This window comes from Bos grunniens, chromosome 20 (genome assembly GCF_055505025.1).
Source record: "Bos grunniens cultivar Pamir isolate PY7600 chromosome 20, Bosgru_T2T1.0, whole genome shotgun sequence".
NCBI lineage: Eukaryota > Metazoa > Chordata > Mammalia > Artiodactyla > Bovidae > Bos > Bos grunniens.
In genome coordinates, this window is record NC_141184.1 from 5,426,600 (window position 1) to 5,496,354 (window position 69,755).

Sequence of the window (69,755 nt, forward strand, 5' to 3'; positions counted from 1 at the left end):
ACTTGGAAGTCCTCCCTAAGGACTGAGAGCGGGGAGGGACCTCTGGGGTAGGAGCGTCCCAGGCAGATGTAACTGTAAGTGCAAAGGCCCTGGGGTGGCAGTGTGCCCACTGCTTTGTGATTGAGTAGACAAGGTGATCAGGCAAGGCAGGGACTTGCAGGTCATAGCACGGCTAAGTGAGAAACAGAGCCCCCAGAGGGTTTGGAGCAGAAAAGTGGCATGATTCTTATTTATTTAAAATCAACACTTTCTCTTTTTTAAGGCTCACTCAGGTGGCTGTGGGGAGACAAGGCCAAAGCGGGCAAGAATGGGTTGGGGAAAGCCAGCAAGAAGGGACTGTTTAGGTTAAACCTATGGAAGCTTGGGGCTTCCAGGTGGTACTAGCAGTAAAGAACTGCCCTGCCCACGCAGGCGACACAGGAGATACCCCTTTGATCCCTGGGTTGAGAAGACCCCCTGGAGGAGGGCATGGCAACCCACTCCAGTATTCTTGCCTGGAGAATCTCACAGACAAGGGACAGAGGAACCCAGGGGGCTGTGGTCCATGGGGTCACAGAGTCGGACACAACTGAAGCGACTTAGCACAGCACATGGAAGTTTGGAGGGGCTGTGGGTGGAGGGTGGGGTGGATGGAGGCTTTTGGCTGTTTGGCAGGTGAAGCCTAGAGGGTGTATTGGCTCTGGAAAGAGGAGGCTGGGATGACTCCGAGGGCTTTGGCCTGAGTCACTGGAAGCAACGAGTTCCAGAATAACAACTGACTTGTTTTGTGTGTTTTTTTGTGGTTTATTTAACTGGACATGTTCTAATCCTTGATCATAATTTCCACATGTACCATATACAGGTGCTGAGCAATGTCTGAACAGAAATAGCCACTTTTATCAAGTAACATCATTTGAGGGAAGAAAAAAAAAAAAAAACCAACACCAAAAACCTAGGTATGCAATACACGGACTTTTTCATGTTGGTAGGTTTCCAGTGTCAAGTACTTAGCGCAGTCCACTCATCTGAGATACCAATGAGGACGAGACTATTTAAAATCTGCTTTGTTCCGAGGTTCGACGGGAAAGGCGTCCAGGCTGCTGGGTGGGAAGGAGGTGAACAGCCTCAGGGCCCTGGCTCGGTCAGGGAAGTCGCCTGGCCCAAGAACGCCCTTCCCGGATCGGGCCAGGCCGGGTGGGGCCGCCGGGTCCGGCAGGCAGGCAGTCTTAGCTCCCCTGGCACAAGCAGACTCTGGACCTCACCGAACGTGTGTGGTCAGCGGTGTGTGCCAAACACCTCCAGCGTCAGAGCGCCGGGCTCAGAGCACCCTCTGGACACGGGAACGCACAGGGCAGACGGCTGGGCAGAGTCGCCGATGAAGCCTGCAGACCCCGGGCCAGCTCGAAAAACCCAGGCCACCGCGGCCTGCTTCCCTGATGGGCAGCGCCGCCGGGCCGGCCTCGGGAAACCGCACCAGTGAGCTAAGCTGCCAGCTTGAGCTTCCTTTTCCGCATAGAAAATCAGTTTTAAAAGCATAACAACAGCAAACCAACAAACAAAATAAGCCTGAGGCGGGATGTGTATTTTCCTTTGGAAACAGAGAGGAGAGAGAAGCTGTGAATATTCAAAACTGTTCCTGGTTAGTAAGATGGGGTATGAAAAATGTAGAACTTGTTTGAGTTTTTAAATTCAGAGAAGGCATAGCACAACGGGTATGCGCTTTAGGCGTTACAGCCACAACAGAAATTCAGTGTTACCACCTACTGCTTGTGTGAGGGTGAGCAAGGACTTAGAAATCTCTTCGAGCCCGGGTTTTTCTTCCACTAGGAAATGAGAATAACAACGCCTACCTCACAGGGACGCTGACCTTAGCCCACCCCGGCAGCCCATAGCATTGTTTGCGTTGTTAAAGGATTCATGCTTTATTACTTTTGCTATGATTTATTACTATGTAGGTCTTTTTATGTCTCCTAAAATTGGGGAGGATCTTAATCTATTTAATTATAATATTAAAAATAAAAAACAATAGCCTGTGAGGAAACCGGCAGATGAGGGTCGACCCCCCGCAGGGTGTGGGGCGAGTCCTCAGGAGGACGCCGGCGAGCACGTGGGCGGCGCCGACACCGGTGACCGCGGCGTGACCGGCCGCCCGCGGGACCCTGGTGGACGCGAGGGGGTCTTTGTGGCATCTCTGGTCTGCCCGTGGGGCGGCGACCGCCCCGCCGAGGGGCCGGTCAGCTCCCTACGTACAGCCTGCTCCCTACGTACAGCCTGGGGAGGGCGAAGACACGGAAACGTCCCCCACAGGCGGCGCCGGACTCGGACTCCTGCGCATGCGCGGCACGGCCGAGCGGCCGCCGGACACCCAGCGCGCATGTCTCCACGCCTCGGCCGGCGCGTGGTGGAGGGAGGTGGGGCCGGCGGATGCAGACGGGACCGAGGGCGGCGCATCGCCTAGCGGCTTCCTCCTCTGCCCCCACCGCTGCCCCAGTCTGGTCTAGAAAGGCCCACGAAGCCGGCGCCCCCTCTTTCCAGCCCCTCCCCCGTCGCGTATCCTTCCGACGCGGTGCCCCGCCCCTCGCTCCCTCCCTCCCCCCACGCCCTCTCCTCAGACGGAAGGGAACGCCAGTACGCAGGCGCGCTAACCCAGGCGGCGGTGTCTAGTGAGGATTTGAAATCGGCCGCGCGTGCGCACTGGCGTCCGGGCCCGGGCACGGGAGGCCGCGCTTCCTGCCCGCTCGCCCGCCCCCGCCCCCCGCCCGGCTCCCTCCCCGCCCCTCATTGGAGCGGAGGCGGCGGCGGCGCCCCCTCCTTCACCCGCGCCCCGTCGCCGCCGAGCGTGTCTTTTCGCCGCCGCCTCCGCCGCTGCTGCTGGCAGGGACGCGGAGCTAGCGGCGCGAGCTCGCCTGAGGGCCTGGCTCGCGGCGGCGGCCGCCCTCCCGCGGGTCCCGGGCCGCGCGGCGCCTGGGCCCGCCCCCCTTCGATGGCCTCCGCCGCCGGCCCGAGTGGAACGCCGCCGCGACCCCCGCGCCGCCTGAAGGGAGCCTGACAGGCCCCAGCAGCACCGCCGCCGCCTGCCCGGGGCGCTCCCGGTCTCCTCAGAGACCGCCGCCGCGAGCCGGGACCCCGACGGGAGCCACCGCCGCGAGCCGGCCCGAGGCGCGGCGCAGGCCCGCCCGCCCGTGCGTCCGTCCGCCCGTCCGTCCGTCCGTCCGTGCGCGGCGCGGCGCGGCCCGGGGGCGGGGCGGGCGGGCGCGCGGGCCCGCGGGGCGGGCGCGTGGATGGATCCGCGCGTGGCCTGGATCCAGCCCGAGCAGAAGGGGCCGGCCAATGCCCTGTGGATGCAGATCTGGGAGACCTCGCAGGGCGTGGGCCGCGGCGGCGGCTCGGGCTTCGCGCCCTACTTCTGCCTCAACTCGCCGGCGCTGGACACGGCGGCCGCGGCGGGGACGGGGGCGGCCGGGCCGGGCGGCGGCGGCGGCCTAGGGGGGCCCGCGCTGCCCGCCGCGTCGCCCCCGCCGCCCCCGCCGCCGCCCGCGCCCGGCGCGGCCGCGTTGCCCCCCGCGCTGCTGACGGCGCTCGGGCCCGCGGCCGAGGGCGCCCGGCGCCTGCACAAGTCGCCGTCGCTGTCGTCCTCGTCCTCGTCGTCGTCCTCCTCGTCCAACGCCGAGTCGGGCACCGAGAGCCCCGGCTGCTCCTCGTCGTCCTCCAGCAGCGCGTCGCTCGGCCGGGCGGGCGGCGGCCGCGGCGGCGCCTTCTTCCACTTCGCGGACGGCCCCCCGAGCGCCCCCAACGGGCACGCCGGGCCGCGCGGGCCCGCGCCCGCCGGCTCCCCGCCGCCGCAGCACCAGTTCCACCCGGGCCGCCGGAAACGCGAGAACAAGGCCAGCACGTACGGCCTCAACTACCTGCTGTCCGGCAGCCGCGCGGCCGCGCTCAGCGGAGGGGGCGGCCCCGGGCCCCAGGCGCCGCGGCCCGGCACGCCGTGGAAGAGCCGCGCTTACAGCCCGGGCATCCAGGGGTGAGTGCGCGCGGCGGGGCGCCGGGAGGGGGGCGGCCTCGGCCGCGAGGGGCCTCCCGGGGCTGCGCCGCGGGCGATCGAACGTCCCCACCCGGGGCTCCCACCTCGTTTGGAGGGTGGGTGTCGGAGGCCGAGGTCCGACTCTGCGGGGAGCTTTTTAGTTTCTTATTTTCATATTCAAAGTATAAACGAGCGGTGTGTCGAGATTCTAGAACTAACGGTGCCGGAAAGGGCCCGCTGCGTTCTGCGCGAGCAGGTGTTTTCCTTTTCTCGCTGGCTAAACTGGAAAGGTGAAGAAAACAGCAGCCCACTCTAGTATTCTTGCTGGAGAATTCCCATGGACAGAGGAGCCTGGCGGGCTACAGTCCATGAGGTCGCAGAGTCGGACACGACTGAAGCCACTTAGCAAACTGGAAAGGAGGTCGCAGACTTTCCAATATTACCCCTGCCAGGTTAGGGACCTTTTGTCAAGTGGAATGCAGAGGGGTGTTTTATGTTAACTTGCAGAGGCTTTTTAGTATTGTCGGGAACTTGAATCAAGTTGAAGGCAAATGTTGGTTAAATGTTAACTTTTTTACCGCCCCCACCCCCCCGCGAAAATCCATTTAGAACAGGACTAGATTTTTCGGTAGCGATACAGTTTAACCAACAGCGAACTTAGAAACCACTTTCTCGTGAAGGGGCTTTCACATTGTGGTTTAATTTTGTGCCGAAATTGCCAAATAGCGTCTTCTGCAGTTTTTTTTTTTTTTAATAAGTTAGTAGTGTTCAGAAAAAGTAAAAAACGTTTGTAGCAATTGGTTATTCTCTGGGAAGTGTCATCTCTATTTTAAGTATTTCCACATCAGCCTAATGGGGATTAGAAGTTCCTTTTACGGTTAGAGCAGTTACAGAGGCCAGGACCTGTGAGGAAGATGGGTGCGTGTGTGGGAGCTGTCCCAGGTGAGACTGTCTGAGGTGTGAGTGCTACTTACCTAACCCTTCCTACGCTTTTCCGAGCACCTGCAAACAAGGTATCCGTAGACAAGTTTTATCAGCATTTTAGGATTTAAGTTCTAAACTTTCTTGTACAGTTAGCTGATTTAAAGGTCACCTAAAGATCTTTCAGGGTGTTAAGGTTGTAAAATATTAGTTTTATAAATCCCACAGTTGCTTGGTATTTGGATTATTTGTAAAAGTAACTGTCTGTCTATCTCGTAGGTCTGTTCATTCTCTTCTGAAGTGTGTTGTGAAACCTAAGTTGATACTACTTTAAAGCGTGTGTGATACACAGTAATACCTGCTGTTTCTGCAGCTTGTTTCACCTGGTGTGGGTTGGAAGCAAGTTACTTTCAGAAATTCCTGAAGTCTTTGAGTTAGGGCTTCCCTGGTACTTCAGCTGGTAAAGAATCTGCCTGCAGTGTAGGAGACCCCGGTTCGATTCCTGGGTCGGGAAGATCCTCTGGAGAAGGGAAAGGCTACCCACTCCAGTATTCTTGAGTTTCCTTGGTGGCCCAGCTGGTAAAGAATCTGCCTGCAATGCAGGAGACCTGGGTTCGATCCCTGGGTTGGGAAGATCCCCTGGAGAAGGGAAAGGCTACCCACTCCAGTATTCTGGCCTGGAGAATTCCATGGACTGTGTAGTCCACAGGGTGGCAAAGAGTCTGACACGACTGATCGACTTTCAGTTTGAGCTAGTACTTCAGCCCCAAGTAGGAGTCCCACCTCCTCTTCTTGTCTCCCTCCAGTTGTTACTTGTGGAACTTTCTGAGCAGAGGTGGTAGGGGTGGCTGTAGGTTTCCAGCCTGTCTCCCCTGGAATTGACTGTGTCTGAGCCCTAGGAAAACAGGAGGGCATGTGGTCTTCACCTGTAGAGCTCCGGGTGTGATGCTCTTGTGGGACCTGCTCAGGCTCTGCAAGCGGTGTCCTCACCTGTGGTTTCTGGTAAGCCTGGGCATACGGGTTGCTGTCGCTTTCCTTAAGGAGCCTGCGACCTGCCAGGTGCTGTGCTGGCGTCTGGGGGAGGGGCTGGCGTGGGACATGGCCCTGGGACGCTGACTCGGGGGCCCCTTTCGTGGGCTGTTGTCCTCTCTAGTGAGGTTCAGTCAGGTCCCCCGGCCCCCCCCCCCCGCCCCCCGCGCACCTCTCTTGCTCCCCTTAGGTTAGAGGCGGAACAGACGCCCTGCCTGCCCCTCCAGGCTCTTCCTGGGGTCTCTGCTCCCGGGGGCCTGCCTCCTCCACCCTCACCAGCCCGTTAGAACGCAGCTCCGCATGGTGCAGGGCTGAAGAGTGGGCTCCCAAGCCGCCAGGGGTTCTGCCTTTCAGCCCCTTAAATAGGTGGGTTTTTTCCCTCTTTGTATTTTTCCCCCTTCCTTGCTGGACTCTGTGGGTGGCCCTGGGTCTGTCCACTCTCTTCCATCCCTGCCTAGAGGAGGAGACTGCTTGGAGCCCACCCTGTGCCTGACGGGCGAGCGTCCAGCGCCTGGTTCCCTGCTCTGAATCCTAGTGGACTGCCGCTTTAGAAGGGCAGAGAGGAGGCAGAGTGCACCCCAGCAGTGGTCCAGCTGGGGGGTTCGCCTGTGGGGGGAGGAGGGATGCCTCCCCGATGGTCAGTCATGTCCGCCGGTCTGCTGGGCTTCTGGGAACTCACCTTTTGGTGTGGAGAAAGAACTGTGTCTGGAGCTTGCTCCTGGCCACCAGCTTCTCTGGAGTGATGAGGAAGGCCACCAGAAGATCTCTCCCTTGTGGCTTAGAAAGGAAAGGAACTGAGGTCAGAGAGCTGCTAGTCCTCCCAGCAGACGAGACTCTTGTTGACGAGAAGTTGCTCAGCCCTTGTAGTCTCCGGATAGCATTTCTGGATGGATGGTGTCTGCAGCCCTCCAGAAAGGGTTGGCACTTGCTGGTGTGGCGGGAATTTGAGTGGCCTCCACTGAACCCCATTGGGCCTCTGCCTGGCAGCCCCTGTAGCAGCCAGCACCACCCTTCTGTCTTGGGGAGCTTTCTGCCCTTGGGAATTCAGCCTGATGGCTGCCTTAAGAGATGGCCAGCCTGTCTTCATCCTCTAGGAAGATGAAGAAAAAGCATGTGAAAGCGGATGGGAATGAGGGTGAGAACTTCAGTGTGGAGAAGGTCAAATGTTTCTCTTGTAGCTGGCGTTGCCTCTAGTTCTTAGTCTGTTTCTTTGGTTGAATCTCAGTCTTTGGGGAACCGTGTGGGCAGTGGGAGGGGTGCTCTGCCTGGGCTGCTGACCTGGGGATGCAGGCAGGTGGCGGACGGGCTCAGGGCCCCTGTGACCTGGCCTCTGCCTGCCCCACTTCACTGGCCCTCGCCTCCTGACCTCGCTGAGCTTTGTTACTTTGCCCGGGTCAGCCTCAGCAGCTTCGGAAACCTCAGTTTCAAGGTAAAGAAAAGTCCTGCATAGCAAGTCGGGGTATGGGCTCCAGTTCCGCTCTCACATCCCGCCTGGTGCCCTGTGGGCCCCTGGGAAGGAGGTCCTGGGATGAGAGAAGAGGCCTGGCGAGGCCTGCCATCAGGTCCTGCCCAGGCTCGGGCTCCAAGTTTGCCCCCTCTGGCCTGCCCGCGTGTGCGGGGTCACCCAGCAGCCTCCCCGCAGGTCCCTGGACGTTTCATTTTTAAAGGTCTTCTGTTCCCCCAAAGAGAATCCGCTCAGCCTGAGTGTCCGAGACACCCACAGGTGCCATTCATAGGCGTGTCCAGCCGCTCCCGCTGGGCCTGGCCCGGTTCCTTCTGCCCCAGGCCTGTTGCCTTCTCCCCGCTCTCCTGAGTCAGCGCCTGGAGGAGGTCACAACCTTGCCCCTCCCTCTGGCCCAGCCTGCGGTCCAGCAAGCGGCCTCCCCTGGCGTGTCCTCGGCACTGGTGGGAGAGCACAGGGGAAGGCCCAGCACGACTGCGGACTGCCGTGGGCCTGGGGCTGTCTCCGCTCTCCTGCCTTTGTCTCATCCTGATGTCGTCCTCTGAGCGTGCTGGGATTCGCAGGAATGGTATTTGGAGATCTGCCTCGAAAGGTGGCGCACCTGGGCCTGGTTTTTTTCAGTGTTCATTCCCAGAGGCCCTTGGTTGTGGAGGGCAGCAAGGGTGATGCACTGGGCATGCGTTTGCTGCTGCCCGGGCCATGCCTGAAATCCACTGCCACGCAGGCACTCACCTGTGTGCTGGTCACATAGCTCTTCCTGCCCCTTGCACCATGGCTGGTGTCTCTGCAGAGTGAAATTGGAAAGCTCGCTCAGGGTGCTGGCTGTGACGCTCAGGGAGGTGGCGCCTGGTCGCTGGTAAACAAGGACGGGCTGACCCTCAGGGAAGGGGCTGCCAAGGAGGAGCGGGGAAGGGGCAAGACAGAGCCCTGGAAGTGGAGGGGCAGCTTGTTACACCGGCTGGCGAGGGGGCCTTTGAAACGGGGTCCCTCAGATGGTTTTGTAAAAAGCCTTCCCGATTGCTCCTGTGTGGAGGGCAGGGTGGGATGGAAAAGCCTCGCCAAGGCCGGGCCGCTGAGACACGGCCCGTGGTGGGGACGTGCGCTCCTAAAAGGAAGCCTTCAGTGTCATAAAGTTCAAAAAAATTCCTAAGTGAAGATTGTTTGTCAAAGTAAAGTGTCAGACTTTCCTTTTGTTTGCCATTTAATTTGTGATTTTGGTCCCCGTTTTAAGTGGGCTCATACGAATGGAAGGAGAGGTAGCAGTCATCCTTGAAAACTGCTGTTGTTAAGGTGATTCTGGTTTAAGCTTTGGCTTTTTTGGTTGTGGAGTAAAAGAGGGTTGTCATAAACAGGCAGACACCAACCTGTGTTTTCTAGTTCACAAACCTGGTTTTGATGACGCAGCCAGAACGTGAGCTTACGGGGTGCGGGAGGAGGGCTGACTGACCCACCCCCGGGAGCCCCCGGGTCGTTGGAAGCCACAGTGCCTGCTGGGAACAGTTGCCGGCCTGTCTAGAAGGCTCCAGCTGGCCCCTCAGGGTTCCTCCGCTCCGAAGGCTGCTGAGGGGGTCTGGCAGCAGAGGAAGGGGAGTTGGGCAGGCTCCATGATCGGGACAGGTGCCCGAGACACCCGCCCACAGGGCACTGCAAATGCAGCATCTTACGCTGAGATCTCAGGGCCACACCTGGTATACTGCTGCTGTGTAACAAGCGTCCACGGGCTCCGGGCTGCGGAGCCGCTGTCGCTGACTGTCTCACGGGCTCTGTGGGTCGGAGGTCGGGCTGGGGGCTGGCTCCTCCACTCGGGCGCTCGCTGGGCTGAAGTCTGGGTTGCCTACTGCATCCTCCACTGGGCTCAGGAGCCCTCTGCGAGCTCACTCCTGTTACGGTGTGATTCTCCCTCATGGTTGCAGGACTGAGGTCCCTGATTTCTTGCTGGCCGCCAGCTGGGGCCTCTTCAGCTCCTTGAAGCCACCAGTGTCTTTTGTTCCTGGTCCTTCTGTCTTCAGACCTGCCAGGCTTTGAATCTTTGGCAGCCTCTGCCAGCTGCAGAAAGCCTTCTGCTTTAAGGACTTGTGGAGTTGGGTCAGGCCCACCAGGGGACTGTGCTAAGGGCTCGCAGTAATACAGTGTGGTCCCAGGAGACACGAGCATTTCCTCAGGGCTGCAGGTTCTGGATCTTCTGGGGTAGAGGTGTGGAGGTGTTCTCTTGTAGATAGACCTGTCTGCCTGGGAACTCGGGCTGCACTTTTCTTTTCCAACACTGCTCTCCTTTGACTGGACACTAGCCCGTCACTATGACTGGCAGATTGTCTGTCTTCTGGTCTGGTTGTCACCAGTGAACTCGGGCAGCCAGCACGACCATAGCTCTGAGTGCCTGTCTGTGTCTCTCTCATGTGGACTGTTCTTAAAATATGTTATCTGAGCAGAGTTTATGTGAATGCTGTGGACATACAAAAATCTCAGAGATTGAGAAGTCATGTGTGTGAGGTGTTCTGCCTTGGCTCGCTTAGCGAAGGTGCCCTTTCTGCGCCGGGGAAGGGTGGCCGGTGACTTGCCTGGTCACCCCTGAATTACCCCACAGTCCCTCTGTGCTTTCAGAAGACCCAGCCCAGGTCCCGGGACTGGTGCCTTGCTCAGAAGCCCCGCCTCAGGGCTCTCCCCTTTCCTGTGGAGTTATTGCTGCTCTTGAGAACTGGCCCTGACTCTCCTGTGTTTTTTCGGGGGAGAGTGGGCTGTGTCCTACCCTGCATTCCCAGTGCCAGGCACAGTCTAGCCACTGGTGTGTGTCTGGTGGGCGAGTGAGCGAATGAATGAGAGAAAGAAAGGAAGAGAGTCTGGCAGGTGTGGCAAGTCTGCAGAGTTGAAATAAACCAAATGCTAAAAATAACTTTCACTGTTTTTCTTAGAATTTTTGAAGATTTGATTGCTAACTGAGGTTATTTAAGTGCAGAATGAAGTAAGATCTATCACAGTGTATCTGCCTCCCTTCCTGAAAAGTTGCAGAAGTCAGGTTTACGCTTTGCAACCCAGGATGTGAAAAACAGAATGTTCAACAGTTAGAAAGGCACCTCCAAAAAAAAAGAAAGGCACCTCCATTTAGTTTTTAACTGGTTTCTCTTTCTTATTATTAAATTAACGCCTAACACTAGGAGGCAGAAAGCTTGGTGCCCAGTCGGTATCCCGCAACCGGGTCCCACGTGCCCTGGGCTTCCGAGGCCCGGCTTCCCTTTGCTGTGGGGAGGGGCAGCGGAGGCTGGGCCCACACCGGCCTGAGGCGGCTCTGCACTCGAAGGTGGACTGCGCTGAGGTTCCCCTTGGCGGGGAGTGGCTTCAATTATCAGCACCGTGCCCTTTTCTTGTGGGTTTGTGCTCCTTTTAACTCCCAAGTCAGCTGCTGTGCATAGCCATTTCAGCTCTGTGTGGTTGAGATCAGAGTGAACTTCCTAAGTGATAACAGGTGGATTGTAGGTAGTTTCTATCTTTTCACGTTTGGAAGGGATTTTGCTAGAAGCACCATCGCACTGACATTACTCGCTGGCTTGCTCGGACGCTGTCAGTTGTGTCTGGCTCTTTATAACCCCGTGGACTGTAGCCCGCCAGGCTCCTCTGTCTGTGGAGATTCTCCAGGCAAGAATACTGGAGTGGGTTGCTATGCCCTCCTCCAGGGTGTGTTCCCCACGCAGGGATTAAACCTTGTGTGTCTCATGTCTCCTGCATTGGCAGGCAGGTTCTTTTCCACTGGAACCATCTGGGAAGCCCTTGAAAGGCATTTCAGATCTTAACATTTCTGGAATCCTGGGAATCAGAAGGAATGGCTAGGGTGGAGGAGTTAAAAGGAAATGAAAAATCAAAACATTTGCCTGGTGGTGGTGGCTGCGTGGGGAAGCACGGGCAAGGCCTTGAGCTCACTGGGTTAGCCCTGTCTCGGGTAGCCTGGTTTTCCTGTCTGGACGTGACTGGCTTCTTTGAGGGTCCTGACTTGTGAGCCTCTGTGTTTTCCCAGTGTGTTTCCCACTGTGGCGGGGGGCCCGGCCCTTCGCCGGGCCTGTCACATAAAAGGCAAGCGGGTGAGTTGTCACATGGAGGAGTTAGGAAGGCCAGTGGTTTCGTTCCTCCCTCTTCTCTAGAGAAATCGAAACCAAAAGTTAGGTGGTTCTTGTTGCCAACCGGCCAACCGGGTAGTGGCAGCATTCCCTCTCAGGCCAGAGCCTTTGTGTTGGAGAGAAGGCTGCAGGGCACTGGGCGGGTTGCGGGGACAGCTGGGGCAGCCCCACCCAGGCCGGAAAACGCATTCTCCCTTTGATCCCAACAAACTTTTCTGCTTTTAAAAATTAAAACAGTGCCTGAGTCTTGGGTCCTCTAGGTTTAAGCGTCCTGTTTTCCCAGAGCTTCCAGGGTCCTCTGTGTATTTACCAGGTGTGTGGGGGCTGCCCTGTGTAACTTGCTTAGAAGCCTTTGGGAGTTTGGTCTTGTCTTGAGTAGAAGGGGCAGGTGTTAATGCTGTTTCTCTGAGCTCCTTGCAGCCTTCAGCATGTGCTCTGGGTTGTGTCACGACTTGCGACTGAACGGCGGCTATGTGTTGTGCAGGAAAGCGGGGTGAGGGTCCGGGTGGGTCAGAACTAGGGCCGCGCCGCCCACAGGACGTTCGTGAGGACGGGGCCTGGTTCAGTGCTGCCCAGCGTGGGGGCCACTGACCCACTGACACAGGGCTGAGGAGCTGGGTTTTCATCATACTTAAATTTACTTAAAATTTAAACAATTTTACGTTCGACAGCACTGAACTGCAGTAACTTCAGATTCTTTACTCAAAACACGGTGCTTGAGTTAGTAACTGCTGCCTAAATCACACCCTCACACCAACAGAGGCCGTGTTGCTCATCAAGGTACCACAGGGAAGCCCCGGAAACGGTGTTTCTGAGTTTCTAGAGGAATTTCTTTCCCAGGGCTGCTGTCTGCAGAGCGCAGGAAGCATAAACCAGGTTCCTGGCGGAGGACCCCGACGGCCGGGGGGTCTGCTCCAGCAGGTGGGCGGCGGTCTCCCGCATCCCAGTCTCTTCTGCAGGGTGGTCTCGCCACCCCACCTCCCCCCGCCCGCCCCACAGGTTTCTCCCTGTAAGCCTTCTCCTGTTGTGTAGACAGAAAAGTACAGCCTGCCCAGGCCGATGTGATCTGGCCAGAGGTGCTGCCCCTGGGACTGTCAGTCTGGCGCTGACCCTGGGGAGATGGCCAGAGACTGGGCTGGAGCTCGCAGCTCTGCAGACCTGGCTGCGGTGTGTCTGTTGAGGGTCATCTGCTGTTTTGCTTTCCTGGAGACGGCAGACCAGGGGACGGGGACCTAGGCCCTCCACCCCTCAGGACTTTGAAGGTCTGATGACCAGTGATAGAGCTGGGGGACCTGGGGGGGGGGGCCCTTCCGGCCTCTGACGTCCGAGGAGTTCCCCTTCCCCCAGGTATTCTGGAACTGCCTGGGGAAGGCCGCAGGACTCCTGCCATCGGGATTGTTCTTAGAGCTCGGGGTTTATGAACAGTGAAGGGTTTGAGGAGCTGTTGACTTGGGTTCTTCTGGAAGACAACTCAGAGATGGAAAAGCAGGGCTGGCGAGCATGTGCCTCCGGCCACCTCGGTGTCGAGGCTGCTCTCACTGTCCTGCTTCCTCCCAGGTCCTTGGGCAGGAGCTCACTGTGAAGAGCAGGTTAAGTTTTGGTAGATGACGCGTCCTGCCCACGGTGCAGCTAGAAAGCCGAAGAACAGGCGCCTCAGCCTAGGCCTGCTGGACAAGAAACCCGGCTTCCCCACTGCCCGCTGGGGAGGGGTTGGTGCCCTCAGGAAGGCCAAGAGGAAGGAATGTGGTGAACGGTCAGGGGAGCCTTGGTGCAGTGCACAGAGTATTCTGTTATTGGCATCTCCTCTGAATTTAAGCAGACAGGTTAAAAACTTGAGGTATAACTCTGGAAATGACTGAAATATAGGAAAGAGGATACTTTGCCTGGCTTACGAAATGCAAAGGGATTCTGAAGTATTGTTACAAGTTATCTCTTGGGAAGAAGTGGATGATGAATCTGTCTGAAGAGTTGGTGTCTCTGTCAAAGACTGACTCATGAGGGACCGACGTACAAACCTCAGTGCAAGGTGAAATTTAGAGCTAAGAATACAGAGCTGAGTCCAAATTCCAGACACCGGGGACCTGTGAGTATTGTCACAGGTTAAGGCCTGGAGTGAAGGAGAGCTTGCAGAATTGGCCTCTCAGGATGGGTTTTAGAGTAAGCCCGTGGGAAGTAAGTAGAGGGCGGGGCTGGGGAAGATGGCTCCGTCCCGGGGCAGCTGGACAGGGCAGCTGGGCCTTTGCTGCAGGGATGGCAGTGGTCCTCGGTGCGTGTCGTGGTATTTATTAATCATTGTGGGCCTCCCGAGCCCCCACCTCTCCAGGAGGAGGAGAGGGCATGAGGCTCAAGCCGCTGAATCTGAGTGTGCTGTAGGCTGACTTAAATAACAATATTGGTTTTATAAAACAGATTTGTGTGTGTTTTTTGGTAAAAAGTAAAAAGCTTAAAATCACTCAAGCCTACCCCCGGGAAATATCCACCGGCCCTCAGGTGACTGCCATTGTGGACATCTCTCTAAGTCCCGTTTGGATGGACACATGGCATTATCAGCAGACGTACTTCAGTGTTCCTTAAATACAATTTACTGAATTATTAATTTGGCTTGAAAGCGAAAGTAGGACTCACTATTAAATAGAATAATAGTTTCTAAGAGCTCTTGTGGAGACTAAGAATATGAAAAAGATGATGAAAACCTTATGTGGCTAAGTGTAAAGAAAAGTTGGAGTAAAGTTTTTTTTTTTTTAATGATTTTTTTTTTGCTGGGTCTTCATTGCTATGTGAGGTTTTTCTGTAGTTGTGGCTGGCGGGGCTCCTCTCTAGTTGTGATGCTTCTTGTCGCGGCTTCTGTTGTTGAACACGGGCTCTAGAGTGCTGGCTTCGTGGTTGTGGTACGTGGGATTCGTTGCTCGAGGCATGGGCATGTGGGATCTTCACTGGTCAGGGATTGAACCCGTGTCCCCTGTGTGGGCAGGTGGATTCTTTACCACTGAGCCACCAGGAAAGCCCTAGAGTAAAAAGTTGTAATAAAATCACTTGTGTTTGCTTGCTGCCACATAGAGCTGTGAGCCCGTGCTGGGGAGTTGCCTCCCGCCAGTCATGTGTTGAAGCCCTGGTGCATGCGGTGTGGTGGTGGTAAGAGGTGGAGTCTTTGCGGGTGATGGGCTCAGATGCGGGCAGATGGGGCCTCATCGTGGGAAGACTGCCCTTATGGGAAGAGGACCGTGTTCCCTCGTTCTGTCTCCACCATGCGGACATGGAGAGTTGGTAGTTCGCACGCCCGGACGAGGCCCTCACCGTCGCCCAGACGTGCGGGGAGCAGGTGCTGGGCTTGCGGCGCCCAGAGTCGTGTAAGGCGCCCATCTGCGGGGCCCACGACACGGCCCTCAGTCTGTCCCCAGCTCCTGACATGGGCACCATTGTCTGTCACTGCGCATTAGGCATTTGTTCCGTCACTGTGATCACTGCCTTCGTTTATTGAGCTCCTCCTGAGTGCCAGGCCCCGTTCTGAACACTGTGGACTCGTTGAATCTTCATGATGATGCCGCGTTGGGGGTGCCGTCAGCAGCCCCGTGTTTTCCGGGGTAAACAGGCCCAGAGTGGCGGGGATCCCGCCCCGACCCCGCAGTCTGCAGTCGCTCAGCCTCGATTCTGCACTTGTGCAGACGTCGTGCTGGGCACCAGGCTGTCTCTGCACGCCACCAGCTTTCCACATTCTGGCAGGTGTCTTTGTGGGGCTACCCTTCGTGTGAGCACTGGCGCTGGCTGGGTCTGAGCCCTCGCTCCCCCTGGCCCTCATCCCCTGGCCGCTCCACGGGCTGGGGCCTACCAGTCTGGTGTACAGGAGAGCTCGTGGGCATGTGCTCCCCAAAGCCTGCGGGGAGCCAGCGTCGTGTCCTCAGTGTGCTGCCCACCATCTCAGTGTCGTCAGAGATCTGAGGCAGGACAGAGCTCTGCGCAGGGACGCTGGTTGCTTCTGGATGCCCGAGGCTGTCTCCCGTCCTTACCTGGTCCTTTCTGCGGCAGGGCCCTGCCTCAGGCCTTCTTGCAGCCGCCCTGCCATCCACATACCAGGCTCTGCCTTGACTTTCGGGGCTGGGTGCTTGTTGGTTTCATCTTCCTGTTGGCGGGAGTCTTCCACCTTCTCCATGTGGACAGCCTGCCTTCTCTCTTTCCCCTCTTTGTCCGCCCTCCTTAAACTGGCCCTTCCCAGGCTGTTGCTGCAGTGGCTCCCCTGTGCTCCCTGTGGCTCCTCACCCTCCTTTCGCCCCCTGTTTATGGCCACATTCTTAGCTAGGTTTTCCATAGCATGAGGCACAGGAGTGGGTTTTCCTGGCCCCACCCGGCGTCCACTCCTGCACTGGGTTGCCGTCCTGGTTGACCTTCGGCATCCTGGTCTCTGCCTCTCGGTTTGCTCTGCCTTGGTCCTGGGCTGCGGTCCCTGAGGATGCGGCATGAGGGTGTCCGAGCCCTCCCACTCCCCTGGAATGTTCCCTTTCTGGCCAGCTGCAGGCCGGAGGGGCTGCTGTGCCTTCGGCGGGCTCTCTGGGACCCGTGGCCCCTGGGTGGAGAGGAGAGTCTTGGGGCAAGTCTGTGGGCCACCTTTTGGGGCTTGAAGCCTGTTCCCTGAAGAGCTCGGCTTCTTGGGGCCCAGCTCCCGTGCTTTCATGGGGGGTCTCCAGGCCTGGCGTCCGTCTGCTCTGAGGTGAGGTCAGCCCAGGGGTGGCTGGCACTCGTTGCTGGTGTGTCGGCCCCAGGCTCTCTCTGCTCCAGGCGGTGCCAGGTTCTTCTGGCCTCCAGGGCTGCCCTGATCTTTGAACGTCTGGCTGCGTCTTGCCCTCTGTCCTAGCTCTTGCACCAGCTCATTGGGAGGCTGCCCCTGACTCCACACCATGGAGTAGCCGTGATGTTGGCCACGGCCACCGTCTGGAATCTCTGCAGGGTGTGCTGTGCTTCACGTTGGTTTAGTTGCTTGCTTGGCTTCCTCCTCCACGGCCCCTGACCCAGCTCCACGAGACGAGGGCCTGCTTTTCTCTGTCTGGCGCTCTGTGTAGCTAGGGTCAGAGCCTGCTCCACCGGGGTTGGCTGAAGGAGCCAGACGATGACTCGCGTCTGCTTTCTGGTCTTCAGTGTGGACCTAAACCTTCGGGGCCAGTGAGTTCTGTGTTTTGTCCTCCCTGCCTGCCTGCCTGTCTGTCTGTTTTTACTAGTTTTCAGCACTGTTGTGTTGTCCCCCTTTTCTGTAAAATGTTTTCCTGGTTGTCTTGGGGGGGCCTTGGGAGGTTGGCGTGTGCTTTTGCTGGTGTCTTGAGCCAAAACCCCAGGCCTGACCCTGAGACTCGAGAGATGGACATGTCTCAGTCATGCCGGGCAGAACTGGAATAAACGATTTACTGCCTGCTCTACACATGTCGAGAACTTTTGCCGATTGAATGAAAAGTAAACATTTGATAGTTAAAAGTTATGTTTTTATTCTTCTGGTATCATAGGTCACACTTGACTTTGATGTATACACAAATACTGGATACCGTGAAATTAAGTAGCTTTAATTACAGTGGACTTTGAGAAATGCTGACACACGGGCGTGTGGGGAGACTTGGCTCTCATGTGGCCAGCAGCGCACAGGCGCCTGGCGGTGACAAGCGCCCACGTGGTCATGTCCGTGGTCTGCCGGGAGCGGGCTCAGGCTCACCGAGTGCCCCCCCTGGGTCCCAGGAACATGGATGGTGGTTGGCAACGCCCTCCATCAGGTATGCCACACAGCGTTCTCTGGGGAGAGGCACACAAGGTGTCTGGCGTCGCTGCCCAGTGGTCGGGGCCAGGGACAGAGCAGCTGGCTGGGCAGAGGTCTGCAGGAAGCGGGGGGTGTGCTGGGGAGCACGGAGGCTCCAGGGGGCTCTCGCAGCAGTGCAAGCAGAGACACGTGGACCTCGGGTTCCTGCCAGCAGGTTCCGTGTGGGCTGCGAGGCTTGGGCTGGATGCCAGCCTCTGAGCATCTGTAAGGTGAGAGGGGGAGGGGTTCTGAGGGTCGTGCTCGTAACGTGTGTCACAGGTGAGTGGCCCCAGCAGGCAGGTGTGTGTGTCAGTTACTGTCTACCTAGTAAGAATACTGATACGATAACATTGCTAGTGAATTTTAGCAGTTTCTAATTTGGGAAGATCCCCTGGAGGAGAAAATGGCAACCTGCTCCAGTATTCTTGCCTGGGAAATCCCATGGACAGAGGAGCCTGGTGGGCTGCAGTCCACGGGGTCCCATAGACCCAGACACGACGGAGCACACATGTGACATCTGTATGTAGCCTGAGTCCCACCGGGCACAGCCCTCTGGCAGCAGCACTGTTGACAGGAGCCGGCCAGCGGGGAGCCAGCCGCAGTCCCTGGTATGGAGTGGCCAGAAAGACCAGCAGGGGTGGTGGACATCCCCTTCCTCACTGGTCCCCTCCGGTCAGTCATCCACGTCCGCAGAGGTGGTTCTGGGCTTGTAGGTTGGCTTTCTTAGAAGCCTTGTCTCTCTGCTAATAAGCCAGTGACCTGGGTGTACTTTAACCAGAGTTCTAGGGCTGCACGGCGTTGGAGATGAGCACAGGAGGAGGCCCCTGGGCCCCCAGGGTGCCGGGCAAGGGCCCAGCCAGAGGGAGCGCGTGCGTGGGTTTGGCCTTAATGTGAAGGCTGAAGGTGGCCCGCCTGAAGAGAAGCGAAGCTCAGCAGTGTCTGACTTTGGTCTTTGGAGTGAAGTCAGTCACTAACCCTGCATGGGGACGCGTTCTCTTGGCTTCCATTATAAAAGCAGTACAGTAGTTACTGAAGAAATTCGGAAAATAAGGACAAAAACGACCGATGCTACTTTTCTGTTCTTAACATATTTCTCTCTTATTTTTTAATGTTGCTTTAAATGTGTCACAAATGGGTCATTTTGTATGTTTGTTTAAATCTAACTGTAGATAAATGGCTCCTCCTGTCTCAAAAAGCTCTTTTAAACAGTTTTCCAGGATGAAAATTAATGTACATTGTTTCTCAAATAACTAGGAATAGATACATACAACTTTTCACTTTTTATAAAAGCCTGTTGTGCATATTTCTGCCCGTGTCTGTGTGTTGGGTGACTTGCTGAGCGTGATTCCCCAGCCTGTGGCTGAAGGTCAGGATCATGAGCTGCACGGCTGTGGGTTTGAGTCCTGATCAAATAATACTTGCCTGAAAGACTGTAATGGCACCCCGTCCCATCATTTTATAGCAAATACATGGTGAAAAAGTGGAAGCAGTGGGAGATCTCATTTTCTTGGGCTCCACAGTCACTGTACAGTAACTGCAGGTATGAAATTAAAAGATGCTTGCTCCTTGGAGGAAAAGCTATGACAAACCTAGACAGTGTATTAAAAAGCAGAGACATCACTTTCCTGACAAAGGTTCATATAATCAAAGTTTTGGTTTTTCCAGTTGTCACGTATGGATGTGAGAGTTCCACGATAAAGAAGGCTGAGTGCCAAAGAATCGATGCTTTCGAATTGTGGTGCTGGAAAAGACTGTTGAGAGTCCGTAGGACTGCACAGAGATCCAACCAGTCAATCCTAAAGGAAATCAGTCCTGAATATTCACTGAAAGGACTGATGCTGAAGCTCCAATATTTTGGCTACCTGGTGGGAAGGGTGGACTCATTGGAAAAGACCCTGATGCTGGGAAAGATTGACAGCAGGAGAAGGGGGCGACGGAGGATGACATGGTTGGCTGGCATCACTGACTTGATGGACATGAGTTTGAGCAAGCTCCTGGAGACAGTGAAGGCCAGGGAAGCCTGGCTGCCGAAGTCCACGGTGTCACAAAGAGCTGAACACGAACTGGCAGCTGAACAACAAAGACTACTTGGGAGACACTAGTGAAAATGCTGGCAACGCGGACAGTACTGTGCAGTCTCCCAGAGTAGTCCTCTTCCCAGACTCTTAACCGTATTGCTGCCCAGAAGATTACCCAGCTTACCTTCATGAGTGTAAGCACATCTGGAAATAGGACAGAAGATGTAGCTGTCTCCATCTGAGAAGTGATCCAGCTCCTGGAGCCAGGAGCAGGGCTGGGCAGTTCCCTCTGAGCCCTGCGGCCTGAAGGGCCTGTGCTGCGGCTGCCGTGCAGGGCTGGGTGGCGGGGTCCCGAGCTGTTGCGTGTGGCTCACCCAGGGGTCTTCTTGGCACCGTTTGCCCTGGCAGCCCCTTGGCTGTGAGCTCCTCCAGACTGTGGGTCCTGGAGGGCATGTGGGCTCCTCAGGACCCCACTGTCAGGAGGCTGAGCCCCACTGGTTATTTGCACCCCGTGACGGGTTGAGGACTTGGCTTAGTGGGAGTTCCTTGCTGGCTTACTCCAGCTGGTGGCTGTGGTGCATCCCGGCAGAGTGATGGTTCTGAGCAGTTGTAACCACTGGAATCTCTGCTCACATGTCTGTGAAATGCTGAGGTTGGCTTCGTCCTGGTCTGTGGGAAGCTCTCAGGTGTCTTAACCAGCATTTTCTGTGTAGAAATCATGTTAGCATGTCTTTTTTGTTCTTGCAGTGGGTTTGAGAAGACATGCCTTAAATTAACTGCCTCTGCCATGCTTAATTAAGAGCTTCTGATATCTGACCTCTTGCTTGCTTCTGTGAGGAAGAGGAGATAGTTGTGATTCTCAGGCTACTCGGGGCCCCAGGGCCCTTGCTTGGTGTGTGCAGTATGGTTGGGTTTGGTCTGCCAGGGGGAAGAGGTGCTTCCCCTGATCCACACAGAGGCACCTCTGCTTCCCTTCAGTTCAGGTGCTTGGACGTCGCCTGCACGCAGTTCTGTGTGAGTCATCCCAGGACAGATCTCTGGAGGGAAGGAGAGAGAAAGCTTGCTTTTAAAAAAAAAAAAAAATTTATTTTTGGCCGTGCTGGATCTTTGTTGCTGAGAGTGCTTTCTCTCGTTGTGGCCAGCAAGGGGCTACTCCTCGTGGAGCGCTGGCTCTCAGGTGCCTGGCTTCCGTCATGTGGTCTGCAGGCTTAGTTGCCCTGCTGCATGTGGGGTCTTCCTGTACCAGGGGTCAAACCCGTGGCCCCTGCATGAGCGGGCAGATTCTTAACCACTGGACCACCAGGGAAGTCCGAAAGCTTGCTTCTGCCAAGAGCTGAGTTTGCATGGACCAGGGTGACAGAGTTGACGATTCCTGAGCTGCAGAGCCCTCTGGCCTGGCCCTCTCGTTGTCCTGGGTTGGCCTTGGCCTGGCCTGGCGCCCCAGGGCCCCCCGTCCGTCACTACGTCCTCCTCCTCCTCCTCTTCCAGTCACTCAGCCCTCAGGACCCTCCCCTGGCAGCAGCTCCCCTGGGGCCTCCCTCTGCACTCTGGAGGTCCCGCAGCTTCCTGCAGCGCTGTGCTCTCAGGAAGCCCTGGGCCCAGGTGGGTGCTGGCGGATGCAACGAGGCCGAGGTGCGGCCCGCAGGCAGGCAGTGGGAGCCCTGGCTCGGCGACAACCCAGAGCGCTCTGGAGGCACACGGGCTTGTGGTTTCAGTCTCCTTACACTTTTGAGCTTAGGTTAAAAAGTTAACCTTTGACAGTCTCATTCACGGTGTTCTAAATAGTTGGTAGAGATAGTAATTGGTCTGTAATATTATTTAAAAATAAATGCAAATGATTTGTAATTAGCTCACTAACTGTGTTTTAGAAAGGATTGTCCACCCCCAAAATAGAAGTCATTTGGTCATCCCGTGCAGGTCTGTCTGTCCAGGAGCCTGTGCTTTGTAGCCACGGGGGTGCAGGCCTGTCTGTGCCGTGGGCGGTCGGGCACTGGGCTCTTGCTGTAAGAGCATTCAGGTGGCTTGAAAATCTCCTCTAAGACTCCAGTGGTTCACTCCAGATCTTTTCACCAAGGTGCTGTTGGTGGCAGAAATGCAGAGCATGAACATTGTGGAGCTGAGGGAGGGCACTCCGGTTTCTGAGAAACCACTGGCTTATCAAGGCTTGTAAGGAGAGCTGGAAGGAGTGGGAGAGGGAGAGAATGAGAATACATCAACAGTGGAAGACGGCTTCTAGTAAGTTCTTTTGCCTTTTTCACTGTAATCAAAAAGCCTGGCTTTCCACAGGCATTTGGAATTGACCAGGTTCATGGAGGGTGTGAAAGGGAGGGTGTGAAAGGGAGGGTGACTCGTAGTCAGCAGTAGGGGGGCAGTGGGGGCGGGGGCCGGGGCGTGGGGAGCACGGGATGGGCAAGTCAGACGACTGAGTGCCCGAGAGCGCGGTGCTCGTGGGCTTGGGCACCGAAATGTCCTGTCACCGAGCTGGAGGAGGTCGTATTCATTCATCTCGTTTTTCTTTTCCCGCTAAGCGATGAATGAAGTCTGACTTCTGACCGTGGCTTTCCTTGGAAAAAGCCATGGGGATCTCACATGTAGGGGAACAGGCAGCCCTCTGTGCTTCCCCCTCGCAGACCTGCAGCAGCCGCCACTGGGCCTTCCCGTTTGCCCCGCCCCTGCCCACACTGTTTGAAGCACGTTTCGCTATCCTCGATTCTAGTCCCTGTGGAATCGTCTCCTGCCTGCTGTGGTGCGTCGCCTATCCTCTTGTTTGAGTGCAGAGATGTCTCCATGGAGCCACTCGCAGACTGTGCCGTGCTGGCAGCGGGAGAAGGAGCCTTTCTGCCTGGGGCTGGGTGCCAGGGCCCCGGGCTGGGGCGGTGCTGCTGCCAGGCGCCCCCTTCAGAACCAGCCAGCCCTCGCTGGCATTGGTTCAGATTTAGCCAGTGTTGGAAGCCATATAATCCTGCCAGCTCAGCTTCTGCAGGCGAAAATCCTCCTCCTGGAATGGGTCATCTGTTCTCATGAATAGCTGTATTAGCTGTGAAATGACATAGTTTGGTACCCAACTTAATACTCTGTCTTCTGCTCTTTAAAAACACTCATTGACTTGGATTTCATAAATATGGACAGCAGCCATGTATTTACTAAATAGATACTGAAACAAATGCAAAAATTCATTTGGCTAATTAATGTACTAAAAATTGAAAAGTCGCTACCTTTTGAGTAGGTTTGAACTCTTACAAGAGAGTGATTGTAAGAAATGTCTCAGAGGCTTGTTTTCTAGCAGTTCCTTAATTAAAATTCACCGAAAACTCTGGTCTCACCATTTTCATCTTCCTTAAAATAGCCAGGAAGGGCATCAGTTCAGGACTTGCTCCGTTGTGTTGTGTCTGTTTGAGATTCTTCCGCTCTGACTATTGAAGCTGCGTGTGGTCTGCCTGGCCTGTCGCCAGGGCTGGAGTGTGTCAGAGCCCGCCTCGCAGACACGACGTGAGGCTGCCCTCTAGTTCCTCCTGTGCACCTGCCAGCAAGGCTTCCCACCACGTCCCAGCTGACGGCACCTCTCCAGAGGCTAGAGCTGCCTCCATAGGCAGCTGTCCCGGGCTCCGCTGCTTGTGGGGTGACCCCTTTAGACCCTGCAGTGGGCCGCAAGGACACTCGGGTCTCCTTACGTGAGGGTGAGGTCTGTGTTGTGCAGAGGTGTCTGGAGTTGATTCTCCACCTCGTGTCTGCAGAGTCACAGTCAGGCCTCACACCCCGTGACCCTCTGTGGCTTTCTCTGCCTCCCCATGGTGCCTTGTGGCCAGCTTCTAATTCACGTGTTCCTTTGGATCTGAGGTGCCGTTACTTGCAGGAACTCGACCCATTTGAAATTGAAATATAAACTTCATATAGACAACTTTCTGTTCATTAGCCAGCTTAGAGGTGTACTGTTATGAAACATGCCGTGAAGAAAGAAAAATACTTAATTCTGAATTGGTTTGATGCTCAGCCATTGATTGAAAGATGCATCCCAATTTTAGACACATTGAAATGTTAAGGGAATATAGTACATTTTCGTGATGATGGAACAATAATAGTCTTTGCCCAATTACAAGTTACATCAGTTACTTGGAAAATGCTCTAATCAGGCACCGTTGTTTACCAGGGTCTTGTTGAGCTGTTAAGTCACAGTTTTGTGAATGTAGCAGTGTGTGTATATATAAATTATATCAAGAACTGTAACGCTTACTTTTAACAGTTGCTGTTCAATGCTGTCTGACTCTTGGCGACCCCAAGGACGGTAGCCCGCCAGGCTCCTCTGTCCATGGGATTTCCCAGGCAGGAATACTGGAGTGGCTTGCTATTTCCTGTTCTACTTTAGTGTTATTTCCGGATGTTAAATACAATTAATGGTGTAATGAGCACACTCATGAGTGAACTTGTATGTGCTTCCTCAGTTGGGTTTCCTCTAAAATGCATCTTTTTTCCTTATCACTTTTTAAACATTATCATTTTTAAAAAATTATACACAATTTAAATTATTTTTTGGCCATACCATGTGGCATGCGGGTTCTTTGTTCCCCAGTCAGGGACCCAAGCCCACACCCCCTGCAGTGGAAACTTAAGAGTCTTAACCACTGGACACCAAGGCAGTCCTGTTCACTTTTCAATTTATACGTAGATGAGTATATTCTAATAAACCCCCAAATTCCAGCAGCACCCAGGTGTCTATAGAGTAGGGGGTGGTCACTCTTGCCAGCTTGTTGATCACCTGGAGGAGGAAGCCCGGTGGCCTTGGCTTGTGGCCTCTTGGACCTTTCCCTGAGTTACATGAACACAGAGCGTGTGTGTGTGTGTGTGTGTGTGTGTGTGTGTGTGCGCGCGCGCGCCAGAGCCCAGGTGTTTCAGGCTCAGTGAGGGAACCTTCGTTCAGTCAGACCCGTGATCAGCTGACCCCAGGGTGTGAGGTTCAGTCTGAGAGTGCCTTGGTCTTTCTGAACAAATCCTTCCTGTTTCTGCCACGTGTAGCTGACAGTTTACACACCACATGTTTTTGGATAGAATTTCTTTGCGATGACTCGGCTGTCTCAGTCTTTGGGATTGTCGTGTTTGTGGTGGAGTCTGGAGGTCTGAGGTAGGTCCCTTTGATTTTTCTTCTGTTTGATATTTTCATTTAAAACTTTACCTCTGCCTCTGTATTACGTTTTCAGATGTAGAACGAGGCAGGAATCTGCCTTCCTTTTTTTTTTTTAGCTACTGTGTCAGGATTGAGTTTGCAGAGAGGGAAAGTCACAGAGTGATGGTTCCCTGACCCCAGAGTGCCAGGACCGGGGAAAGGGCAGGCGAAAGGGCTGTGGGTGCACCGCCCTTAAACTCTCTGAGAAGGCCCCTGGGGCTTCTGTCGGGGCTCCCTGGTACCTGTAGGAGCAGGAGGTCCATGATCTTTTAAGCACCTGGGCCCTCCAGGTTATCGTCGCTCCGGTCGGTTTTGTGATCCCGCTTCTCTGATCATGATAGAGGAGATGGTCCCGCAACGGTCACAGCATAGAAATTTTCCTTGAGAGGTGTGGGAACGGGTGACGCGGGCCCCCGGAGACATGATGACTAAATTGCATGCTGATGCGAGACTCGAGTGTGGTTTTTACGCAGAGGTCTTGTCAGCTCTGAGACTCGTTAGAGATTTTGCTGCGTGAGAAGAGAAGAGCAACCATGCTCATTTTCATTATTGAGTAGAAAAGATGAAACCTCTTCCTGGCCATAGTGCTGTAAACCCTTTGGAGAACTGAAGGTGCGTGCGTGTTCACTCTCGGAAGCGGTGATCGTCAGGAGGCCCCGCCATGTGTCTGATGCTGGTGCGGTCGGCAGCGCTCCGTGTGGGAGTGTGCTGTTCCGCCCGTCACAGGTCGTTTCTCAGGCTGATGGATGCTTCTTGTGGTGTCAGTTCAGTCTCTCAGTCGCTCAGTCGTGTCTGACTCTGCAACCCCGTGGACTGCGGCACGCCAGGCTTCCCTGTCCATCACCAATTCCTGGAGCTTACTCAAACTCATTTCCATATTGAATAACAACATCCCAGCTGTTTTATTTAGGACTGTGTACCTTTTCCTAGGATACTTGGCCGTTTAAGTGACTTGTACTCATGCATTGAGTTATCCAGTGCCGAAGTCAAACACCTTCTGGATACTCGTTTTTGATGACATTGTATAGGGAAGGCCAGGTCTTCGGTGATGAGGTCATCAGCAAACTATGTATTTGATCAAAACGTGATTGATCCCACGAGTATTGATGGAGTGCCTGCTACAAGCCACTGCTGAGACAGGCCGTGAGCAGGTGCCCTGTCCTGAAGGTCGTGTTCCCCTGGCTGAGCCGGACTCCTGGCCACCTCATGCCTAGTGGGGGTGGGGGCACTGCTCCTCCCGCCCGCAGGCCCTGTGGGGCAGCTCTGCCTGGCCCCCAGCCCTCTCCTGCCCTTGGAGCTTCCTTCCTCTCAGGGTTCCTCTGAGAGCCCGAGCCAGAGGAGGCAGCTTCAGGGCTTTCTGAATCTGTCCAGATGATTGTCAGACCTTGTCATGTCTTTGTGCACCGATGGGGCCTCCCATTCCAGAGCCACAGCAGTACCTTGAGGGGCCCTGCCTTCCCGGAGGAAGAGCCCCAGGGTGGACCAGAGCCTTCTTGTCCAGCCAGGCCTCCAGCAAGATCCCTTCTGTTCCCAGAGGCAAAGCAAGCATCCTCTTCCTGACACGTGCTACAACAGTCGTGAATTTACAGATGCGATTTATTACGTATCTCAGACACGCATTCTGGAGAAGGCAATGGCACCCCACTCCAGTACTCTTGCCTGGAAAATCCCATGGACAGAGGAGCCTTGTAGGCTGTAGACCATGGGGTCGAGAAGAGTCGGACAGGACTGAGCGACTTCACTTTCACTTTTCCCTTTCATGCATTGGAGAAGGAAATGGCAACCCACTCCAGTGTTCTTGCCTGGAGAATCCCAGGGACAGGGTAGCCTGGTGGGCCGCTGTCTCTGGGGTCACACAGAGTCGGACATGACTGAAGCGACTTAGCAGCAGCAGACACGCATTCAGTGTCTCACGGTGGAACAGGACAAGGCAAGTCAACAGCCGTCTGACGCCGCCGCCGGTCACATGCGGCCCTGAGGGCAGGCCTCGGGAGGCTGAGGGGTGGCGGTGTGTGGCTGTGTCTCGCACGACTGTCCTTTCCACTCTGTGGTGGCGTCTGGGGGGTTGGAGTGGCCTGTCTCCTGATGCTTTCACATGCTGAATGTGTGGAACGTGAGCTCGGATTTGACCACATCGGCTCTGCTGTTCTTCCAAGTCTTCCAGCCAGTTGCCTGGCTCCTCCAGGCCTGTGTCCTCAGTCAGCGTCTCTGCACCTCTGTGCTCTGCTCTTACCCACAGCGCTGAGCTGCAGGGGAGCCTGTGTTCCTGGTGCCGGGGTGGGCTGACTGCTCACCGACGGACGGGTGACCCAGGGGTGTGTGCAGCCTCCCGGCAGGTGCTGGGGGTGAGGGCTGACGTCCTCAATAGCAGGAGGGTCCCTGGCGTGGTCACTCACCTGGCACGTCTGGTCATGCTGATGACCGTGCTGAGCTCGGGGAATTGTGGCTCACAGCTCTCACGACGTGCCATCTGAGCCGCTGGAAGGGTTGCGGGAAAAGGCTCAGGATGTCATTGGCTCTCAGTCATTGTTGAGATGATTAGAAGCTTTACCCCCTAAGTCTTGGAAATTTGATTGCTGTTTTGGTAAAATTACTGCATTTCAGTGTGGTGTGACTTACTACCTTTTCTGATTGACTAAAAACTGGACTCATGGCTTAAGCAGTAGCAGCTTGGGGTGATGTTTTGTTTGGAAAATTAGACATGGTGGGCTCCAAGTTAGGTCCCCGGTCAGTGGTGGCCTTGCCGACACTGCTGATGTGCCGTGAACAAGGGTGTTGAGGGTTTGTCTCTTGCTCCGACCTGTCTGGGCTTTCAGTGGCTTCATGTCACTTGTAAACTGAGTCCTAGGACTGTCAGTGCAGGTGAGCTGTGGGGAGGTGATCCTGCGGGCGAGAGAGCCACAGCTGGCTGTGAGCTGAGTTGGTGGAGGACGAGATGTCAGCCGTCTGGCCTCACCTTCGTGGCTAGGCACCAGATGGCTCCGTCAAGTCGTGCCTGCTCTCAGGTGGACTGTCTGCTCACTACTGAGCTGATGTTGATATTATTAATGAATGAATTTCACTTTATCTTCTTTTCCTTGCTGCTGCTGCTAAGTCGCTTCAGTGTCGACTCTGTGCGACCCCATAGACGGCAGCCTACCAGGCTCCCCCGTCCCTGGGATTCTCCAGGCAAGAACACTGGAGTGGGTTGCCATTTCCTTCTCCAATGCATGAAAGTGAAAGGTGAAAGTGAAGTTGCTCAGTCATGTCTGACTCGTAGCGACCCCATGAACTACAGCCTACCAGACTCCTCCATCCATGGGGTTTTCCAGGCAAGAGTACTGGAGTGGGTTGCCATTGCCTTTTCCTTACTAGTAATCAAACTTGGAAGGGAACCAAGTAGATTTGACTTGATACATAATTTCTGGGAGTAGGTTATTTGCTCCCTTATCTTTAATCCTGCAAAGTAACTGAGGGTGACATGTCTTCCTTCCAGCAGAACGATGACCCTACGTTGCCCCCCCCCAGGGGACTGGCAGAGGAGTGACTCTGGGGGCTGGGGTACGAGGTGGCTTTCGGAGCCCGCCAGTCTCTCCTCAAACCACTGCTTTTTATTTTATATCTTTGTTAGAAACGATGGAGTAGGGGAGGGCTGAACTGACTGGTGTCCCTCACACCTTGGTCGCTGGCTCCCGAGTTGTGGCCTGGGCCCTTGTTGCCGATCTGGGGCGTTGTCTCAGTGGGTCGGGCAGACCTGGCCGCTGAGACTCGGGCCTGCCAGGCTCCTGAGGTCAGGTGTCTTCTCCTGGCCTGGCCTGTCTCAGAGCCCGCCGTGAGGGCACCCCTGGGCCTGGAGCACACCCGGCTGAGGTGAGACCCCTGGGTAACTGGGGTCCCTGTCGTGCCTCCGTTGGGAGCACCCTTCACCTTCTCAGTTTCTTAACATCAAGTCACTGAGACGTTTCTTTCGGATAAGACGTTAGATGCCAGTCAGAAGCTTTGGTGCAATGCACTCGTGTTACTCTGGGGTGCTGAACCATACTGCCTCCCCACAGAGGGGTCATCTCACCCTGTACTCTCAAGAGGAAACAAGAAACTGGATTTTAAGTGGCCAGTGATAGCTTTTGTGTCACGCTGATCTGATAACAGAACGAGCCGTGTGGTTGCATCTAATGGTAACTCCAGTGTGTTTCTCTTTTGTCCGCTAGACTTCACGAGGAAATAATTGACTTTTATAACTTCATGTCCCCTTGTCCTGAAGAAGCTGCCATGAGAAGAGAAGTGGTGAGGAGGATCGAGACCGTGGTTAAGGACCTCTGGCCGACGGCCGATGTGGGTATATGCGCCGTGCCGTGTCACTGCGGACATCCTGTCTGCGGGCCTGTGCAGACCTGGCGGGCTGAGCCCCCTGCTGCAGTGCTGGGAGGGCGGCGGCCTCACCTGGAGCTTGTTAGAGATGCACATGCCCCTGCCGAGGGGGACCCCGGGACTCTCCTCAGCTCGCCACCCCCCACCCCCACTGGTGGTTCTGAGTTTCTGACGTCTTCAAGTGTGAAGACTGTCTGCCTTGGGGAATTCTTTTTTGGAATCTTGTGATTATTTTCCTTGTTTGTAATGTACCCTAAGATAAGTTTACCCCTTCCCGCATCAGACTTCGTAGCAGGGTTCCATTGTGTGAATCCTGGAAGTGTTTGCTTGCAAACTGCTTCCCCAGTGAGTGAACTACATGTGCTCTTGGAGGCGCTCCATGGGCCCTGGGCATGTGGGAGGCAGTGGGAGATGGCCCTCTGGTGCCCTGGTGTCCTCGTCCCTACCGCAGCAGTTTCATCCCTGCCCTTGGGTGCCCTGGGACAGAGCGCTGTGCTGTCCACAGCCTGGAGACCAGCGCCATGCGGCTGTGGGCACCGCAAGGGGCTGTTTCGTTCTTTGATTCTGAGCTTTGGAGAATTCCTTTTGGGGCAGGCTTTTAACTTAAGGCTTGAGAGGATGCTGTCCGGTCAGTGGGGCCCCGGGCAGGAGCCAAATGAGCAGTGGCGGCGGGCGCTGCCCGCTCGTCCCGGGTCTGAGCAGTGCCCTCTGTTGCAGGTGCAGATATTCGGCAGCTTCAGCACCGGTCTCTACCTTCCCACCAGGTGAGCGCCCACTCCGCACAGATGAGGGTGTGGTGGACGAAGCTGGGGCCAGGGGGTGGCATCTTTGTGCGTGCTGAAGGCTGAAAGCAGCTTTCTTGTGTGCAAATCTGAGACTGGAAATGTAAGCTAAAGGAGAAAGCCACAGAGCACAGGGGGAAAATTGCAGGAAGCAAACATTTACTTTACTGTTACGATCATTGATTGCTTTGCCTTTTTCCTCTTGCACTTACTGGGATGGGCTGCAGAGAAGATGAGAAAGGAGGGGATGGGGAAGATGGGAGCCGTGGAGCACATGCAGCAGAAACAGTCTGAGCTCTTTGGATGCTTTTGACAAGTTGCTTTTACATCTTAATGAAACTTCAAGCAAAATTGCATTTGAATAGGATTTTGTGAGGATTTTTAATTGATAGAAAACATCAAACAGGTGTTTGCATTTTAAAGCCACTCTCCAGCGTTTCCTCTTAAAGGGTTTTTTAATGTTTAGTTTTACGTGCATCATTTTATTAAAAACTTGCATTCTGCTAAGCCAGTTTAATCCTCGGAGACTAAAGAGACTGCAGCCTCAGGATTTTTGGGGTGGCATTGGCGAGGCTGGTGGGGAGCTGGATCCACCACAGGAGTCCATATGGGAGGGCCAGGCCTCCGCAGGCCCCTTGTGGTGTGGCGAGTCGGTCAGCGTCTGCTCTCCACCTGTTACAAGTAGTTCACAAACTTCGTTTTCTCTCACTAAGAGGGAGAGGCTGGTGGGATGATGTCGGCCCTGGAAGCACTGTGGGCCTGCAGCCGGTGTGTTGCCATGCAGACAGGGGAGCAGGGGTTCACGCTCGCCTCTCTTCCGTCCAGTGACATCGACCTAGTGGTCTTTGGGAAGTGGGAGCGCCCCCCACTGCAGCTGCTGGAGCAGGCCCTGCGGAAGCACAACGTGGCTGAGCCGGGCTCCATCAAGGTCTTGGACAAGGCGACGGTGAGTGCCGCTGCTGGGTGCCCCGTCCGAGCAGGGGGCGCACGGCCACCTGCCGGCAGCTGTGGGGATAGCTGACACGGTTTACAGCGGGGACTGGTTCTGTTTGAAGACTGCTCATGTGAATGTGCTCGTGGTGTTTTGTAGTTAGGGTTTCTAGCTGACGATATGTTTGGAGACCGTCTGAAGTGCACATTGTACTGCAGACACTGAACTCTGCAAACACTGAGCTCTTTGGATGCTGGTTAAAGCATGACTTTAAAGCATGACTCTTTAGTCGTGCACTAAAATATACGCCTGGGTCATCCTTTATGAAGCCGTGCAAGGAGGGGATAATCATACCCGAAGCAGGGCACGTTCAGAGGCTGCCTCTGCGGAGAGTGGGGCCCAGTGATCAAACCACGGCATTTATTACGTAGAAAAAGTTACCATGTGCCAAGTTACACTTCAGAAAGAAAAACTTGCCTGGTCCTTTCTTGTTCCAAAAATGTCCACATATGAAAAAACATACTTCCCTCAGGCAGAAGGTGGATGACCAGGCCTCTCTGGTGTGTGTGTCAGGGTCTGTCCAAACCCAGAGCTCTGCACAGCCTAGGAGCCCTGTGTCACCGGCCTGCTCCCTGATGCGCCTCAGTCTTGGCCCCGCCCCTCCGTGGCTCTGTCCCTCCTGCCGGGTGGCTGCTGGCCTCTGAGCAGGCATCGGTGTTTACATACAGAGCAGCCAAGGGGGCTCAGCCTGACTGTCCTGAGCAGCCCCCAGAATGTGAGTTTGGCAGTGTTACTACTTGTTTCCAGGATCGGGGGTTTAGCCTATGAGTATGGGGTGTGTGTGTGTAAACTCCTTTTGTGTTTAAGGAGAAAACCCTCTGTATAAATTGGGAAACATTTTGATACCTGACCATAAACAATGTTGCCTATTAAAGCAAGTTCCCTAAATTAAATCTCTGCAGGTACCAATTATAAAACTCACAGACCAGGAAACAGAAGTTAAAGTCGACATCAGCTTTAACATGGAGACCGGGGTGCGGGCAGCGGAGTTCATCAAGAATTACATGAAGGTGCTGTCACCGCAAGTTAGCACGATGCAGATAAGGGGCTTGTTAAGTTGGCTGACGTTTCCCTTATAAATGTTGAAACCTTTAAACTAACGATAATCTTTAATGAGAAAGACAGTTACAGATGGATTTACGTTAGAGTGTTATTTCTTTGGAATTACATAGCTGTTTCGCAGCTTTGCCTTCCTTTCCTAATAATTTTATACACTTGCGCATCATTATAGAGATCCTTCTAGTTATTACACAGTGGCCATCCCTGCAGCTCATTGTGCCTGATTTGCAAGTTGAGTACATCATAGTGGAGCGTAGGTTTGCTTTCTCTGGGGTTGCGGGGAGGTCTCAGTGCCTCAGGATGGGAGGTGTTCCTCGAGTTGAGGGACTCTGGACTCTGACCGGGTGTGTGGTGCAGTTAAGTGGAGCATCCTTCCCCGTTCAGAGAGCTGCGTTGTCTGGACCCTGCCTCTGCCCCCAGTTTGAGGCCTCGCTCCTCGGGAGCCGCTCACTCTGCAGTCAGGCTGGTCCGCAGAGTCCCCTCTGCTCCAGCAGCGCTGGAAGCGCGGCGGGGGTGGCTGAGCCCCGCACCCCTCCACAGATCCAGTCGCCCTGCTCTCCACCCTTGTCCTTCGTTTGGCAGTGTTGTGTCCTGCTGGCCTCCTGCCTCGTGAGCTGCCCACCCCGCTGCTTGTCTCATGGGTGCCCCTGAGTGTGGGCGTTTTGCCTGCTGGTTCTGGGACGTTCCCTCGCCCACGGCTGCACCCACAGAGCCCTGTGCTCAGCGCCTGAGAGGGGGCAGAGACTTGGAGGAAGCACCCGTTCACTCCCTGCGCCCCTGGGCCTGGGGTCTCCATGCAGGACCCCCGCCTCAGCTGCACTAAACCATCATCTGGGGAGGGGCCCCCAGCAGGGCCCTAGTGAGCCCCTCATGGATCTCTTCTCAGGCCCCCATGGGGTGAGGAGGCCTGGTCTCCTCAAGCCTCCCGAGGAGCAGGACGAGGAAGTGAGCTTCTTGTCCGCACGTGGAGTCTGCCCAGTGTGGACTCTTCAAAGCCACAGTAAATAACCAGATGCTGTCTTTCTTTTGGAATTTGCAGAAATATTCGTTGCTGCCTTACTTGATTTTAGTACTGAAACAGTTCCTCCTGCAGAGGGACCTGAATGAAGTTTTTACAGGCGGGATTAGCTCGTACAGCCTCATTTTAATGGCCATTAGCTTTCTGCAGGTGAGTACGCTTTGTCTCAAGAACCCTTGACCTTGAGGCTGACGTGGGGGTCGTTGTTCCCTGGTGTTCTGACCAGTTGCTTCTCGGCTTCCAGGTCTTTGCTGTCCCTGCCCAGCTCTGTTTTGATGTAGTAGAAATTGACTTCTAATCTTGATGATGAAACTGTTTTGATCAATACTTTTTTCCTTTGCATCTGTTTTTTTTGTGTCTGTTGTAACTGTTAGAGGGCTTATCTCATTTTATCAATCAAGTATATATTGACCTAACCCTGAAGAAACATTATGTTCAGAAAAATTGAAAGACATGCCTTGAAAGACAGTGAAAACCTTTTCTTCGTTCTTGACTGTCATTTATACTGAAAAATCTGTCTCAGAAAAAAAGTCAAGTCCCACATATGGGAAAAAAAAAAAATAAGAGCTTTTTCCTGAGTGATGAAAAGTTGGTGTTTTGTTTTTATCTGTTGCCCGTATTTTGTTGAGTAGCGTGGAAAAACCTATCAGGAAACCTGAGTATTAAAGGCTGTGCCGCGCTGATGACCTGTCCTTACGCTGCGTTTCTAATGTGTGGTCTCTGCGTGAATCGAGGCACGATCGTGCCATTTACACTTGTCAGCCCCTCTGCTGTGTTCTGGCCGCACAGCGCTGCTCCTCTGTTCTGTGTCTGTGGTGGTGCTGAGGGTTTTGTGTTGAGACTTGTCTCGGTACCGTCGGCACTGCTGATGGTGGAGCGGCTGGGCCCAGCGCCCTGCACCCTGGGGTCTCCTTGGTGTGCCTCTGGGGGGGCCCCATGAGGGCCCACGGGCAGGTGGGGCTCTCTCTGCTGCTCCTAGCTGCGCCTCCCTCACGCTGCCCTTAGAGCCCTTCTGCCCGAGGTGTCGGACCTTTTTTTTTTTTTTTAGAACTAAGCATGAGCTGTGTCCTTAAGTTATTTCCTCCCGCTTACCTGAACTGTCCCGGCAGCCTTGTAGTGTGACCACTGCTCACTCTCGTGATGCCGGGTGCCCGGCTCAGTGACCCTGCGCAGGCCACCCGGGCCTGGGCAGGGCGGCCACTGTCAGCTCCACCCCCTTGGTGCCCAGCCCTTCCCACCTCTGCGCTGTGCCCACTGAGACGTCTGATCCATGCCGGGGCTCACGGAGGTCATGGCTCACTTGCTTGGCCTGGGTAGCGCTCAGGCGGGGAAACAGGAGGGAGAAGGCCAGAGAGCAGCAGGACCACGGCGCTGAGCCTGCGTGAGGGCTCCTGAGCCCGGACACGCCTGCAGCCTAGGAGCCGCGCTTGCGCCACGGCCGCTGCACTCTGAGCGCTTTCAGCTGCCGTGCTTCTGCCGGGACTTGGACCCGATGGTCCTCTTCCCGACCGTCACTGTCCAGTAGCGCGGGTGGTGCTGTTTGCTGGGTCCAGTGGGCTGGCCGCATGTGCCCGCGGGGCACTGGTAGGACCAGCAAGCTGAATGTTGGTTTAACTTGTTGAAATTCACAGCTCGAGGCTGTCACAGTGGGCCGTGCACTCAGATTCCTGAGCCTTTTAATGACACTCAGGAAGGTCAGTAGACAGGGGCTCAGCTTCAGAATAAATCCATTAGCTGCTGCAGGGACAGGTGGAGTGGAGCTGAGGCTGAGGCTAAGCTGTGTGCCGGCCAGTGAGGCGAGTTTGCCGTAAATGCTGGCACAGAGCTGGTGGCTGTTCAGTTAGGCCTTTGATTCTGAGCAGTGATGCTTTTCAGGCTCACACTGCCCCCTGCTGGTTGCATTTCAAAATAACGGAATTAATACTAGAATCTATAAATTTGCCTCCACCATCTAGGTGACTCTGAATTGTACAGAATATGGTCCACTCACCTACCACTGTTTGGGAATTTGGGGTTAATCAGATGTCTGTGTAGCAATGTGTGGCTTCTGAATTTCAAAGAATTGGAGTATAATTTAAAAATTCAGATGAGCAGATCTTTTTTCTCTTGAGCACCCTTGGTTGACAAGCTATCCAGGCTCCGGTGATGCCTCCTGGCTGCCGGTGGTGGTGGTGGTGGTGGTGGGTGGACGAGGGCCCCTGACTGCATCCTGGGCCAGCCGTCTGAGCTCACCGCGTGTGCAGTGTCTGCAGTGTCCAGAATCCACACAAACCGGGGGGCCTCGCTTTCACAGCTGCATCCGAGAATTGACGCCCGGAGAGCAGATGAGAACCTCGGGATGCTGCTTGTGGAATTTTTTGAACTCTATGGAAGAAATTTTAATTACTTGAAAACTGGTATTAGAATAAAAGAAGGAGGTGCCTATATCGCCAAAGAGGAGATCATGAAAGCCATGACCAGCGGGTACAGACCGTCGATGCTGTGCATTGAGGACCCCCTGCTGCCTGGTAAGGACCCTTGCTCTGCGCGGGCCCCCATCTGCAGGCACTGTGCTCTGGCCGCTGATGCCAGCCAGGGAGCATTCACAGGCGCCCAGCCACGGGCAGTCACTGGATCTCGTGTAGAGTCCTGCTGTACTACTGGGGTCAGGGCTGGCACGTCAGAATTCCTTGTTAATACTTCTAAATAACTTACTCTAAAGTTGCAACTTAGTTTGCTTTCTGTAATCAGAGTAATGTAGAAAGTGTGAATTAAGAAAAAAAATTCTGTTTTTTCTGAATAGAAATGTATTACCTGTCTGTCATAAAGCATCTGTTTCCCAGAAGCTTGTCACATAGAAAAGTGAAGTGTGCCATAATCCCCTCCCCTTTGCACGCTCTTCTCATATTTTCCCTGTGTGGATATTAACATCGAATATTGCCTCGTTATTGATTGGACGTGTGTGCTCAGTCCTGTTTGATTCTTTGTGACCCTATGGACTGTAGCCCACCAAGCTCCTCTGTTCATGGGATTCTCCAGGCAAGCATACTGGAGCAGTTGGCATCACATAACACAGACAACTTTGCCGCTTTCGGTTTTACTTAACGGTAAACCCGAGAGTCCTCTTCTGTGCGCAGAGGGAGATTCCGGTGTAAGACTGGCTCCTTGCAGAGCCCAGGTTAAGGTGCGTTTCCCGCACCTTTGCTGGCCGTCTTTGAAATCTTTGCCCACCTGATAAGGCCAGGCATGTCCATTTTCACTTCCTGTACTTTCTTTAATGATGGGTGAGGTGAAACGCATGGTTACTTGTCAGTCCCACAGGTGTCTGTGGGGGGTTATTGGGTGACACGCTGCTCTTTGTGGGTGATAAAGTCAGAGGCAGCAGGCGACAGGCTGGGTGGTGAGATGGTATGCTCCGGGTGCAGAGCCCCTGCGTGGTGTTTTGTGTGAGCTCACGCGCTTTGTCCGTCCATCCGCTGCACTGTCCTCCCTGGTTTTGTAAGGTCTTCTGCGGTCAGGGAAGTCTTTCTTTGTTGACATGTTGTACTTCTGTCTCTTGCACCTGTATTTGGTATTTTTTATTATTTGTGTGTGTGCGTGTGTGCTAAGTCACTTTAGTCGTGTCTGACTCCTTCTGACCCCATGGACTGTAACCTGCCAGGCCCCTCTGTCCATGGGGTTCTCCAGGCAAGAATACTGGAGTGGGTTGCCATGTCCTCCTCCAGGGGATCTTCCCGACCCAGGGATCAAACCTGCATCTCTTTTATCTCCTTTATTGGCTGACAGGTACTTTAGCACTCACGCCACTTGGGAAGCCTTTTGTCTCTTGCATTATATTTGGTATTTTTTTAATGTTTAGCTCCTGTATATGTTTTTCAACACCCTCAGATTTATGGTTTTTGTTTCGTGGCTCCTGGGGTATGACATTAATTTCTTGTCTTCTGAAAGACTCTCCTCTGTGGTCGCGTGGTCTGTGTGGCGCTTCCTCAGCGGTGCGTTTCCCTCCCCCAGGACAGGCCTCCAGCCCTGGTGTGTCTGCGTTTGGTCAGCTAAGTGGCCGGCAGTTCCTTTGTCTTCAGCGTTTGCTGAAATGTAATTGAAATAGGAAAACTCACACAGTTACTGAGCGGCTACATGATTAAACCTGGAAAAGAGAAAATGTTGGTGCTCAAGGATATGTTTCCTAAGAAAAACACCCCCACCTGAACTTGAGGAATGAGTTACATGTAAATTGAACTTGGAAAGTCTGCTGTTCCAGCAAAGTTCGCTCCTTACCTGGACTCCCTTAATGACTTCAGTGCGCTTCATTTTATTTGCTGTCTGCAAATGTGAGAAGCCGCACCTCTGACGCTGGCTGTCTCTTCTCAGGGAACGACGTGGGCCGGAGCTCCTACGGGGCCATGCAGGTGAAGCAGGTGTTCGACTACGCCTACATCGTCCTCAGCCACGCCGTGTCGCCGCTCGCCCGGTCCTACCCCAACAGAGACTCCGAAAGGTACCCCGTCCTGGGGCCGTGGCCCCCGTCGTTTGCCTCCACGGAGTTTGCCGCCCTGTTTCAGGAGAACCTGAGAATGCTGGGAAAGGAAGGCCTTTCAGGGGCTCAGGGTGGTCATGGCGGTCAAGAGGTGAAAGGTTTTCATTTAGAGAGCTAGGATTTTCCCAGGGTATTAGTTTTTGGGGAGGTCATTTCTGGCTTTTAAAGCTGTAGAGTGTGATGCTTTTTTTCCGGCTGCCCTCAAGAGGTGGGTGTCCGGCCCTGAGGGATGCGTCCGGCCCCCAGGCCCCTCCCTGCACACCGGTCAGCCCTGAGGGACGCGTCCTGCCCCCACCCCCCTCCCTGCACACCGGTCCTTCATGCCCCTGTTTTGGGCGCTCACTTTTCCGGTGTGCACTTTTACTGGTGAGAAGTGTTTCTTCCTGACCGCAGATTACGCGCCCGTGGAGGTGGGGCTGGGATGGAGGGACAAGCTGAGGGGAAGTGAGAGGCAGGGGCGATAACTGTCATAGGAGATTGCTGAAGCTGGGCCAGTACGCCGTCCTCAGAGGTTATGGAGGACGCAGACTCTGAGGCCAGCTCGGTGGTGGGGGCACAGGGTTCTGTGGCTTCTGTCTCCTGGGTGTCTGCGGGCAAAGCTTTGGGCCTGTTCTGGGCACTCTGTGTCCCCCGTGTGGTGGGAATGGGGCCCCTGTGGTCACTGGGGCTGGGGCCGGCTTCCCTACCTGGTGGGGACTTCAGCGGTCCTTTGTGGACAGATGGAGGTTCCAGGACTTGTGCTTCCCTGCCCCCACTTTTTACGTTCCGTGTAGGTTTGGATTCAAACAACAGAAGTCAGCCGTAAGATTACCTTAGCTTGCCCCAGCTTTCCCTTAGCAGAGTTCCATGTTAGGATGTAAAGTGGCTATTGGATAGGACGGTCGGCTCCACGGCACGCTCTGTGCGGCACTCACACCCGCTTGCCTTTGCCCTTCCACAGCACCTTAGGGAGGATCATCAAGGTGACTCAGGAGGTGATCGACTACCGGACATGGATCAAGGAGAAGTGGGGCGGCAGGGTCCACGCGGCACCAGACCCCGGTGAGAGGCCCCCTCCCGCGGCTCTGCACGTCCTGACGCGCTCGCGCAGCAGTGTCTGTCTTTTAGTAACAAACCATTCACACTAAGAAAGCAGCTTGTTTCTGTAAGAGTTTAAAGCTGTAAGGTTTAGGCCAGTGCTGTGCACACATGGAAGTTCTGAAGTTCCCAGGAACTGCATTGTAAGTGGAAGAAAGCAGGTGAAATTAATTTTAGTAGTCTGTTTTATTCAACTGAGTGCTCAGCATACTGTCATCTGAACGGGTAGTCAGCGCCCAAAGCTGTGGGTCTCTGGTGCCGTGTCCTCCGCGAGCGGTGCGTGTTCACACCTGAAGCGCCTCAGGGCCAGGCTCTGTAACTCACAGGTGGGGCTGCACACCGTGTTGTTTCGAACATAGTTGAGTGCACTCCAGTGGCTGAAATGTAACTTAAAAAATTAATTGACGTGAAGTGAAGTCAGGAGCTGGCTTTGTCAGCCTCACGCGCAGCGTCAGAGGCATAGTGGGGCCGCGGGCTGAGGAGCGTGACGGCTCCACCTTCCTCCCACAGACAACAGGGTGAAGACCGCAGAGCGGATGGGCACCTGCGAGGGGGACCAGCCTCCTCGACGAGACCCCGAGCCTCCCTTGGGCCCGCGCCTGACCCTGCCCCTGCCTGGCCCACAGCTCCGGTCATCCGGCTCGTCCGCCTCCTCCGTGTCCTCGCTCTCTGGCAGCGACATCGTGAGTGGTGTCCTTTGAGCCGGGGGGCTCCTGGGGGTCGTGGTGTACAAACTTATGGGGAGATAAGACCAGCAGTCGGGGTGTTTCAGCTGCAATTCCATGATGTTCTTCAGTTTTGACCTGACCGGGAGGAGCCCTGGGTGGGGGTGGTGGGGGGGCGCCCGCATTCTGGGACGCCCTGGGTCTTGCCTGTGGCCACTCCTGTCGCTCTGAGGGGCACGAGCCTCGGGTGCAGCCCTCCTCTTGTCCCCCCAGGACTCAGACACGCCGCCCTGCACCACGCCCAGCGTGTACCAGTTCAGCCTCCAGGCGCCCACCCCCCTGCTGGCCAGCCTGCCCGCCGCCCTGCCCATGGCGAGTGGCAAACCTCAGTCCACCACGTCCAGGACACTGGTCATGACAACCAACACGCAGGTATGCGGCTGGCTGGGCTCTTCCCAGTGACGGCCTGGGACCAGGTCCAAGGTGCTGTGCGCTGTAGGCCTGACTGACAGTGTTAGATTAGAGAGAGAACCTTCGACGTTCTTGGAACAGATATGTCTGTCCTGTAGGCCGTTCTCATCCTTGGTGGGTTGATAGAATGTGAGTCCTGTTGTCCCGCAGAAGTCCGTGTTCTTGAGCTTCACCATATGCTGTGTTTGCACCAGGGGACTCTGGGTGGGCCCAGAGCTGCTGCTTGACAAGGTCCACGTGGTCTTTCTGCAAGTGATGCTGGCGTTCAGCATGAGGCCGCTGTCCTGGGCTCGTGCTCAGAGGGCCCCTGGTGCCGTCCCTCGGCTGAGAAGGACACGGTCCTTGATTTCCTCAAAGAATCTCATTGTTTGCACTCTTACTCAGATTTGATACCAGCTTTGACTTCTCTGCGTCATTCACTACATACTATTTATAGAATTTTTTCCATTATAGTATGTTCTTTTTCAAAAAATTTAGACAAAATTAGTATACCCGTGTTGTTTTTAGAACCCGGGTGTTTTAAAAAGGTAGTTTTTAGAGGTAATTTTTGATGTTTTAGATTTGTAGTTACTTTCCAAATATACATCAACTCTATGTGTATGAAACTCATCACATTAATGCACTTCTGAAGTAGAGTCGGCTTTCACAAGCAGTTGTGATCTGAGCAGAAGGTGATGGGTATGCCCACGTGTGCCCACGTCTCTCTGTGATGCTGGGCTCCCCTTGTAGGTAGGGTGTTCTCAGGACACACCCCAGGCTAGGGGGTGCGGAGGCAGCAGGCGCGGGACGCACAGTGATGGCCATCAGCAGAGCCCCAGAATCTTTCACTGGTATATTAGCAAGCAAGAGCCACAGAGGCAGTGCCCGCACGTGGGCGAGGGCCGCCACAGGCAGACTTGGGGCTGGCCTCTGCTCGGGCCCAGCTCCCTCGAGAGCCGTGTGCAGGTGCTGCTCGTGCACCTCCCGGGTGGCGTCAGGACCATGTGCTGCCTCTGGTCCTTTCTGTCACCTGTACAGATAGGCAAAAGCTAAGGCCACTCAAGGGATTTTTTTTTAAAAAGCAAAATATTTATTTAGTTTACTTGGCTGCCCTGGGTCTTAGTTGTGACATGTGGGATCTAGCTCCCTGACCAGGGATTAAACCTGGGCCCCCAACCTTGGGAGCGTGGAGTCTGAGCCACTGGGCAGCCCGGGAAGTTGTCATTTAAGGTTTAAGACAAAAAGCTCACTTTATCATTTTATCGCCAAACTGCAAATGTCATTCCAGTGGGGGAAGTGACTGAGGGAAATCCCACTTGCAAACCCTCACGTGCATGGTCTCTTGAGTGCCTCACTCGTGTTGAAGTCTCCCAGATCAGGATGCAGTGGAGACTGAACAGCCAGGGCACAGAGCTGTCAGAGACCCTAGGAATGGGTTCTTCTCTGCGCCCCTGGGGGCACAGAGCTCCCACTGAAGAGAGGCCCTGGGTGGGAGGAAACGTGAGGAAGGGGTGCCATCCCTGAGGCCAGCTCCTGCCACAGCTGTTGCCCAGGAGGCCACAGCCACCCTCCTGAGGTCTCGGGGGTAATGCGGACAGTTCTAAGATGAGAGCAGAGAGGGTCTGGAAAAGCAGGGGAGGGGCTCCCGAGCCAGCACCTCTGCCCTGATGGGAAGGTGCTGCAGAAATGGGAGGGGAGCGGAGGTGGGGGTCGTCCCATCTGCAGGCCTTCACTCCAGCTGGCCTGGGGCATCTTACCCCGCTTGACCCAGGGTGCTACCCCAAGACTCAAGGGACAGTTTCTCTGATAATTGTAGTTCTCTTGAATTTCATGGTCACCAAAACCTTATGGCTTGGGTGACTGGACATCTTCATGTTGTCATTGTGCTTCAGAGCAGACTGTTGTGAGGTGGTAGGCAGACATAGACTGAGTCAGAGCTACTTAGGAGCCTATTGTGGTGTAGTCAGACTGAGGAGCCTGTTGTGAGGTTGTAGTCAGACCCACTGAGGAGCCTGTTGTGACGCAGTCAGACGGAGACTGAGGGGCCTGTTGTGAGGTTGTAGTCAGACATAGACTGTGGAGTTTGTTGTAAGTTTGTAGTCAGAGACAGACTGAGGAGCCTGTTGTGAGGTTGTAGTCACACAGATTGAGGAGCCAGATGTGAGGTTGCAGTCAGACCCACTGAGGAGCCTGTTGTGAGGTTGTAGTCAGACATAGACTGTGGAGTTTGTTGTAAGTTTGTAGTCAGAGACAGACTGAGGAGCCTGTTGTGAGGTTGCATTCAGACCCACTGAGGAGCCTGTTGTGAGGTTGTAGTCACACAGACTGAGGAGCCAGATGTGAGGTTGCAGTCACAGACTGAGGAACCAGTTGTGAGTGGGGCCCTTCTCGGGGCTCCTGGTAAGAGCGGTGTTGCGTGGGCACTCATGCTGTCTCTGGTCCTCTCCCCCAGACCAGGTTTACTATCCCGCCCCCGACGCTCGGCGTGGCCCCTGTACCCTGTAGACAGGCGGGCATCGAAGCTGCTCCGGCGCTGAAGGCCGTCCACCACGTGTCCTCCCCGGCCATCCCTTCTGCGTCCCCCAACCCGCTCTCCAGCCCCCACCTGTATCACAAGGTATGGCCCCAGTGCCCAGGGCTGGTCCCCTGCAGGCTGGCGGTCGGCCCGCACTGAGCACCTTTTCCACAGAGGGGGTCCACACATGCTCTTTGTTCTCAAGGGGCAGCTTGATCATTCAGCTTCGTATTTGCTTTCCCTGTGACAAGCAAAGCGTTAAATTATTTTAAAGTTTAGTGTAGTTTAATTCATTGAATTTGTTAGCATAAGAGTTAAGTTCGAAGTAAAGAATATTTTCCATTTTTTGTTAATTTCCACGGTAGGAACTTTGGTTTTCAGGAAGCAAATGATGAAGCAGGAACGATGACGCTGCCCACGGTGTCACCCCCTCACCACTGCACTGCCCCTGGTCTTGCTGCAGGCGCCCTGGACTGGGCCGGGCTTTCTGGTGCCCGGGGCCCTGGGTCCACTGCCCTGGGGCCCTCTAAGTCATCCCTACACGTTAGAAATGCAGTTCAGGAAAAAGGCCGGGATGTCGGGAAGAGCCATGGCCGGGGTCCAGGCTCTTGGCCCGCGGGGGAAGTGGGGCTGCGGGTGGGGGTCAGTCCAGGCCGGCCTCGAGCCGCGTCCCTCTCGGTCCCCTCAGCAGCACAGCGGCATGAAGCTGTCCATGAAGGGCTCCCACAGCCACGGCCAAGGCGGCAGCTACAGCTCGGTGGGTACTGGCGGCGTGCGGCCTCCTGTGGGCAACCGGGGCCACCACCAGTACAACCGTACCGGCTGGAGGAGGAAAAAACACACACACACGAGGGACAGCCTGCCTGTCAGTCTCAGCAGGTAATGCTCCCGGCGGTGCCGCCCGGCCTGCCCCGCAGACTGCAGCTGGGCGGCCGCGGGGCCCCGGGACTGGAGACCAGCCCCGGCCGGCCACGCTGCATGTCCCCGTGTGGTGGTCACGTCCTCAAGAGCAGCTCCCTGTGTCGTCTGTGAAGCCTTATTAGACGTGGATGCTGTCTGCTGCCTCCCAGGCGCCTCCTTCAAGGCCGGAGCGGGTCTGCAGGAACCGGGGGCCGCGCGGGGTTGGGGCGCCTCTCGGCACCATGCCTGCCCTGCGGGTTGGGTACTTTCATTTCACGTTGTTGGAGCAGCGGAGAGCGAACCCCATTATTTGTTGGGAGATCATCATTGTTTTACTGCCCTCACGTTTTGTTTCAAATTTCAGAACTGTTTTTCTATGTAAATATTGAAAACTTATGATTTGTGCAATAACTCAGATATTTTTTATTTAATTTCATATTTTCACATAAGTTATATTGAAGGGAGGAGGGAATTTTTTTAAACAAGCTTAGATCCTTTCCCGAGTTGCATTTTCTAAGTTGGGTTCATCGTGTCGGCTGGATGTCTGATGAGCATTGTTGTGAACACCACGAATGAGGGGCTTGGGTAATTTTTATGTTCCTTCTTCAGGTCAGACGTGAGGCCTCTCAGCCTGTGGTGAAGGAGCCGAGTCCCTGCTCCCCCAGGGCTTCGGCTCCTAAACATTCTGACCAGCTGCCTGTCGGCTCTGCCGTCCGGCCTGTCTGTGGTCCTGCTCTGACCTCGGAGTTTTAATGTTTTGGGTTTGGTTCTTTTAAACTGTAGACAACAGACCCAGCATTTAAAGTGCCAGAGTATAACTTTCTACAGGGAGAAAAGGTCGTCACGTGATAAGATCTCAAGCGTGAACTGTGAAACGCTTCAGTTTTTAGTCACACAGCCTGTCATAATGGGTCTGGCGAGTGTCATCACAGACAATGGTACCCAGTTTTAGGAATGTGGAGAAAGGAGTTCTGTTGATTCCGTTGTGGAATCTGTAGCGGTATGCATTCGTTCTGTTAAGAGCAACTATAGGAGAAGTACTTGAGCTGCTTGGCGCGCCGTGGGGGGTTTTTAACACATCACTGGAGAGCACAGCCCAGTGTCGGGCCGGAGTGGCCGGCACCCGACCCAAGAAGCATCCTCTGCAAGTGTGTTCTGCCACGACAACCACTGTCTCTGTTACCCATCCCGAACACCGGCGCAGCCACCCTGCCTCACCCTGAGTTTCCCGAGTGCCGCGGGTGTCCCGGGAGGTGGGCACCTCTCCTGGGTCATCCGGTTCCCATTTTTAAGACGGGGTTCTGACCCTGCTACACTACAGGTGGGATGGTCTTTGAAGTCCACTAGCGAGAAGCGGGATGAGAGGCTTACTGCCATGACCCCGGTGGTGTGCAGAAGCGGGGCGTTCTCGAGGGCTCCGAGCGCTACACACCCCGCCGTGTCTGTGGCCCCCGAAAGGCGGGCCTGGCCCGCTGGTGTGGAGAGGGGCCGACGTGCCTGCGGGCTCCCTGGGGGGCTCCCGAGCCAAGTAGCACAGTTTGTCTGCGGTTCGTGATGATCCAAGGTTATCAAAAATATTTAAAGATATTTAAATTGTGAACCTATTGATAAAGAAATATTTATAAAAACTGATACGTAGGCCTGTACTAATCTCTACGCATTAGCAATATTGACTGTAACCCCCCACTCAAGAAACGCGGCGGGGATGCAGGAGCACCGCCAGTGGCCCCAGGACGGAGCCCCAGGCCTGGGCGCCAGGCTCCAGCCCGTCACAGTGAGCGGATGAATTGGCCTGGCTCCCTGTGGCCACACGCCGCGGGCTGGCAACAAGATATATCATGTTTCGATTTTTTTTGTGCGTGGACAACAATGTGGAAGCTAAAATTGACATATTTTTATGTGAAGTTTTTCTATTCTTTGATTTTTAATAAACTTGGGAAACCAGGTGGTGGCTGTGTGTGTGCCTTTTCCTTTCAAGGCGGGGGCGGGCTGCCTTCTGCAGGCTTCGTTCTTGCCTTGTCCAAGGCCGGACAGCCAGTGATCATGTTGTCATTGGTTCATGAACTCAGAATCCAGTGAGGTTGCAGGCTGGCCATGGGAGAGTGAGCCCTGTCCCGGGCTAGGTGACAGGATGAGCTAGAGCCATTTATTGATGCTCTTTGTGTGTAGTTTCTGACAAGCCGATGTCCATGGCGCTTAACTTCCCATCAGAATCCTTTGTTCCACTTTTCTCTCTCGAGTCAACACTATACGACTTCAAAATAGCGCATTTGAAACCACAGAAAATCATAGTGTGGCTTAAAATGTAGCTTACGATTAGAACGTATAAGGAAATTTATGAAAATTCTCACTCCCTTGAGTTACTGAGCGCTGGCCTCGGCCCAAGGCCTCTGGCCCGATGCCCCAGAGCCATTGTGCATGGAGCTCGGCGCTGTCGGGCCGGTGTCGTGGGCCCTGTGTACCTTCACGTCCTTCCAGAGGAGGCTCCTTCTGAAGATGCTCTGAGCGGCAGTCTGCAGACACCAGGCCTGGCTCCTCAGGCACCCCCCTTGCTGTGAGGTCGCAGAAAGCCTCCGAGGGTAGCTGATGGCCCACGACCTCAGTGGAGAAGGGAGCTGGGGCTGGGGGTGCAGGATGTGTGCCAAGCTGCTGGAGTCGTGTCCCACTCTGTGACCCCGCCAGGCCCCTGCGCCCATGAGAAGATTCTCAGGAAGTGAAGGGTGATGGGTGCATGTTCCTGAGCAGGGTGCCTCGGATGGCCTTGGGCCAGGACTCGAGTGGCCTGGGGGAGCTGGGTGCGTTGGGTGCACAGGAGGCGGCCTGAGTAGGGTGCAGGAGCTAGCTGGAGGGGCAGAGGGAAGGTTCCTCTGCCCCTGTGGCCAGCTCTGGAGGGCAGGCTGGAGGAGGGCGTTGGGTGGTCCAGCTGAGAGGACAGCTGCTGGGTTTAAGAGGTAGGGATGGCCCGCAGGTGGAGCTGTAGGGCCGCCTGGAAGGCTCAGGGGCGGAAGGGGGTCTCTGCCCACAGCACTCTTTGCACCAGCGTGGACAGCGTGATTCCAGATGCCCGAGGCCTCCTGGAGGGGCAGGGACTCAGTAGGCGAGCCACGCTGGGAGCCTGGGGTGTGGGCTGTAGAGACTGCAGTCTCCTCAAGTATAAGCTGGGTCTCGGGGGGCTTAGGGATGGCGAGGGGGTGCCGGTGCTGTCTGACGGGGCCCTGCATTCTACTGGGACACCACGTGCTGGCGTCAGCCATCTGGAGGGCCCCCTCAGCTCGCTGCCCTGTGGCCTGGCCCCACAGCCTCAGTGTGACTCTCTGTTGGTTCACCACGTTGTCCTGGGCCCATTAGCACGGATTCCCAGGTTTCCAGATGCCCCTGTGCCCCGGTCCTGCACCCCCCGCCACCCACAGCTGGGTCTCCAGGATTTTGTCTGAATTGCTTTGGGATCTCAAGTGCCTTGTCTTACCCTGATTCGAGGGACCTGGTAGCTGGGCCCCAAGCTGCCTGTGTGCACAGGGTCAGTGACATTGGTAAATCGGAAGCGAGTGTATGTGTTTTTGTTTGTCATGCTGTGATGGGTTTTTTAAAAGTTTTTTCTTTATAGTTGACACATTAATTGTAGGTATACAGGTATTCACCTGGGCTTCCCTGGTGGCTCAGATGGTAAAGTGTCTGCCTGCAGTGCAGGAGACCTGGGTTCCATCCCTGGGTCTGGAAGATTCCCCTGGAGGAGGGCATGGCCACTTACTCCAGTATTCTTGCCTGGAGAATCCCAAGGACAGAGGAGCCTGGCGGGTTGCAGTCCATGGGGTTGAAAAAGAGTCAGGCACGACCGAGTGACTGCCACACACATAGAACATTGTATTTTGGTATTTGTATAGCTTCCATGGACTGGGTTGCCATGCCCTCCTCCCGACCCAGGAATCATCCTGATCTGGGGACCGAACCCAGGTCTCCTGCATTGCAGGCAGATTCTTCACCGTCTGAGCCACCAGGGAAGCCCACTCCACTGTAAGTCACTATGAAATACTATCTGTGTTCACCGTGTGATGATCTGATGAAGCTTTGAGGAGGGTGTGATGCTTATATCCTTACACTTCAGAATTTGCAAAGCTTCTGCCAATCCTCAGGTCATTTAGATGACCAAAGGAAGCTGACTTAAAAGCTGACTTAAAAAAGGATAGTGGCTACCATGAAACACACACACAAAGTCCCAAAGACCCCATTCAGTTCAGTTCAGTCGCTCAGTCGTGTCCGACTCTTTGCGACCCCATGAATCGCAGCACACCAGGCCTCCCTGTCCATCACCAACTCTCGGAGTTCACTCAGACTCACGTCCATCAAGTCGATGATGCCATCCAGCCATCTCATCCTCTGTCGTCCCCTTCTCTTCCTGCCCCCAATCCCTCCCAGCATCACAGTCTTTTCCAATGAGTCAACTCTTTGCGTGAGGTGGCCAAAGTACTGGAGTTTCAGCTTTAGCATCATTTCTTCCAAAGAAATCCCAGGGCTCATCTCCTTCAGAATAGACTGGTTGGATCTCCTTGCAGTCCAAGGGACTCTCAAGAGTCTTCTCCAACACCACAGTTCAAAAGCATCAATTCTTTGGCACTCAGCTTTCTTCATAGTCCAACTCTCACATCCATCCATGACCACTGGAAAAACCATAGCCTTGACTAGACGGACCTTTGTTGGCAAAGTAATGTCTCTGCTTTTGAAGCTATCTAGGTTGGTCATAGCTTTCCTTCCAAGGAGTAAGTGTCTTTTAATTTCATGGCTGCAGTCACCATCTGCAGTGATTTTGGAGCCCAGAAAATTAAAGTCTGACACTGTTTCCACTGTTTCCCCATCTATTTCCCATGAAGTGATGGGACCAGATGCCATGATCTTCGTTTTCTGAATGTTGAGCTTTAAGCCAACTTTTTCACTTTATCAAGAGGCTTTTGAGTTCCTCTTCACTTTCTGCCATAAGGGTGGTGTCATCTGCACATCTGAGGTTATTGATATTTCTCTCGGTAATCTTGATTCCAGCTTGTGCCTCTTCCAGCCCAGCGTTTCTCATGATGTACTCTGCATGTAAGTTAAATAAGCAGAGTGACAATATACAGCTTTGACGTACTCCTTTTCCTATTTGGAACCAGTCTGTTGTTCCATGTCCAGTTCTAACTGTTGCTTCCTGACCTGCATATAGGTTTCCCAAGAGGCAGGTCAGGTGGTCTGGTATTCCCATCTCTTTCAGAATTTTCCACAGTTTATTGTGATCCACACAGTCAAAGGCTTTGGCATAGTCAATAAAGCAGAAATAGATGTTTTTCTGGAACTCTCTTGCTTTTTCGATGATCCAGCGGATGTTGGCAATTTGATCTCTGGTTCCTCTGCCTTTTCTAAAACCAGCTTGAACATCTGGAAGTTCACGGTTCACGTACTGCTGAAGCCTGGCTTGGAGAATTTTGAGCATTACTTTACTAGCGTGTGAGATGAGTGCAATTGTGCGGTAGTTTGAGCATTCTTTGGCATTGCCTTTCTTTGGGATTGGAATGAAAACTGACCTTTTCCAGTCCTGTGGCCACTGCTAAGTTTTCCAAATTTGCTGGCATATTGAGTGCAGCACTTTCACAGCATCATCTTTCAGGATTTGAAATAGCTCAACTGGAATTCCATCACCTCCACTAGCTTTGTTCATAGTGATGCTTTCTAAGGCCCACTTGACTTCACATTCCAGGATGTCTGGCTCTAGGTGAGTGATCACACCATCGTGATTATCTTGGTCGTGAAGATCTTTTTTGTACAGTTCTTCGGTGTATTCTTGCCACCTCTTCTTAATATCTTCTGCTTCTGTTAGGTCCATACCGTTTCTGTCCTTTATTGAGCCCATCTTTGCATGAAATATTCCCTTGATAACTCTTAATTTTCTTGAAGAGATCTCTAGTCTTTCCCATTCTGTTGTTTTCCTCTTTCTTTGCATTGATCGCTGAGGAAGGCTTTCTGAAGGACCCCATACCCAGGGCTAACTCCCACCATCTTCGAGCTGCTCAAGAAAAGGTTTCTTTACTGTGTTTCCATGGCTCCGTGGGGGTGGGGCAGTCCCCCAGTAATGGATGAGGAAGCCCTAGGCCACCCCTGCTGGTGTCATTCACTGTCCATCTCCCAAGGTCCCTGGGTCCTGGAGAAGGACCAGTTTGTGATTCAAAGTCCCCAGGGTGAATTCTGGAGCTTCCCTGGTGGCTCATATGGTGAAGACTCCACCTGCAATGCGGGAGGCCTGGGTTCCCTTCCTCCCTGGGTTGGGAGGAGGGCATGGCACCCCACTCCAGTATTCTTGCCTGGAGAATCCCCATGGCAGAGGAGCCCGGTGGGCTACATCCAGGGGGTCGCAAAGAGCCAGACTCGACTGAGTGACTAAGCAGCAGCAGCGGTGGCAGGATGAATCCTGGAGCAGGCGGGTGGACCGGATGGGCCTGGTGGTGACGGGTTCCCAGGAGGAGAGGCCTGGAGCAGGCGGGTGGACCGGATGGGCCTGGTGGTGTTGGGTTCCCAGGAGGAGAGGCGAGTTCCGCCTTCAGGGAAGCTGCTCGGCGGGCATCCCGGCCTCCGTGGTGCAGCCCGGAGCTCCTCGAGGCCTCCCGTGATCCCTGGAGAAACTGCTGAACTCAGCCTGAACGCCTTCGCTTTATGCCTGGTGTCGGGGGCCGGCCGGGAGCCACCTGGGTGGATGTGTTCACACGGTTACGCGCAAACCACCCGCACTTGGTTTTCTCTGCCAGTGTTTGTACTGGAAGATGCTCACCTCATACAGACGATGCTAGAAAAGCTTACTCCTCCCAACGACTGGTCCTTCCCGCTCCTCGCTGGCTCACCGGTCTTCCCCCGCACCTCCCTTCTCCCGTGCGCAGGCCCTCCTGGCAGGATGGGTGGTCCCTCACTCTGCTCCGAAGGTGAGAAAGACAGGAGTGGGGTTGGGAGGCAGCTGAGGCTCCAAGCACGTAGTGGGCCCGCGTGATACCCGTGACACCACCAGCACCGTAGCTCAGCCCGCAGCCATGCTGAGCACAGGTGAGTCAGGGGAGGCACAGAGGTCAAGGAACTCGGCCAAAGTCGTTTAACAGGATTGGACTGAGTGGGACACAGCTTCCTGTGGCCTCAGGGCTCCTTGCCCCTTTCCCAGAAATGAGGGTCTCAATGCCCCCAATGCAGCTCACATTCACACCCCACCTCCCCTTGCAGACATGGCCTTGCCTCCTGGGTCAGGAGGAAAGCCCCGGGCCGGCTGCTTCCCCAGGCGGTAAACAAACACATAGGAGGCGCGGCCCCGCCTTTGCTGGGTTCTGCTTGTCCTCTGTCTCATACCCCTGCTTCTGTCTCCCTGGATGTGATAAACACACAAGCTCATGTGGCTAGATGTGAGCCATGCTGCCAGGCGTTCAGGCATCCAAGTGCTCCCATCGGTGGTCTCTGCTCCCACGTGGCCCTGGCAGGGACCCCATCTGGCCCCTCACCCGCTCTGAACAACAGCTCCCACCCGTTCTCCGAACCTCGCTACGGCCTTCCCGGGATGCATTTATCCTTTGGGAAGGCCCGTGACACACGACGCATGTTTTGTGATAATTCCTTCTTGTGGGTGGCCAAGGGTGCCCACCTTAGCATTATTGCTCTGTACAAAGTGATTCAAACACCTTTGCTGGGCATCTCAAAGGAGGCTTGATGCCAGGGCCCCACCTGCAGAAGTTGGCATTAACCGTGTAGACCAAGCCTCCGCCCACCGGCTTTAAGCCATGGGATTCTCCCCTGAGGCCAGGGGTGACAACCGTGGCCCAAAGCATCACGTGTCCCATTCCTAAGACCACCTCACCAAAAGGTTGCTTTGCCACCACGTCTGTATGACTGTTCGTTAGGTGAACCACTGCCCGCTCTTACACGTGGGATCTGTTCTATTCTCTCTTGCTCTGTTGCTTTAAAAAGCAGAATGCTGGTGGCTCATTAGCTGTATCCCTCTCACACCCGTGACGGTCTGGACCGTCATCTGAAGCACGGCTCTGGAGTCGGGAGAGGAGGAGCGCTGCCTCGGACAAGGAGGATAGGACGTGGGCTTGAGCTCAGCTCCTTCATGGGGTCCCTGGGGCCAGACCAGCATCCTCCGCAGCTTTCAAAACAAGCTGGCAGGGTGGGCTCCAAGGGGCTTGGCCTCTGAGCATCGTCTCACCGGCTGGAGCTGACCACTGCGTGGTCACAGGCTAAGTGCTGCTCAGTGCTGTTTTGGGTGCAAAACGAAGAGCGGTTGGGAGGTTCTCTTGGCTTCCCTGCTTCCTCACATCCAGAATTTCCACCTGGCGGTGATCGTGTAGAAGACGTGGGTAGGTCTGGCGCCAGGCAGGGGTCCTTCCCCACGGAGGGGGCCCTGACGCCCCTGGGTGTCCTGGGCCCCTCTCGGGCATGGGGGCAGGATAGTGTTGGCCATGGTTGGGAGCCCGCCCTTCGTCCATGTCCAGAGGGCACCCACCCCCGCCCCGGTCGGAGCTTCCCGGAGGGTCAAGGGCTGCCTGTCTCCTCCGAGCTGCTCCCGGACTCGCCACTGGTCAGCCCATCACCTTTCTGATGTGCACTAAACAGTGATACGAAGGTAGGGGGCTTCCCTGGTGGCTCAGAGAGGAAAGAATCCGTCTGCAGTGCAGGAGACCTGGGTTCAACCCTGGGTCGGGAAGGTCCCCTGGAGAAGGGAATGGCTACCCACTCCAGTATTCTTGCCTGGAGAATCCCATGGACAGAGGAGCCTGGCGGGCTACAGGTCATGGGGTCGCAGAGAGTCAGAGATGACTGAGCCACTAACACATGCACACCCCCACAAGAAGGTGGGATTTCTTCTGTGTTGTCTGAGTTTTTCAAATTTATCTTCTTTACTCAGAAGATTGTGAGCTTTCTGAGGCACGTGTGTGGATGTGTGAGAGAGAGAGGGAGAGAGTTAAAGGGCTTGTGTGTGTCCTTCACAGGCTCAATGCCACTCCGGACACCCTGAAATCCCTTGCTGAGATCTCACTGGTTTATGGATGGGTGCACATTCTTCTCTTGTTCTACGGGCAAAGAAAAAGCGCTAAGTCATGTCCGACTCTTTATGACCCTGTGGGCTGTACTCCATCAGGCTCCTCTGTCCATGGGATTCTCCAGGCAAGAATACTAGAGTGGGTTGCTATTCCCTTCTCCAGGGGATCTTCCTGACCCAGGGATCAAACCCTGGTCTCCTGCATTGCAGGCAGATTCTTTACCAACTGAGCTACAAGGGAAGCCCTAGGGGCAAAGAAGTCAGGAGCAAAGAGCAAAGCTTGGGTGAATTAAAAAAAAAAATGCTTTATGTGAAAGAATGCAGCAAGAAATAAGTAAGATTTCAGGTACATTTTGTAGGAAAACTGCAATCTAGACACACACTTGCCTTCAAAAGACATCAGGTCCCCCTTGGAGCTGCAGCGGCTCACGGCAGTGCCGCCAGCCCTGCGGGCTTCCTGTGGCTCTGTGACAGCCAGCCTGCAGTCAGCGCTGGGCGAAGGGGCGGGCCACGAGTGAAGCTACATAACGGATCACCCGGACCCCCAGCCTACGGCAGGCACCCCTCCCTGCCGCCTGCACACATGCACACTCCATCCACACCCCACACCCCATCCCACCCCACTCCCCATCCACACCCTGCTCCCCATCCACAACCCACACCCCATCCACATCCCATCCACACCCCACTCCCCATCTACGACCCACTCCCCACACCCCATCCACACCCAACTCCTCATCCCAGCCTACACTCCATACCCCACTCCCCATCCACACCCCACACCCCACCCACACCCCCCACCCCATCCACACCCCATCCACACCCTACACCCCACGGACAACCCACTCCCCATCCACACCCCACTCCTTGTCCACAACCCACACCCCATCCACACCCCACTCCCCATCCACACCCCACTCCCTATCCACAGCCCACATCCCACCCACATCCCACACCCCACCTACACCCCACACCCCACACACAAGCTACACCCCACAATCCACCCCACCCACACCCCATGACTCATCCACCCCACACCCCACTCCTCATCCACACCTCGCTCCCCATCCACAACCGACACCCCATCCCAGCCCACACTCCATACCCCACTCCCCATCCACAACCCACACCCCATCCACACCCCACTCCCTATCCACACCCCACATCCCACCCACACCCCACCCCACACCCCACTCCCTATCCACACCCCACATCCCACCCATACCCCACACCCCAGCCACACCCCATCCACACCCCACTCCCCATCCCACCCCACACCCCATCCACACCCCACAATCCGCCACACCCACACCCCACAACTCATCCACACCACACCCCACTCCCCATCCACACCCCACATCCCACCCACACCCCACTCCTCATCCCAGCCCACACTCCATACCCCACTCCCCATCCACACCCTACACCCCACCTACACCCCACACCCCACACCCCGTCCACACCCCACACCCCACACACACCCCATACCCCAGCCACTCCCCAGCCACAACCCACACCTCATCCACACCCCACACCCCACACACACCCCACTCCCCATCCACACCCAACACCCCATCCCACCCCACTCCCCATCCACACCCCACATCCCACCTACACCCCACACCCCAGCCACACCCCATCCACACCCCACATCACACCAACACCCCACACCTCACACCTCATCCACACCCCACATCACACCCATACCCCACACCTCACACCCCATCCACACCTCACACCCCATCCACACCCCACTCCCTATCCACACCCCACTCACACCCCACACCCCCCCACACCCCACACCCCACACCCCACTCCCCGTCCACACCCCACACCTCACACCCCACTCCCCATCCACACCCACAACCCACACCCCTCACCTCACATCCCATCCACACCTGACACCCCACCCACACCCCACACACCACACCCCACATCCCACTCTCCATCCACACCCCACACTCCACCCACACCCCCCACCCACACCCCCCACCCTACACCTCATACCCCATCCACACCCCACACCCCACTCCCCATCCACACACCACACCCCACCCACACCCCACTCCCTGTCCACACCCCACTCCCTGTCCACACCCCACACCCCATCCACACCTCCTCCCCACGGCCCCTCCCCTTCCCCAGGCCTCCCATCTCCCGTCCCACGTGGCCGTTTCTACTGGAGAGTCTGTGGTCCAGGCCTCCTGCCGTTTGCTGCCCCTGCCCGTGGAGGGACCGCTGTGCAATGACCTGGCTCTGGGGTGGACATTGCCATCTGTCCCCCTTCTCTGGGGGCTTCTTCTCAGGCTCTTGGCGAGCCCTGTCTGCGGCCTGTGCCCCATGGAGCAGCGAGGGGGCCCCCTACCGCCCGGGAACCCACCGCCCCTCCGCCCGCGGGGCAGGCGCCCTGCAGTCACTGTGGGGCAGGGGGGCCCTGCAGGAGGGAGGCTGGCCCTTGAGGCTGGCTGCGAGGTCACTGAGTATCTGACAAGAAACCCCGTGCCCAGGTTTTAGAAAAGTGAAGGACACGAGGCTGCAGCTTTTTTCTGCTGAAAACCAGAGAGACGGGGGACGTCCCCTCCGGGGAGTGACTGTGGAGGGCCTGGGGCCACTCCTGCTGCCCTGCCCAGGGGATGCCCGCTTCAGCCGACAGGGGGCACCCCGACTCGCCACAATCAGACCTCCTCTCTCCCTGCAGACCTGCAGCCCTGTGGGGCCTGGGGTCGGTGGTCCTGTTGTGGTCAGGTCCCCAAGGACGTGCTGGGAGGTCTGGGGCGAGGGAGGGGGAAACTCCAGCCGGGACAGCAGTGCTCCGCCCGGGGAAGCAGAGGGTTAGGGGGAACCTCTCCTGGGGGAGGGAACAAGCCTCTCCGGGGAGGGGACACTGGCCCACCGGGCAGGGGCCTGGTCGTGGGGGGCCATGGACAGTGCAGGTGGAGGAGGTCCCTGGAGCTGTCGCCACCACCTCGGGGGCGGAGACGGCCCTGCAGCTCCAGGGGACGGACTGCTTGTGGCCCCTGCCTGCCAGGGGAGAATGGGCTGGCGCCCTCATGGGTCATTAGGCTGAGAGCAGCAAGGGTGGAAACCTCTCTTCTAATGGACACACAGAGCCCAGGTTGGTGGAGGAAACTTTTTACAGTTGCTTTACCCTGTTGTGTTAGTTTCTGCATATGTATTGTTATTGTTTAGGCAGGAAGTCGCGTCCAACTCTTTCTGACCCCATGGACTTTAGCCCTCCAGGCTCCTCTGTCCATGGGATCCTCCAGGCGAGAATACAGGGGTGGGTTGATGGTTCCTTCTCCAGGGCATCTTCCCAAACCAGGGATCAAACCCACTCCTCCTTCATCGGCAGGCTGATTCTTTAACACTGAGCCACTGGGGAAGCCCATGTATACATGTATCCCGTCTTTTTTAGGATTTCCTTCCCATTTAGGTCACCACAGAACAGGTAGTGGAGTTCCGTGCTGTACAGTAAGTTCTCATCAGTTATCCACTTTATACAGGGTATCAACAGTGTATTTATGTCAACCCCAGTCTCCCGATTCATTCCTCCCCTTCTTCCCCGCTTGGTGTCCATATTTTTTTTTATGTCTGTGTCTCTGTATCTACTTTGCAAATAGGTTCATCGGTACCACTTACGGAAGAAAGGCTTCTTACTCTCTCTGCGTGTCTTTCCAGGACTGTGACCCTCCTCTGCCTAGTTAGGTCCTGGGGCAGGTTGGAGACTGTCTTCCTGCAGACCTGGACCCCCCTCCCCTCAGAGGTGGGGCTAAGCCCCCCCCTCCCCAGAGGGCTTGGCCCCCCTCCACGTCCACCAGAGGGATTCCAGAAAGTCCTGCTTTTTATTCTCAGAAAATCAGCTCATGCCAGACTCCAGTTTCTATGTATCTTGCAGTTTGAAGCAGACAATGGTGAAAGCTGTTTCCCTTCGCAAATGTCCAGCTTCTCCCTGATCTTGGTGATGGTATCAAAGTCACAAATCGGGGTGGGTGGGACTCCCAGCCTCCCCCCCACACCCCTGGCGAGGGGGCTCATTCTCCCTCACCCAGTTCAGGACAAAGGTGGGCGCAACACCCAAGTCCCTGGGGACACAGGGTGTTTGGGAAGGTGGCCCAGGAGAGAGAGGAGAGCAGGCAGAGAGGGCTTAGCTGTCAGTGGGGCAATGAGTGTAGCCTGACCCTGCAAGCCAAGCTTCTTTTAAGCCTCCTCCTCTGTGGCCAAAGTGCCTGGCATGCTGGGGAACCCGGTCCCCTAGGCCGGGGGGGCTCCTTGGATGGCCAAAGGCAGAGTGGGGTCTGTGGGTCCAGTGCGCCCATGGGCTGTGAGCTCATCCCAAACACGGAGTGAGTTTCAGCTGTCCGAAGGCCGGTACCCAGCCCCAGGGCTCTGGTTGGGAGCATAGGAGGGGCTCCTGGGGGTCCCAACCCCCCGGGGCTCCCATCCCGCTTTGCCACTGGTTGCAGGGAGAGGTGTCTTCATGGTGGCTGGAAACCAGCTTCAGGAAGACTGTCCTAACCAAGCAGGAAAATGGGTGGACCAGAGCAGCCTTGTCCCCATGAAATCCTCACTTCTGGACTCCCTGATCACCATTGTCATCACAGGGGCAATCCGTGACACTTTTCAGTGAAGGGGGAGAAGGACTTGTCAGGTTTCTAGTTTTGTCTTTCCCTGGTGGCTCAGATGATAAAGAATCTGCCTGCAATGCAAGAGACCCGGGTTCCATCCCTGGATCAGAAAGATCCCCTGGAGAAGGGAATGGCAACCCATTCCAGTATTCTTGCCTGGAGAATATCATGGGCAAAGGAGCCTATTGGGCTACGTGTGTGGGGTCACAAAGAGTCAGACACGACTGAGCAACTACCATTTTCACTAACCTGTGTTTCAGGTGTGGTCTTCAATTGAAGGGTGGCTGAGCAGGGTTCTCGTGCTGCTTCCCATCTGTGTTGACAGAGTGTCCCTCCCACGGGGTCAGCAAGAATTTGAAGACATCATGGCTAAAATGCCGATCAGGGGTCACACACCCATTTCGGGGCTTCCCTTGTGACTCACCTGGTAAAGAATCCACCTGCAATGCAGGAGGCCTGGGTTTGATCCCTGGGTTGAGAAGATCCCCTGGAGAAGGGAAAGGCTACCCACTCCAGTATTCTGGCCTGGAGAATTCCATGGACTGCAAAGAGTCGGGCACGACTGAGTGACTTTCATTCACTTTCACACACCCATTTCAGGCACACAACTGGATATAAAAAGATAGGCTCAAAGAAATCCGCTCACACTTCCTATTGCAAACATAGTAAAGGTTCTGTTTGGAAACTACACACACTTAGTATTATCTCCAATGTTGTATTTCATTGTAAACACATGATGATGTAGAAAAGGGTATAATTTTTTGCCACCCTTCATGTAGATGCCGCAGATTGCTTCCCGTTTACCCTAATGAACCATAAAAATAAAGTCATAGTCTCTGTGGATTCAAAACCTACTCCAGTTATCACTAATACTAAGAATCCCTGCCTTAGAGGAGAGTAAGTTTTGTGTTCACCGCATCAGAGATGTTCTTATGTTACCTTTATATTTATTCTGCTTTGATTATAAAAATCTATAACTGGTGTGTGTGTGGGGAAACTCGAGAAACTGTGGAAATCACGAAGCAGGTGCCCTTTTCTCTACCTGTGTCATTGCTGTTCAGGGTTCTAATCGTGGGACCTGGGTGACTGAGAGCTTCTTCTCCACCCGAAGAAGGAGGCTTGTGAGGCTCTATCATGTTATGAGCCCAGCCATCACTTCACATGCACAGACCACAGCAGGGAAGATTGGGCGGGACCCGGGCGGCAGTCAGAGCCCAGTCTGTGGGTTGTGATGCTGGAGAAGCAGACCCCCTGCTTCTCAGCTTGTGGGGGATAAAATCTGGAGGGTGGGGGGCAAGGTGGTCGGGTGCCCTGCTGGCGGCATGGGCTGCCCGCTGGCTGCTGGGCTAGGGAAGGGCCAGAAGGTGCTGTGTCCGTTTCCTGGGGCAGGTGTGACAAAGCACCGCAGACGGGGTGGCACAGACACAGAGTTTTGTCTTCTCCCAGTTTTGGAGGCTGGATGTCCGGGATCCCAGGGTGGACAGGGTGAGCTCCTCCCTGGTCCAGGCCCCTCTCCAGCTCCAGGTGGTCTGCTGGACACCTTCAGCTCCAAGCATCGCCTGATGTCTGCCTTCATGTCCATGTGGTGTCTCTTTGTCTGAAGGTCCTGTGTCTAAACTTCTTTTTTTTGGTAAGGACACACATCAGATTCAGGCCTGGCCAGCTCCAGCCTGACCTCATCCAACCAGTTTCATCTGCAGCGACTCTATTTCCAAATAAATTCACGTTCTGAGGCTCTGGAGGTTAGGGTTCAATGCTTGATTTGGAGGAGGGGATATGATTCAGACCATAACAGCTGCACATGTCCTGATCCTCAGAATCTACTCATTTTACCACACAAGGGGAAGGGCACTTTGCAGATGGGATTAAAATGCTGTTGCTCAGTCACTCGGTCCTGTCCGACTCTGCAACCCTATGGACTGCAGCATGCCAGGCTCCCTGTCCTCCACTAACTCCTTGCATTTGCTTAAATTCATGTCCGTTGAGTCAGCGATGCTATCTAACCATGTTATCCTCTTTCTCCCCCTTCTCCTTTTGCCCTCAATCTTTCCTAGCATCAGGGTCTTTTCCAAAGAGTCAGGTGGCCCAAGGATTGTAGCTTTAACTTCAACATCAGTCCTTGCAATGAGTGTACAGGGTTGATTAAATTAAGGATCTTAAAAGGGGGGAGGTTGTCCTGGATTGTCTGGGTAGGTCCCACATATAATCATAAGTGTCCTCCTAAGAGGAAGGTGGGGGAGATTTGACTACAGAACAGACAGCAAGGGTTGCAGTGATGTGGTCACAAGCTGAGGGATGCTAGTGGGACCCGAAGCTGCAAGAGGCAAGGACCCTCTCTCCCCAGAACCTCCAGGAGTGGCCGGCCCCACCCAGCCCTCAGCATTAGCACCCCCGACACTGATTTTGGCTTTCTGGCCTTCAAGACCATCAGAGAATGAATCTGTGCTGTGTTTCAGGCACCAGGTTTGTGGTCATTTGTGAGAGCGGCCGTGAGAACTGGGATGGCAGCACTTCGTCTTCCCGAGGCAGAAGGGAGGGCCCTGGGGCTGCTTACTTGCTCCTTTAGGTTGGGGTCTCCATTCGGTTGGCTCAGAGGAGGATAGACAGAGAGAATCAATGAGAGAAGGTTCTGGAATGAGCTTGCTTCAATTTGATGAAAAGTGTGCATGTCCGGAGATGAAGCTCTAGCCTTGGGGATGCATCTCAGGCGTCCCTCCAACTTGTCAGCATCCACAGGTCGGCACGTGGCTTGCCTGGTCCAGTGGGGGTTGGGGGTCCGTGACCACCGGGCCGCAGGAGGGTGTGTCCTGCGTCCTCCGGGGGGCTGCCTTGGGCTGCCCTGGTCTGACTCTGCCTCACTCCCCAGCCCCCTGGGGTCTGCTCCTCCCTCACACAGACATTTCATCACCACGTGGGTGGGGTGGTCATGGCGTGTCCTGTGCGAGGAGGCAGGTCCCAGGGAGCAGGAGAGATGTGACCACTGGCCATCACACAGATGTCTCAGGAGACCTCCAGAGACCAAGAGACTCTGCCGAGTGTCTAGACTGGCTCTTCACAGGGTCTTAGAAATACTTTTATTTTTTTTTTTAATTTTAAATAAAATTTTTTTTTATTGGACGATAATTGCTTTAAAATGTTGTGTTCATTCCTGCCGTACAACAAAGCAAATCAGCTGTACATATTCATATATTCCCCTCCCTTCTGAACCTCCCTCCCACCCACCCTAGAAATGCTTTCAGATACAAGGGAGCTGGCTTGGGCAAACTCCGGGGGGTAGTGGGGAACAGGGAGGCCTGCTGCCGCCCGTGGGGTCGCAGAGAGCCAGACACGACTGAGCGACTGAACAGTGGCAGAGCTGGGAAGGGTCCCCGTAACCACCTGCCCTCACCTCCGGGGCAGAGACCCGCTTGCTGTCCCCGTGCCTCTGGGCCGATGCTCACGGGCTGGTCAGGGGGCTTTGGCAGAGATGGCTCATGTGTGCGTCACCTCTGATCACTTGTCACCGGGACTGTTGGGGGTGCCGAGCTGGAGTGGAGCTAAGCTAAGCTGGGCGTTGTGGGGAAGCTCCAAGCCCACAGAGCGGTTCTGAAAACCAGCCGCTCAGGGCCCCCAACACCTGCTATTTATCTGGGCTTGGTTGGGGCTTGTGTGGGGGCTCCACGGGGCCACCCCATCTCAGTGGCTTGCCAGGAGCATTCCCAGGACTCAGCGTGTGATCAACCTTGTGGCTCAGACTTATTCCAACAAAAGGATACACATCTAAACCAGCCAAGGGAGAGGGTGCACTGGGTGAAGCCCAGAAGGGACCAGGCGTGAGCGGGCAGGACCCGCCCCCCAGGGGACACCCTCCAGGGGACCCCCTCATGGTGGGGAGAGGCCCATATCCCTTCAAGGGGGAGCTGAGACAGGGGTATGCAGTAGTCTCGGTGGCCAGGGCTTTTACTGGGGGGCTGGTCACGAGGGTACCCACTGCCGAGTGGGGCTGGAAATCCCAGACCCCAGAAGGAAGCTGGTGATCTGGACACAGTGAGCCCCTCTATCAGCGAGGGATGGGGGAGCCCTGCATTCTGGCACTCGGGGAGGAGCAAGCCAGGGCCTCATTCCTGCTCTAAAGCGGGGAGTTGTTTGTCTGGAAACTTACCTATGGGAACCGAGTGGGCTGGGGGTGGTGGGAGGCCCTTCCCATCTCAGCATCTCCAGCACGTAATCCTGAATCTTAACCTCCAGCCTCCCCCAAGCATGGAGAGTGCTCAGTAGATGTTCACCAGGGAGGGAGGGAATGAAGGTGTGGAGTGGCTTCTAGAACCCTCCTTGGGGCTGCTCCCTTGCCCCGTGCTGAGTCCCTCAGCCCCACAGGGCCCGCTCTGAGCCGGCCTCCACTGGATGGGGAGTTTCAGTCCACACTCACCTGACCGGCCCCGTCGGCCTGACGTGGGAGCCCTGAGGCAGGGCTTTAAAAGCCTTTATTTGCTTTCTCCACTGCTGCGCCCTGAGTCCTGAGCACTGCCTGGCACACACACATACTCAGAAGAACCAGTCCCTAGACCAGCCTCTGGGATCAGAGGACAGTCTGTCCCCACCGGCCCAGCTTCCCTGGAGCCTGGGGAGGAGCGGAGCATGCCTTCATGAACCAGAGATTGTGGGGGCACAGGAGAAGGAAATGGCAACCCACTCCAGTGTTCTTGCCTGGAGAATCCCAGGGATGGGGGAGCCTGGTGGGCTGCCGTCAATGGGGTCACACAGAGTCGAACATGACTGAAGTGACTTAGCAGCAGGCTGTCCCCGGGAAGAATTGTTCTCTGCGGGCACAACCCCTGACTGTCCTCTGGGGTCAGCCTGCCCGGGGTTAATTTCTGCCGTGAGTTTTTACCTCTTTGTTCCCTGAGGAGGGGGCAGGTGGCCCTGGCCACAGCAGGGGTGGGACGACTGGGTTGGTGGGGGCGGCGGGCAGCTGCAAAGGGACCGTGTGGTCATCACCTCTGTCTTCCCTGTTCCTTGGCCAGAGGCTGAAGCCACATCTGGCCAGCGCTGGGGTCTGTCGTTGCTGGAGAGGGTGCTGTGGTCTGCTGCGTGAGCTTGCAGACCAGGGCCTCTCTCTGCCTCACCACCTGACCTCCTGCTTCTCCGTGGCCACATCTATGGGCTTTGGTGCCATGGGACTTCTCTGGCCACTTTGGACGGTTCCGTCCTGCTAGCGTGACACTGACTCGCCCACTGGGGCAGGCTCTTTGGGACCAACTCTGGCCATCCCTGCACAGGCATCTGCCCAGGAGCCTCACGTACCTGGGAGCTTGAGGGGCTCCTTGAGGCACAGGGAGCTGGCCGAGGGGCAGGGCTGTGTCTGCCCAGAGGAAGGGGACCTTCTCCTGGTCGTCACAGAGGTGCCTGCCGTGTGAACCAGCAGGCAGGGGGAGCCAGGCACAGCCGCATGGCATTGGATGGTGAACTGTGATCCAGATCCCGGGCTGCCTCCCCAGCTCTGGTGTAGCTACAGCTTTGCGGGTACAGCGGGCGGGGGGCTTGGGGCAGTTGGGGGCTCTCAGAGATTTTCCTCACTGTTTGCCAGTCCCAGGAGACATGCCTGTAGTCCCAGTGTTGCCAAAGGTGTGACTGGAGGGACCCATGAAGGGACAAGAAGGTCCAGCCCGTGCCAGTGGCCAAGGTCATGAGGACTGCTGGTGAGATGGGCCAGTGCACCCGTGGGCTCAGGGGACCGGGGGGAGTGCACATCGGCTTCACGGCGAGGCCCAAGGTCTTTCCCTTTGCTGAGAACTCACTGCCTTGTGACCTGCAAACTACTGAATCTCTAAGACCCACCGGATATCAGCTCCTCGATGAGCGGACCAGTCCCCTTCATGACTCACAGACAGAGTGAATGACTTTGAGAAGAAATATACACTCTTTCCATATTCCTGGGCCAACATGGTGCAGTAATGAAAAGGGGGAACCGTGTGTGTGTGTGTGTGTGTGTGTGTGTGCGCGCGTGCATATGTGTGTTTACTTGCACACACAGAGGAAAATACATCCTTAAACGTAATGTGGAGGTGGCCAAGCAGTCACCGGGGGGTCGGCCATGGGGACTGTTGATTTTATCCTCTCATAATTACATTTTTTCACCTGAGACAATTTCCAGTTAAATTTCCGTTAGTCAAGGTACCGAGTGAAGCCCATCTGACCTGGAAAATGATAGGAATGCGTTTATAATCATTCCCACGTAACCTTTTCATCCTGACTTAACCTTTTCCTTCTTTACATAAATGTGGAAATTTGGGCTCTTGACTTAACCGATTTAAGGAGATTACAGAAGGGCCGCTTGGGAGAACAAGCGGGTCATTTAGCTCCCCTTAGCCATGGAGAGATGATGCTCCGAATTTGGGGTCTCAGACCCCTGAGAAGAGGCAACTCGGCCGACCCACAGCCTGCTAGTGGCCCACAGGACCCGGGGTCAGTCTCCCTGGGGACTCCTAATGCCCTGGGCACAGCTCTGAGTGCTGGGCAGGTTGGGTTAGTCAGTGCCCTGCAGGATCCTAGGATGTGGGTGCTGGGGTTGTGTGGGGAGGGGAGGAGTGGACCCCCAGACCTCTGGCTGGCGGTGCGCCAGGCCAGATGCCAGCTCCGTGGCCCCCTGGAATGCCCACCCCCTCCGGCAGCACAGCAGTGGCCCTGGGGAGGGAGAAGGAGGCTGCCAGCCCAAGCTGGGGCTCCATCAGCCTTGAAGGCAGCATTGACCCGCGGCCCAGATGAATAAGGCCACGTGCCCGGTAATTCACCAGAGGCCGCGCTGGGGTCCCAGGGCCATCCTGACAGAACGCCACAGGCTGGGAGGGCTAAGACAGCAGACATGTGTCTTTTCACATTCTGGAGCCAGAAGCCTGAAATCCAGGTGGCGGCAGGCCCTCCCTCTCCCTGGAGGCTCCAGGGGACCGATCCATTCGGCCTCTTCCAGCTTCTCATGGTGGCTGGCGATTCTTGCCTCTTCTTGCCTTGTAGAAGCATCACTTCGTCTTAACACAGCCTTTGTTCCTCGGTTTGTGTCCACATCTCCCTCCTCTTGTTAGGACACCAGCGTAGGCTCAGCTTAATTTGCCTAATGACATCTGCAAAATCGCCATTTCCAATGATCATCCTATTCTGATGTTCCCGGCAGACGTGGGTTTCTGGAGGGCACTGTGCCACTCAGTACACCAAGCAGCTCCTCGCTCAGCCCCGTCCTTGTCAGCCTGGCCACCAGGACAGAGCAGCACAGCTTCCTCTGTGCCTCAGATGTAGGCGTTTGTTTCTCACAGCGTGGAGCCAAGACGTCCAAGACTGGGCTCCTGCTGCAGACTCCGTTCCTGCCGGGTGCGTGGCTGTCCTGACACTGGGTCCTCGTGTGGCCTTTCCTTGCTGCAGCCCGTGGAGGGAGACTTTTGTCTTCCTCTTTCTGGGGTAGCGGGGAGTTCCATCATGAGGGCTCCACGCTCATCTAACCCTGAAGCCCCGTCTCCACCCCTGGAGGAGGAAACGGCAACCCACTCCAGTGTTCTTGCCTGGAGAATCCCATGGACAGGGGAGCCTGGAGGGCTACAGTCTATGGGGTCACAGTGAGTTAGATTCAACTGGGCACACACGCCTACATGCCACATGCCATCACTTTGGGCATTAGGGTTCCTCCTGTGGATTGTGGGGGTGCAAACCTGCAGCCCTTAATGCTCCCGCGCTCGCTCACTCTGTCCCTCAGAGGAGGTGAGCAGGGGTTTCTTAGTGGGTATAGTCATGATGCCAGCTTCTGAGATGTGGCCTCCTTGATCGCAGACAGAGGACCATTCAGTGGTGGGCTGATGGAAGGGAGGCTTGGAGGATGCTGGCGTCGCAAGGGGTAACAGGGATCACCTGTTCAGTTCCCCAGGCAACTGTGGTGCCACGGCTGTGGTGTGTGGTCCACCTCATCGGACACTGGACCACGGGTCAGCCCAGGGACTGCTCTCCTGCTCCTATGGGTTTCCAGGGTTCCCAGCTTCTGAGAAGGAGATCATGGTGGGGGCAGGGTTGAGCCCCTTGATTGGCTTGTGTAGAAGTTGGGGTGTGAGTGCAGACATAAGGGGCTTGTGTGAATGGCCCTTTTCCACCTTCCCCCGTGGCACTGGAATCAAGACAGGAGCTGCCTCATCCTCCTCACCGTCCCATCCTCTCCTAGAGGTGGGGTCCTGGCCTGGGGCCTTACCTTTCCCATCTGTGAAATGGGGATAAAATAGCATCCACCCGACATGGCGAGGTGATTCTGTCCAGTGTTCACTGCAGCCGTTCTTGTTATTCCTTCCCTACTATGTCCACACACTATCCATCTGCTAACGTCCTGTTTCTGTAAATGGACTCATGCGATACGTGCCCTCTGTGCCTGGCTTATTTCCTCGAGTGTCATGTATCACCGCTTCATTCTTTGCTATGGCCAAACAGCACTGGATGGTGTGGGAATACCACATGTCGTTTACCCGTCTTTGGCGGGTAAATTTGACGTCTGTCCCTACTTTTTAGTCACTTACAATAATGCTGCTGTGAACATTTGTGTGCAGGTTTTTGTGTTAGCACATGGTTCATTTCTCTGTGGTGGATAGCCAGGGCTGGCGTTTCTGGATCATGCGGTAATTCCACAGACAATTTATGGAGGAGCCGCCAAGCTGTTTCCCGAAGTGGCCTCACTATTTTACACGCCCACCAGCCATGAGTGAGTGTTCTGATTCTTCCACATGCTCACCAACACTCGTTATTATCTGAATTTTTTTTAAATGGAAGTATAGCTGACTTACAATGTTGTGTGAGTTTCTAGTACAGGAAAGTGACTCGGTTATACACGTATCTGTGCACACATGTTCTCTTCCATCCTGGTTTATCACGGGGTATTCAGGATAGACCTCTGTGCTCTACAGCAGGGCCTTGTTGTTTATCCGTCCTGCGTATACTAGCTCGTACCTGCTCATCCCACGCTCCCAGGCCAGCCCTCCTCCCCACCCACCATCTGCCCTGCAACCACAAGTCTGTTCTCTCTGTTTCCATTTTGTAGATAAGTTCGTTGTGTCATACTTCAGAGTCTATGCATAAATGATATCATAAGGTATTTGTCTTTCTCTTTCTGACTTGCTTCAGCTTATGATGATAATTTCTAGGTCCTTCCATATTGCTGCGGTTGGTATTATCCCATTCTCTTTTATGGTCAGGTAGTATTCCCTTGTATGTATGTAACACATCTTCTTTTCTCTGCATCTGTGGATGGATGCTTAGCTTGTTTCCACACATTGTCAATTGTAAACAATGCTGTTGGGACACTGAGGTGAATGTATCTTTTCAGATAAGAGTTTTCTGCAGATATATGCCCTGGAGTGGGGTTGCTGGACCATATTGTAACTATATTTTCAGTTTTTTGAATAACTTCCTTACTGCTCTCCATAGTGAGTGGCTGCACCAGCTCACCTTCGCACCAACAGTGCCCCTTTTCCCCTCACCCTCTCCACCATTTATTATTTGTAGACAGTTTGATGATGGCTGCTCACCGCTCCTGCGCCGCCCAACTGCCGCTAGCCGATATTGACTATGCCAAAGCTGTGGACTGTGTGGATCACAATAAACTGTAGGAAATTCTGAAAGAGATGGGACTACCAGACCACCTGACCTGCCTCTTAAGAAACCTGTATACAGGTCAGGAAGCAACAGTTAGACTGAACATGGAACAACAGACTGGTTCCAAATAGGAAAAGAAGTACGTCAAGGCTGTATGTTGTCACCCTGCTTATTTAGCTTATATGCAGAGTACATCATGAGAAACACTGGGCTGGAAGAAGCACAAGAATCAAGTTTGCAGGGAGAAATATCAATAACCTCAGATATGCAGATGACACCACCCTTATGACAGAAAGTGAAGAAGAACTAAAGAGCCTTTTGATGAGAGTGAAAGAGGAGAGTGAAAAAGTTGGCTTAAACCTCAACATTCAGAAAACTAAGTTCATGGCATCTGGTCCCATCTCTTCATGGGAAATAGATGGGGAAATAGTGGAAACAGTGTCAGACTTTATTTTTCTGGGCTCCAAAATCACTGCAGATGGTGACTGCAGCCATGAAATTAAAAGATGCTTACTCTTGGAAGAAAAGTTATGACCAACCTAGACAGCATATTGAAAAGCAGAGACATTACTTTGCCAACAAAGGTCCATCTAGTCAAGGCTATGGTTTTTCCAGTGGTCATGTGTGGATGTGAGAGTTGGAGTGTGAAGAAAGCTGAGCGCCGAAGAATTGATGCTTTTGAACTGTGGTGTTGGAGAAGACTCTTGAGAGTCCTTGGACTGCAAGGAGATCCAACCAGTCCATTCTAAAGATCAGTCTTGGGTATTCATTGGAAGGACTGATGCTAAAGCTGAAACTCCAGTACTTTGGCCACCTGATGCGAAGAGTTGACTCATTGGAAAAGACTCTGATGTTGGGAGGGATTGGAGGCAAGAGGAGAAGGGGACAACAGAGGATGAGATGGCTGGATGGCATCACTGACTCGATGGACATGAGTTATAGTGAACTCCGGGAGTTGGTGATGGACAGGGAGGCCTGGCGTGCTGCGATTCATGGGGTCACAAAGAGTCGGACACAACTGAGCAACTGAACTGAACTGATAAGGGATTAATTTTCAAAATATACAACATCTCTTTCAGAATGTTCCACAGTTTATTGTGATCCACACAGTCAAGGCTTTGGTATAGTCAGTGAAGCAGAAGTAGATGTTTTTCTGGAACTCTCTTGCTTTTTTGATGATCCAGCAGATGTTGGCAATTTGATCTCTGGTTCCTCTGCCTTTTCTAAAACCAGCTTGAACATCTGGAAGTTCACGGTTCACGTACTGCTGAAGCCTGGCTTGGAGAATTTTGAGCATTGCTTTACTACCGTGTGAAATGAGTGCAATTGTGCAGTAGTTTGAGTATTGTTTGGCATTGCCTTTCTTTGGGATTGGAATGAAAACTGACCTTTTCCAGTCCTGTGGCCACTGCTGAGTCTCCCAAATTTGCTGGCATATTGAGTGCAGCACTTTCACAGCATCATCTTTCAGGATTTGAAATAGCTCAAGTGGAATTCCATCACCTCCACTAGCTTTGTTCATAGTGATGCTTTCTAAGGCCCACTTGACTTCACATTCCAGGATGTCTGGCTCTAGGTGAGTGATCACACCATCGTGATTATCTCGGTCATGAAGATCTTTTTTGTACAGTTCTTCTGTGTATTCTTGCCATCTCTTCTTAATATCTTCTGCTTCTGTTAGGTCCATACCATTTCTGTCCTTTATCGAGCCCATCTTTGCATGAAATGTTCCCTTGGTATCTCTAATTTTCTTGAAGAGATCTCTGCTGCTGCTAAGTCACTTCAGTCGTGTCCGACTCTGTGCGACCCCATAGACGGCAGCCCACCAGGCTCCCCCATCTCTGGGATTCTCCAGGGAAGAACACTGGAGTGGGTTGTCATTTCCTTCTCTTTCCCATTCTGTTGTTTTCCTCTATTTCTTTGCACTGATCGTTCCTAATCCCTTATAGTTCACATCATTTGCAAATGGGCCCCCTGCATGTGGAGATACTGTGTCTGGTCACCATCAAATTCCAGCTTTGCAAATTTTGAGCTATTGTTCAGTGGAAGAATCCCTGAAGCACTTTCTAAAAACACTCACTCTTTTGATTCCAGAGATGCTAATTCTGCAGGTCCGGGGCATAGACCCCAGGGCTCTTCATTTTTAACTAACACCCCAGGTAGTTCTGAGGATGGCACTTTTTGAAATACTGGGTTTGCTTGTACTCTCTTAGACAATTAGGGGTGGATTCTTAATTCAGCAGGTTAAGTTGAAAGATAAGACAGACGTGACACATGGACCACACGATGCCTCCTGTTTGAGAGAACGGCTACCTGGTCCACCTGAGCTGTGATCACGGTGATGCCGTAAACGACAGGAGTGAGAGTGCCTAGTGTGTGCAGGGGTGCAATTACAAAGAATGGAACAGATGTATAACTGGCCTGCTTAGCAGGTGCCAAAAAGTGATTCGACATAGGGCAGATTTCCGATGGCCCAGCAGGTTAAAGAATCTGCCTGCAATGCAGGAGGTGCAGGAGACCTGGGTTTGTTTCCTGGGTCAGGAAGATCCCCTGGAGAAGGGAATGGCAACCCACTCCCGTACTCTTGCCTGGAGAATCCCATGGACAGAGGAGCCTGGCAGGCTACAGTCCATGGGGTCACAAAGAATCGGACACATTTGAGCACATGGCACAGCGTAATTTAAAAAGTACCATTGAAGGGACTTCCTTGGTGGTCTGTTGGCTAAGACTTCATGGTCTCTTTGGACCCAGGTTTGATCCTGGGTCAGGGAACTAGATCCCATTGCAAACTAAGGGTTTGCATGCTGCAACTAAGACCCTGAGCAGCCAAATACATGAAATACAAAAAATACCATGGGAAGAGGCAGTGAGGGAGGCCAGGCATCCGCATTGAGTGGGGATTAAACTTAGTTCCCTCTCCCTTTGCAGCCCTCCGCCCTGCGTGCTGCTGTGTGTGCTCAGTCGTGGCCGACTCTGCGCAGCCCCACAGACTGTAGCTCGCCAGCTCCTCTGTCCATGGGATTCTCCAGGCAAAAGGCCTGGAGTGTGTCACCATTTCCCCCTCCAGAGGATCTTCCCAAACGGGGATCGAACCCTCATCTCTTGTGTCTCCTGCATTGGCAGGCAGATTCTTTACCAACTGGGCCACGGGGTTGATGTCTTAGAATTTATTATCTCAGAATATTTGGGATGGGGCTAAACTGAAGCATGGAGCTTTCATGTGACCACTGTTGTTCCAATAGAAGTGTGTGGGCCTGCTGAACTGAACTGTCAAAAGCCAAAATTAAATGTGACGAAGTTTCCCATAGAGATAATGTTTCAAAAAACCGTTTTATTTTGAAATAATTATACATTCACAGGAAGCAGCAGAAATAATAGAGAAAATCTTCTGTACCTTTTACTCAGTTTCCCAGATGGTCACATTTTATGTAACTATAGCTCAATATCAAAACCAGGAGACTGGTGTTGGTACCATGTGTATAGAACTTTATGCTGGTTCACGATGTGTAAATTTGCATGCATTTTTATTTAGAGCAAGCAGAGGGCCTAATCCAGTTGGCTTCCGGGTTTTATAAACAAAGTCCTATTAGAACACGGCTGCATTTGCTCATGTGCTTGTTGTCCAGGGCTGCTTTCTGCCGCAGCGGCAGAACTGAGTGCCTGTGGCAGGCCACATGGCCGGCAAAGCTGCAACTATTTACCATCTGGCTTTTCATAGATA

The 69,755-nt window shown here is 54.7% G+C and overlaps 1 protein-coding gene across 2 annotated transcripts; it reads left to right on the forward strand.

Moving 5' to 3' along the window:
• The first annotated feature begins 3,123 nt into the window (after positions 1–3,123).
• Positions 3,124–44,726, forward strand: TENT4A (terminal nucleotidyltransferase 4A). 2 transcript variants are annotated; one of them, XM_086361163.1, is made up of 13 exons: positions 3,124–4,000; positions 28,652–28,775; positions 29,529–29,575; positions 30,419–30,539; positions 31,487–31,594; positions 32,683–32,811; positions 34,955–35,168; positions 37,009–37,135; positions 38,115–38,215; positions 38,762–38,934; positions 39,190–39,348; positions 41,819–41,983; positions 42,570–44,726. In XM_086361163.1, the coding sequence occupies exons 1-13, from the start codon at positions 3,261–3,263 to the stop codon at positions 42,762–42,764; spliced, it is 2,403 nt and encodes an 800-aa protein (XP_086217289.1). In that variant the 5' UTR covers positions 3,124–3,260; the 3' UTR covers positions 42,765–44,726. The 2 variants fall into 2 exon arrangements, with proteins under 2 accessions (XP_086217289.1, XP_086217290.1); XM_086361164.1 differs by having other exon boundaries at positions 42,573–44,726.
• The last annotated feature ends 25,029 nt before the right edge of the window (positions 44,727–69,755 follow it).

Excerpts from the sequence above, each read along its gene's own strand:
- TENT4A (XM_086361163.1), top strand. The coding sequence starts at position 3,261 with ATGGATCCGCGCGTGGCCTGGATCCAGCCCGAGCAGAAGGGGCCGGCC. Across the intron at positions 28,776-29,528 it reads ACCTCTGGCCGACGGCCGAT|GTGCAGATATTCGGCAGCTT; the intron begins GTGGGTATATGC and ends CCTCTGTTGCAG. Across the intron at positions 39,349-41,818 it reads TCATGACAACCAACACGCAG|ACCAGGTTTACTATCCCGCC; the intron begins GTATGCGGCTGG and ends CCTCTCCCCCAG.